General features: G+C 43.3%; 1 protein-coding gene across 1 annotated transcript; it reads right to left on the bottom strand.

Moving 5' to 3' along the window:
* Window positions 1-6127: 6127 nt before the first annotated feature.
* On the bottom strand, window positions 6128-23991 carry CA12 (carbonic anhydrase 12). The gene is made up of 10 exons (XM_075205242.1): window positions 23860-23991; window positions 23356-23376; window positions 16345-16524; window positions 16120-16262; window positions 14412-14504; window positions 13589-13652; window positions 12703-12860; window positions 11018-11144; window positions 10838-10925; window positions 6128-8455 (listed from the first exon to the last, which is right to left on the bottom strand). Exons 1-10 carry the CDS (start codon window positions 23915-23917, stop codon window positions 8386-8388), a joined length of 1002 nt encoding a protein of 333 aa, XP_075061343.1. The 5' UTR covers window positions 23918-23991; the 3' UTR covers window positions 6128-8385.
* Window positions 23992-72089: the final 48098 nt, after the last annotated feature.

Genomic DNA, 72089 nt, shown 5'->3' on the forward strand with positions numbered 1-72089 from the left:
ATAGGGAGAGGTGCCTGATCTTCCAATTAGATTAAAAGCAAAGGTCATAAGAGTTCTTGGGTGCTGCGCATGCGCACTCCCATCAAGATGGCGGACGGCCGCGGCTCAGGACAGACGCCGGCAGGAAGGCTAGAGAACCACGCACCAGCGCAGAGGCACTCACGGTCCAGTGAGTGACAACTACCCTGTTTCACATTATTCGACCAGTAAAGGGTGAAATTGTGTTTCTACAGGAAACCCACTTCTCTGGCTCACGCCACCCTGAACTTAAATCTAAATACTTCCCGTGTTCCTATCATGCTTGTGATCCAATACATAAAAAAAAGGGAGTTGCATTTCTTTTTGCAAAACAACTTCAATTTAAACCATTTAAGGAAATCAGGGACCCAGAGGGGCGCTACCAACTTCTTGTAGGGGTTACTTGATAACATTGATTATACTTTCCTTAATATCTATGCCACCAACTCAAACCAGTCCCATTTTTTTTAAAACTATAGGTGACCTCCTATCCTTGCATCGCATGGGTAGAGTGGTTGTGGCAGGAAATTTCAATGCCACACTAGATAACCATCTGAACAGATCCCAGCCTCCTCCAAGATCTACCATCCAAACTGTGACTGCCAATTCCATGACTCTTCTCTCCCAGCACCTCTTGTTTGACACATGGAGTGTTAAAGAACCTACTGCTAGAAATTATACCTTCTTTTCACCAGTTCACAGGGTATACACCTGCCTGGACATGGTCTTTCTGTGTGTTGAGCTAACTCAGCCTATTCTCAATGTTGATATATTCCCATGCACTTGGTCGGACCATGGTCCAGCTGTGGTGGACGTTGCGGGCCCTCGATCTAGGCAACGGCAATTCACCTGGCACCTAAATGACAGGACCATGCTTAATCCCCATTTAAAATCACAAATTGCCAATGAAATCCTAAATTAATAATCAACAAAAACACTGATCAAACGATTTCTCCTATGTTTCTCTGGGATGCCCATAAAGCTGTGATTCGTGGTAGCCTAATAAGAGCAGCATCCTTGGCTAAAAAATGAGAACTCATAAATTTATTGAGATCTCAGAGCGAGTTACCATCTTAGATGCTACCCACAAACCCACAGGTCAACCAGAGGACTATAATAAACTAGTGGCAGCTAGAGGTGAGCTCAATATTTTACTCGCTACCAAAACTGAAAACACATTCAAATGCTTGAATTAGACCTTTTATGAAAATGGGCAGGTTGGGGCCAAGGTGTCCCCACGTTACTTGAATTAAATCACAGTTAGGTGTCATTACCCAGGACCCTGATGAAATCACAGAGAAATTTCAGAAATTCTATAGTAAACTCTATAATATGTCACCTAAGGGTAGTTCTCCCCCAATGCCTGTGGAATCTATTCGAAACTTCTTGATGCAATATGCCTGAACTCCTACCTTGTGCACTAGAGCTGCTGGATGCAGATTTTACCTCACATGAAATTTCCAGCATCATAAAAATCCTAAAACAAAATAAAGCCCCTGGCCTGGATGGCTTTACCACCATATATTATAAAACATTTAATGCCTTGCTGGCGCCTTATCTTACCAATGTGTTCAATAGTGTGTTGAGGGGTGGATCCTTCTCCAAGCAAGCTCTTGAAGCTAGAATTATTGTTATTCCTAAAGGGGCCAAAGACTCTTCAGATGTTACCTGAACTAATCCATAAAGATCAGGTCAGTTTCATACCGGGCAGACAAGCACACGATAATACTAGGCGTACTATCGATCTTATACACTGTATTAAGACCCAGGCCATTGTACTTTCATTGATGCAGAGAAGGCCTTTCAACGTATCAGTTGGCCATTCATGCTGGAAACTCTTGAAAAGTTTGGATTTGATGGTAATTTTCTGCATGGGATCCAGGCCCTTTATTCTGGTCTCTTGGCAAGGGTCTCAGTGAATGGAATACTCTCTTCCTCGCTTCCAATCTTAAACGCCACCCTACAGGGATGTCCAATATCACTGCTGATTTTTGCTCTTGTAATATAACGAGGATACGTCTCTCCCCGGATATTAGGAAGGTTGTGGCTGGATCTGACGAGTATAAACTCAGATTTACAGATGATATTCTGTTTACACTAGAGATGGGCGGGTCCGGATCCCCGAGAACTTTGGGTATCCGAGTACCGAGCTGAGTAGCCCGCTTCGAATCCAAATCGAGGCCGAACGTCATCGTTACATCATCGGGGCTCAGTTCTCGCGATACTTCAAGGTTATAAATACCTGCCTCCACAGCAATCCATCACCATTTGACAGAGGGAGAGAGCAGGGTGTAGTCACAGGTTGATTAGAGCAGGGACAGAGAATACAATATTCTTATTCCAATTGCTGTAACAAAAATCTAGAGAAGAGGAGGATAGAGGTTTTTTTTTATTTTTTAATATTTGGCACTCCCCAGTGCTTTTGGGGTGTCCCCCATAATTGTGCATAAATATTTCTGGCTGTCAAAAGTCATATTTGTCAGCAGTATCTACCAAATAATTTTTAGCACTCCCAGTGCTTTTGGGGTGTCCCTCATAATTGTGCATAAATATTTCTGGCTGTCAAAAGTCATATTTGTCAGCAGTATCTTACCAAATAATTTTTACCACTACAAGTACTTTGCACTCAGAATGGATTCAAAGCAGTCCACATATGATCAGAATGAGCAACCAGGTTCTGTCACCAGTCCTGATGTTAGTGTTCCCAGTACGTCATCTGGGCAATGCGATGTCAAACTACACAGTGTTTCGAAATCAGTCCAAAAAACAAAAACCCCCAAAAAATTTACTGTGTTGAAGCGAAAAAGAAGTGTTACTGAGCAAAAGTTAAGTGCCGATAAAAAAAATATTGACAACATGCCATTCTACACAGTCATCACTAGATAACAATTCTTTATCCCTTTTATACTTTTTTGTTTCTTATGAATTAATTCTTTAGTGTTTCTTTCTACCTTATTTTCTATTCTTTGAATACTTTCTTTAACATCTTCTAAATCTTCAAAAGGTTGGATTAGAGATTGTAGATTCAAGATTTCTTTCTCCATATACTCTAAACTCTACTTTTCTCTCTCCTATGATCAGATTCATTAGTGCAAAAGAGCAATCCCGGAGAATAGAATTCCATCTAATTTTAAATTTCTCTGATGCAGAGTTAAAAGATGGTGTTCTGCGAATTGTTAATCCCTTTGGGATCAAATGCTCAGCCTGGTATTTTTCTAAAGTAGCCACCTCCCACCATACTCTATTTTCTTTCAACAAGATATTCTCTAATTTATTCAATATATTGTCAAGATCTTCATCACATATATCAGATTGTACAATTTCATGTTGGAATACTTCTTTGACTAAACTACTTCTCTTATTCCTATGTGAAAACATATTGCAGCAGTCCTCTACTTCTAATAGTGTGAAAAAATATAATCAGATATTAGTTCAAGAAGAGATAGATAGCGCTAATATCCCACTGCTGCTAAACACACCTAAGGGAATCACACAATCTTCCCAATATATAACACAAATAGATCAAAAAAGGAATGTTCCAGCGCTGTGGTAGTGATCACATAGGACAAAAATAACAATCCTAACTCTTAATACAACAATGCAAGTAATAATAAAATTGAAAAAAATACTTATATTTGGAGGTGTGAAGATCTTTTCATTCAGAACGTTCCTCCAGCATATGATGACGTGGCATAGAAAATACGAAGACACAACATAGTGTAATACAGTCACAAAAACTGAAGCTATATGATGAATATGTGGGAAAACTTCAATCCTTTCTTCTTATGTGAATCCACTCACCAGATAAAAGATATAAGTGCGCCTTAATTAATTAAAAGTACCGTATATATTCGTGTATAAGCCGAGTTTTTCAGCATACTTTTGTATGTTGAAAAAGGGCACTCGGCTTATACACGGGTGAACTTACCTGGTGTCCGGTCCCTCGGCTGTCAACTTCTGCATATGCGTTCCAACAACAGGAAGTTCGGCATTTGGAACGCAAACTTGCGTTCCAAATGCCGAACTTCCTGTTGTTGGAACGCATATGCGTTCCACTGCCGGGTAAGTGAGAAATCTCTCTCTCTCCTTTTTGTTTTTTTTTTTTTTTAATTTACAGTGCAATTACATAATGAACAAACAATACAGCCACCATGTTCATACATTTATATCCCTACCCCTTATATACCCCTTTATTTAGGTTAGGTTGTACCCAATGATTTTATAATCATTTATTAATGTTCCTTGTCATCTAGCTAAAAATGATTTCATAGATTGAACCTACCATTTTTATTTAGGTTTTTAAATTAGCGCTCTTTTCCACCCTAGGCTTATACTCGAGTCAATAAGTTTTCCCAGTTTTATGTAGTAAAATTAGGTGCCTCGGCTTATATTCGGGTCGACTTATACTCGAGTATATACGGTAGATATCATATGGTGTCTTCACCCAATTTCTTATGTGAGTGCACTTACAAGATGAAGAGAAATAACAGGCCTGGGTTCAAGTTTCTTTTGGGAACTCCCATATGGACAATCAGGATTCTCTCTCAGATAAACGTGTTCCGTGAGATATATAAAAAGCAAAAAGAACGGATCTAGCGTGATACCGTTTAGACTAAAGATATTTATTGCATTGGTACATAAAAAAATTAAAGACATTACATAAAAACTGGACCATAAGATCATGAGGGTCCCTACCAGATGTAGGTGGAAAAACTTGTAATCAGTGTCCCCGGGATCCACTTCACTGGTTGTTAGTTGGTAAAGATGGGGTCCTCATGTATTCCAGATCCAGTAGCCCTATTTTCAACCTCTCAAATTAGGTCTTTTTCAAGGATAGGGCTGATATCAAATGAGCTCCCTTTTATACAGGAAACTGACATGGTCTTGGTTCAAAGGTTACATATATTTTAAGCACCCATATTTTATAAAAATATCATTTTCATTTCAACAGCATCACCATAATGGAAAGATCATAACATATCTAAATCTCGCAAACATTAATACATATCATGTTCAAAAAATGGAAACGTATATAAGTGTAACAGAACTGAACACCAATATCCATTTTCATAGTAGCAAAATTCTTACTAGTGTGTCCCCTCTGTCCTCCTTTCATTAGATGTTAAAAAATCAAAAGATATCCAAATCTTTTAAAACATTGTGGGGTGGACGCCGCTTGCGTTCCAACCCTCGCTTCCGGTTTGCGTTCCATCTAGATGAAATGGAACGCATGTGAGTTCCAAAGGTATTTCCGGGGGAGAGTTCTTAGTCGCGCTAGATGTTTATCTCCGCCCGGCTCTATTATGAGGTAATACCTATACCTCCCCTCCCGTGGGTAGTGTCTAGCATGCAATAGGACATTGCAACCTTGTTATATCCATGCCAATAAGATGGAACGCTTATGATATTTTATTTCCGGGGAGAGCTAAAGTATAGCGCAAAATCATGCTCCTCATTCTTCCTTCAAATCCTTTCGTAGAGTCATATCAATACATGTCAAATAGTTTGTTTGTACACCAAAATAAAAAATAAAAATTGGGGTGGAAGAATCCCACACCCGAAAGGTCTAACCCTCAATTTAAATATGGATTGTCAAAGAAGATTTTCAAAGATTTCTTTTTTTTTTTTTTTTTTTACATCCAATACATAAATCAAAATACTTTCAATGTGTACATACAATGCGTTTTTAGATTATATCTTACTTCCATAAACATTTCTGTGCTAGCTAGTGACATACAGACGTGTATATTTTTTTTAAATAAAAGAAAACTATGCCATGTCAGTCACAACTTACACCTGCCCTATAACTGGTGCAAATGATACAGCTGAAACAAAAGCATACTGATGAGAAACCCAGGACTTGCATAAGCCGTATCTGTGTTGGCATACAATCACTGTACATTGCCTACGTTAGTCCGCCCCTTCCATCGTTTCCATTCAGACATGGAATGTGCTCATTTACGTAAACGTCCGCTTCCGAGCATATGCAGGGTTAGTCCATGTAATATACACTACGCAAATGGAAGCGTGTTCAGTATAAGACGCTTGTCAACAATTGATTCATGTTTGAACATCCCTGATTACATGAAAAATAAAATTGTCAACCCAATTTTGGTTTTACAAGAAAAATAATTTATTCTAACACTTAATTGACATTTATAAAAATCACTTAAATCTGTAAGATTATATTAAAACCACAAGGCTAGCAAACCATATTACAAATCTATAAAACAGAGGTAATGTCATGCAATACTGCTATGTATGGTAAGTGAAGGTTTCCAATTCTGAACAGGATAGGTCAGTCAAACTAGTAACAGACAACCTGGTGGCTCAATACACAATATAGGAGACTTGTGGTTCAGGAACAGAAATACTCATAAACAGTCCTTCATACAGTTCAATTTTCTAACAAGTGCTGCTTTCCACATAGGCAAAAAAGAAAAAAAAAAAGCACTGGAAAATTTCTGAAAGATGGAACATTGGTGACATGTTTAACTGTTGTTGTATGCATCTGCATCATCATCATCATCATCATCATCATCACCAGTCCATCGTTCTACTGGTATTTTTCTCTTTTCTAAATAAAGATATCTCAGCTGCTTAATGATGACATGAGGAGGACAGGGCTGACCGATTTGTTACACAGTATCTGATAGCAGTTCAGTCATTAACCAGCCCCATCATCATCTATTTATATAGCGCCACTAATTCCGCAGCGCTGTACAGAGAACGCATTCACATCAGTCCCTGCCCCATTGGAGCTTACAGTTTAAATTCCCTAATACAGGTACACAATCACACACAGACAGACAGAGAGGGAGAGACTAGGGTCAATTTTGATAGCAGCCAATTAACCCACCAGTATGTTTTTGGAGTGTGGGAGCAAACCGGAGCAAACCCATGCAAACACAGGGAGAACATACAAACTCCACACAGATAAGGTCATGGTTGGGAATCAAACTCATTACCCCAGTGCTAACCACTAGGCCACTGTGCTACCTATGCATATGCCAGAAGTGTTGTGGACCCATCAGGGATTTTTAAAGCCATATTCAGTCTCGGTAAATTAAGTTAGTCCACATTTACAAGATTATTCACTATTCTGTACTGTAAAATCCACATTTTGTTCATAAACTCTTCCAGCTTCCACATATCTTGTGCTCAATTTCTTTCAACTGGACATTTCACATAAAGATAGCATATTTCACTGGGAATAATTATTTTATACATAGGACTATAGAATGGCTGGCTTTTTTGGGGTGGGGAGGGGGGGGGGGGTGGTAAGGATTTCACAAAAAAGTTCAGAACGTTTCATATTTGCAACATGACAAGTATTCTAGAAACAGGAGAATATGTGGCTCAATTAGCAGTATTCCTGTGGGGAAATCTTGTGTGAATAAGGGAGACAGTAGAGACATTTAAAAGCTAGAGTGTCAATTTGAAATACAACATTACGAAGTGTTCTATGAAGGTTGTTTTTTTTTTCTTTCAGAACTTCAGTGCAGTCACTGGATTTTTATGTTTGGATGACGTAAATAACTCCAATAGTGTATGTTTGGATTGAATCACATCACTGGAACCAGTAGTGCCGAGTAACATTTAAGGGACCTTATTTCAGTTGGTTTACTTGGCATGAATGGGGCAGTTGTGTTCTTTTTCTAATAAAACAGGAAAATCTCTACTTCCTAACACTAATGCTGTCATTAGACATACACACTAGGACGAATTTAAAAAATAATTTCAATACAACTCTGGCTAAGCTTATAGGGAACAATAAAGACTTCAAATTATGCATTAACACATACTAAACGGGGATTATGTACAGTCAACTATAACTTATTCCCTAACCATTGGTAACTATTATTCTAAGAGAACATTGGCCATCATATTTCTAATTCTATGAAACATATTTGTTGAAGCAGGTGTACATATGTGTTAGAATGCAGTAAATTGTCTGGCAGTTACGGAGAGTTCTGATAAAAAGGAGAGGACGTTTCCTGATAAATAGCACTTCAATAACTAGTGTTTTGGCAGTTAGGTATTCCAGACATTGCTTTACCTCAATTCCCATAGTAAAAACCCCACACGCATTGGGAGCTGTAGATTTTCAGCAACCAACATGTTGAATGATGGTATCTACACCAAAGATCAATTTCACCACTTCAGAGCAGGATTCCACTGAATTTAGCAAGAACATTGGAAACATAAAATGACTACCAACATCCCATTCAAGTAAATCAGTTTTAAAAGTTGAATATGGTTCCATAAAAAAAAACAATATAGTCAGGATCCTCTTTCATTGTGCAGAGTAGAGTGTGCATCACTGAAGGCCTGCACCAATAAGATCTTGTTAGATACCAGTGAATATCATACTTTAGAAGTGTTTTCCTCCATCGGTACAGCAGCAGTGTACATGACATTCTTGGGTTTCTTGCCCCTGCAAAAGTTACAACATTAGTATTGGAAAAAAACAAAAACAAAGCAAAATTGTCAGGTAGCATTGATGAAAAGTATTTACTCTCTTCTGCATTTTTGAAATTCTTACATCTGTGCATCAAAACGGATTTGAAAATTCTTACCACTAATCAACACAAAATTCTGTGTGATGTCAACCCCTCCCCCCCACAAATAAACAGGCAAAAGATGGATGCTTAAGCTTGCATCCCCTTTGCAAAAATTCACCTCAATAAACCCTGTTGCAATTGGTCCTCAGAGGTCACACAATTGATTGGAGTCAACCTGCATACAATTAAAGTCTTCCAATGAATTGTGAAATGACAAAAAAAAACAGCCCAGCTGTGAGCAGTCTCTAGGGGGGTTTCAAAGACTTCATATCTTTGGAGCATTGGCAAATAACAATAATCAGCACTTTATGAGAGGGTGGCAAATAAAGAGAGAAATCATGATTATTTCAGATATTATATTGAGCATCAAAATTACAGAGTCTACTGCATAAAAATTGTATTCATGGAGATTAATATGTCTAATGTTAGTGACTAAGGTATGCTCCTGCATTCTTGTCATGTATTATGTAAAGTCTTGCACAGTGGTGATGCACTTTTTCATATACCTGATAAAACAGAAAAAGGGGAATTTTTTTCTACAAACCCAAGTTCAACACTTTGAAGGCTTGGATTACTTTCACTTTGGAACTACACTTTTTAATTAGGGTAGTTTTCAGGTAGGTCCTGTCATCATTACCTAGAACAGGGTTTCCCAAACCCAGTCCTCAGGATCCCTAACAGTACATGTTTTCCATATCTCTTTGCTGGAGCACAGGTGTAATCATTACTGACTGAAACATTTTGAAAGTTCCACAGGTGGTATAATTAGGTCACGTGTGATCCAGAAAACCTGCACTGTTAGGGTCCTGAGGACTGTGCTTGGGAAACACTGATCTAGAACCTGTAGACAGTTGCAACAGCAAAGCAAGCTTGTCCCGGTTGATGGGCATTCTCAAGATGCACACTAAATACCTTATATTTATTCCAGCTATTATATAACAAAATTTCAGAGTCAACCTCACAATTTTTTTTTTATTGTGATTAATATGTCTTTAGTGTCTAGAGTGGGCTTGTGCACCCTTGTCCTGGAAAAAATACACATATATTTTTTTGTACGGCAGCAGTGCTGGATTTCACCATTTGAACGTGCTCGGATTGTTTACACGGATATTATCTACATACTCTTGTTATGTTTTTCATGGTTTAACAGGTGTAGATAGTTAGCAACACAGCAACACAAAGTTAATGGTCACACAAACATCTCCTGCTGTTTTCCAAACAAAGGATATTAGCTGTTCCAATGCTTACTGAAAATCACTACAGCACTTCCTCAAATCCTACAGCAGCCACCTACTCACTTGAAAACTGTGTCAGCTGAAAAGCAGACATTTACTCCTAATTAAGGAGCCCAAGTGGCCATTCATGAGTATTTTATATGAATCTACTGCACTGGTCTATCCTGTTTTGGTATCCATGCACTCAAGGATTGGGTAAGAGTCTATCTTATGGACATGTGACAATACCGTCCAATTGCAATATTGCTCTGTGTACACAATCATACATCAAACCTGTCACCATATGGAACAATAGAAAACATTGTTTAACAATGTATTTTCTCCATTTGTGGTTGACATAGACCCCTCAGTGTTGATAAGACAGTCCACAGGGATTAATAACGCACAAATGGCCAATTTAAAACACTTGGGGTCGAAAGTTGAAAATCAGAAATAAAAATACTTGCTGTGACTCAAATTGACATCTGGAAGTGTTCTAGTGGGTGGAATCAGTTTTGTTTCAAAACACTGCAGATTTAACCATTAAAAGAAGTAGTCTAAAACTAGCACTAATTTCTGGTTTTGAAATATTCTGTTTCCTCTGCTTCTTTTAAATTAGAGTTTAGAATAATTTCATGAAATCTCTCCTTCCTACCTCCCAATCCCAATTTGTGGGGGCTGTCCCACCACCCTGATTATCAGTATTTTGTCCATATTCAGGTATAGCTGTGAGTAAAGTTTCACGGTCAGATGCTGCTTGTACCAATATGCACTGAAGTGGTGTTTTTAGGGAAGGGGCAGCCTAACACTTTGGAAGAGATAGATATGCTTGATGAAGGATCAAGGATTTCTTGGAGTGGTCAGGACTCAAAAGTTTGGGGGCCTCTGGACTCTAGACTAATTATTTGTAGATTTACCAGTCGTCATGTTTACATATTTTAGTCTTCCCATGAAGAGGGGCTACTTCTGTCACTCGTGGCCCGTTGACTACCATTTTAAATAAATATTTATACAAATGGATACAAAAACAAAAGCTCTTACCGCTTCTTATGGCGAAACAACCAACAGGTCACTGCGGTAATGACTAGAACACCAAGCAGAGAGGCCAATACAACTGTAAGAACGATGCCTACAAAACACCAGATTGTTATGGCAGCACATCAGAGAGATGCAGGTAGAGTTATCATCTATGTACAATTTGCATGGGGCAGCCCTACTTACCTTCCCGAAAAGAGACAGACACTAGCCGGTCACCTTCCTGCTGTAGTTGCCTGTAGTTATCAATCATCTCTAAGGGTGCAGAACTGTTCCATTCTGTGCAGTAGAGGGCACTCTCTAAAAAGAAGAGCTACAAGACACAGATTTTCAAACTGAGACAGTACAATAGCTACATCAAATGTACCTTTATTTCTATTCTATATTTCAAGAAATGTACAACTACATTCTAAAAATGAAAGCTGCTTCTTTATATAAAACACTTCACTAAAAGCAAAGTTTCACTTTGAAAAAATAAATAAAAAAAAATCCACTTCCGGGGCTAAGGTATGCAGACATGAAAATTGGGATCTATGGGATCATTTAATCCTAGTCTTAACTCATTGTTGACAGCTTTTTAAGTGTTTGGGAAAACACACACGTCAGACGTCCTCTGACTTGTAATAGGTTTCCTTACCTTACTAATTTACTTATTTGCAGTTACACACTGTAACATAAGTATTCTGTCTATAGGACTGGAGATAAAAAAAAAAAAAAAAAAACCCTTTACATTTTTTTTAGTTTGTTTTTAATTATACTGTACTAATTTTTAGGTTTATAGAACACCACAGTCAATCATCATCTATTTATATAGTGCCACTAATTCTGCAGCGCTGTACAGAGAACTCATTCACATCAGTCCCTGCCCCATTAGAGCTTACAATCTAAATCCCTTAACATACACGCACACAGACAGAGAGACTAAGGGCAATTTAATAGCAGCCAATTAACCTACCAGAATGTTTTTGGATTGTGGGAGGAAACCGGAGCACCTGGAGGAAACCCACGCAAACACAGGAAGAACAGACAAACTCCACACAGATAAGGCCATGGTCGGGAATCGAAACTCATGATTCCAGTGCTGTGAGGCAGAAGTGCTAACCACTAAGCCACCGTGCTGCCCAATTTAATTATGTGTATTTTTATGACTTATTGACATACATGTCAATAAAAGAACATGTTCTTTTACAGATTAAGGGATGGATGCACAAGACAGAGTGCAACTTTTTTGTAAAATACAGGGTTACCCAACTAGAAGAATTATTGTATCAACGGCCCACACAGCATATGCATCAGATGCCTTTATACAGCTGCTTGGATTTCCCATGCCGCTTAGGGACTTCAGGCTTTGATAATAAAATGGTGATTGATGCTAGTATGCAAGTTTTTTTGTTTGTTTTTTTAAAAAGAGGATTTTTAAGGTCCCCTTTACCATTTGGAGTAGGACATAAAAATAAATTAAGTTTTTTTTTTTTAATTTAATAAAGGTGATGAGTGTAATGAGTGTTTTATTGATTGAAGAAAGCAAAAAACAACAACAACCACCCTCCCAGCCTGGGGATGGTCTTCAGGCAGCTTACATGTTATAGTGGAAACCAGTCCAGCTGTGTCATGTTGATGGGGTTTTTTGTCTTTGATTTTTTTTAAAACAGCATCAGTTCTGTGAAATCAAAGGTCTGAGGGCGTCTTTTTTGCTTATGTGCAGGTTTTCTCCCATTCCAGTTAAGTTACCACAATTTGTGAAAGTAGAATTTCATTGGAATGACAGTCAATAAGATTTCTGAGGTCAACCTTAAAACATCACTTGTGTGTTATGCAACTATGATTACTCAAGAACATAAGGCTATCACTCATAGCTGGAATCACATTACCTGCTCCTCTGAAATGAACACAGGATTACGGAAAACGGACCATAAGACACTGGGGTTGCATGGCGGGGTAGTTAGTGAACCTTCATAGCGATAATACATATCCAGGCTTTCAGGGACAAGATCCTGGACATTAAACCTTGGAATCTGAGCCTTCTGTCCTGTATGAGAGTATACAAAACTATAGTCATCAAGTGGACAAGCAGTTTAACATGGTGAAGGGTACTTCAAAATCATAACTACAAGCAGGGACTGGCTGCCTAACCCCCCCATTCAAGTCCCACAGTGGGCCCCCCTTAAAATGTATCCAATAGCATGCCAAATAGAGTTCCCCCAAGCTAAAATTTGCTAGTCAGCCACTGGGTTCAAGTCACCATGTGGTTTTAGAGAAAATGAATGCAAAAAACAAAAACCAAACCAACTTTAAAACTAAATATAAGAAACATCTATACATTTGTTGGTAAAAAAAAAAAGTCTGTTTAATATAAAAGTGGCTTTGACACCACCACAGCCTTCCTGTATTACTCTGTGCTTTTGGTAGTACCTTCTCCTTCCACTATCAAACGCTCAGTATGTGACTTTCTATTTTCCTCCCTTCTCTCACTCAAATAAGGACAATGCCCGTCACCTGCAGCCCTCCCTATACACAAACAAGTGAATATATCCCTAGCTCCCACAAGATCAGAACACATCTCCTAAATACAGTATTGTGCAGCTTTGAACATTCCAATTATCTAATTTGCTACAGGTTGTTCTAACCCCACCCACTAAAATACTGGGGGTATATGACAAGCATGAGATGAAGACAATACAAAAAGGTGGTCTCACCTGACTCGGCTATTCATATTAGTGAGTAACTCTGTGCTAAGAGACATGCCCACATACTCACCTTTGTATTTGATCTTAGTCAGCTGAGCAAAGATTTTGTCATATGCAGGATTGAAGGAACCAATCTGTAGGTAAAAATACAAAAAGACTCACGCTTGTGTAGAAAGCAGGTATATTTGTGATAGACTGTCTATAAAATGATCAGAAGCCATAATAGGGCTTTGTATTATACCAAGCACACAGACAGTAAATATAACTTCACATGAAACATTTTGCTTCCTAGGAAAATATGCCATGTCTGTATATATTTAAAACTGTTAAACAAAATATGGTATCCTTTAACATGCTTATTTGTAGTAGTCCAACTTCATCACGTTATCTGTAGATTACATAAATTGATGCAATAATTATTTGATATGGACTAATAAAACGAAAACCAAACCACATACACCTTTCTTGGAGCTGTCCACATATATGGCAATTTCATCAGCCAATCTCAATTATTCAGACCAAAGTGACCCACAAATCAAGGCTTGTGACACCAAGAAGGAATTCAGTTTTCCCAAGGCAACAGATGACTTGCCAGGTGGAGAGCCATGCGAGCTTGAGCTGCTTGCATGCATGTGTCATTGGTGTACATGTCTTTTTAGGGGTGTTTGTAGGTGGTCTGCATAATGTATGGTAGCATTATTCTTTGTGTACCACGCACTACCACTTTACTATTATGTTATGCATGGGAAACAGCATTAAGGTGTTTGATATAGTCAGAAATTATTGTGCAACAAGATTTGGTCTGAATTTTTTTTATTTAAAGGAACCAGATTACCCAACAAAAAATAAATAAAACACATTTCTTCCTACAACAAGCATGTACTGTGTCTCACCTCTATGAGAATTCCCAGCACAGCCAGACCGTCTGCAGCCTCCATCGCTATGTTGGCGTCTGCATACTTAGAGTTATAATGCACAATATGCAGCTGGAAGAAAACGTCATCTGTTAGCACAAACTTGGCCTTTGAACAGGAGATGTGCTAAAGGTTTGCTTAATAGTTTTCCATAGTACAATTGTGAAAGAATTATGTTGTGATAATTTAGAAGATGTTTGAGAGAATTAATTAAGATGTCAACTATAAAAATGACCTGATCTGAACTGGGTTGTTTTTTTTTTTTTTAAATACCATAATATATATATATATATATAAAAAAAATTTTTTTAAAAAAAATACAAGTAAAAAAACCTTCAGTCAACATCAACCTCTCACCCCCTTAGAACCACTAGACATGTTCAGAAGATATACAAAAATATAGCTTATGGGAGAGGGTGCAGAAGGGACGGGAAAGAAATAGATAGGAATTAAGGGATATGGATCCATGTGCTGAGGTATAATTCATGGATTAAACCTAGCCTAGTTTTAACCACTTTGTAACTGCAGGTAAATGTGGTGTGTGCCAACTGGGATCTCAATAAAGTTGTTGTGGTAAATTGGAGCCAATACAAATTATAACAACTTTATTGACACCGAGATCCCAATCCGCACACACCACATTTACCTGCAGTTACAAAGTGGTTAAAACTAGGCTAGGTTTAATCCATGAATTATAGCTCAGCACATGGATCCATATCCCTTAATCCCTATCCATTTCTTTCCCATCCCTTCTCTGTCCACTACCATAAACTATATTTTTGTATTTTTCCTTGATGTGGGGAATTGAGACGTCCCCATAGGGTCTGAGGCAGCACTCCCAATACCCTCCCCCTTCCCTATAAGAGCCCCCATTCATTCCCACTTCCACTGGAGCCATGACTTGTCTAGCCAGCTAATCTTACACAGTAATATTTACACTGGAGTTTCTGCAGTCTGCAAGTATGGAGACTCATGGGTGGCTACCGGAGTAAGGATATCTAAAACAAGTTATGGGGCATGCATGTATTATGAAAATCAGCCACTATTATATGCTTATTTCCAAATATATTTGTTTTTTGAACAGATTGGGTTTTAATTGCATTTATGTGTGTGCTGAATGTAATTATGTCACATGTTTCTTGTAAAGCTGGGTATACTATTGAAAATTACTGCATGTGCAATTTCTGTAATGATTTTACCAACAACTGAAAGTCCCGATCAGCCTGTAGATTCATACGTACACACCTACACAATTTACCTTTAGTCTGGGATTTTCAGCTGTCATAACCATCTGCTGAAAAGATAGTGACTCTACACTAAGGAAATCTGCGTACACTGCTGGTCGCAAGTGCATTTGCCAGACATCGTTCAGTTGCTGATTGTGATTTTTAGGAAGTTTATAATAAAATGTAAAGGCAAGGCAAATTCATGTAGGGAAAATGGAATTAAACTAGACAGATGAGCAAAAGAAAGTTTGCCAACGTCGTCAGAGGTGGAAGTCTGTCAGATGAGTACAAAGGGCAAAGTGGAGAATCAATACTAGAGAAGCAAGCAGGGTCAAATAGAGGAACTGGCAGGAGTCCATAGTGTACACTTTCACAAAAAAAATTAAGCAACAAATCTACACAGTGGAATCCTAAAAACTGTGAGAGAAGCTTGAGAAGACCTAGTTTGAAGTAGTTTTTACCTCAGCTGAAAACCTCTTGCCCCCAATGCAGTGTTCTGATCCAGTAGGGCTGGCCAGGTTACCCCAGTGAAAGTGAAGTGTTGAAGCAATGTAGCGGAAAGGTGGGATTTCCATGTACATATTTGGAGGTAGACTCATAGACACTAAAATTAAAAGTGCACAGATATTAATTTATTCCAGCATTATGATCATAGAGGAGGTGGGCAGAGCACTTTATCTCTGTACCTGTATGTCCATTGTTGTATATAGTGAAGGCATCTGTGCTGGAAGCATTGTATCCATACAGACGGATGGGTTGCAGGGTGGAATCATACTGCAGTATGCTACGATGAAAATCAAGTGGAGACTGGTAGACACCACCACAGAAGCTATATTTTATTGGCCAGCTGCTCTCTCCATGGTTACCTAGGAGAGAAGATAACATTGCATTATCCACAAACTGAGCAATGTAATCTTTTAAATGCAATTGAACCTCAACCACATGTCACAATCATGATGTGTAACAGATTTTTCCACTAAACCCCTATCTATTCAGTACAGTAATACAATGCCTCCTCAAACCAACAAAAGTACTTCCTTGCGCCTACAAAATTGTATTTGCTTGCAAAAAAAATAAATAAATATCATCTTAACTGGACGCGTCTACAAATCGAACATTAAGACACTATACAGGACTGTTTCCTGGCTGGCAAGTAATAGAATCATTTGTCATGGACAGATACCAATGAAGGAATAAGTGCTTTGTATTAACAGTGACAAAGGCCCCAGTGTCTTATCTGGAAGTCACTGTCAGTAACAGCAGAGCTTACCAAGGAATTCCTCTTTGTAAGCGGAACATCAGATGTGTACTGAATGATCAGATAAAGCAGAGATAATCATATCAAACTTGGTGCCAATTAAAGATCTTGAACCATTTACAAAATTACACTTGGTATGAAATATAAAAACTTACACATTTATTGTTGGTGTACAAGTGATAAAGAGGGTGTGCTTCTAATTTAGGGAAACTAAACTAAGTAGTAACACAAATGATTATGGACAGGTCCATTTCCTGTAGGAAAGATGTCCATAGAGTGAGGGGATAAGATTCTAAAATAAATCCATAAAATTTGTGTTTTATAGAAAACATTTTATAATCTGCGGAATAATATAGTTTAACAGTTATCTTAATTCGGACCGTATAATGTTTCCAACCAACCAGGGAATGGTAAAATTAACAGTTTCACACCATACACAAGTTCATTCAGCGATTACCAACCAATTGTTGGGGCACATGTGTTTCACGATGACTAGCTTGCTGTGCATTATAGTAGAAAGGTGTTAAAATAAATTACAAATCATATCAACGAAATTTGGTTAAGACCTAAATAAATAAATAAAATAATAAAAAAAAAAAAAAAGGGGGGGGGGGGGGGGGAGTACACTAAATATTTTCTTTAATGTGTATAGGACTATCCATAGCAATGGTTTTGTTTACTACTGGTGTGAAGAAAAAGATAATAAATAAAAAAAAAAATCCCCCACACATGTGAAATGCATTAGAAGTTACACTGCAAAATTTAAAAGGTTGGAAATCAGAGTGAAAGCAATGCCTGTAGATTTAGTCTTCCAATTCTTACATTATTGCACTTAATAAGCCAGAACACCAGCACAGAGATCTAGTATTATGTGCACAAACACAAACTCCTGTAGGACTACTGTCATTTTTTGTGCTATTGTGCAAAGCAAATTTACAGCATGTGAAAGCAAATGAATAAACAGCACTCATCTGTTCTCAGTAAATTATTGAAAAGAAAATGAATATTTCTGAAACATTAATATGCTCTAGCAGAATTTGAGGCAAAGATTTATAATGACAATAAATATATCTAAAATCATTGTAACATTCTTCCTGCAATATATATTTAACCTCTTAAACCAGTTCTCCTTACACAAGTCAGTAGATACCTGTTCTCCCCTATGAAAATAGCTGTGTGTAACCAAGCAGCAGTTCTGTACATACTGCACCTACCTATTGTAGCAATACAAGAGTTTACAAAACACATTGAACATTTACAAGGAAGAAATGTCACATTTCTGTTAGACTGTAGCATATATAGAATTCAACCATTACATTGATATATGTGACACAGGTGAAGGTTACAAAGTACCATAAATAGACAACTTCTCCACTCAAGTAGCTTACTAGACATGTCCGGCTGCAGCTTACTAGACGAGTCCGGCTGCAGCAGGCTGTGTCTTTATTTCAGCCACCAACATAAAAATTGAAAGCCACATGAGGAGTCTTTGCTAAAGTGCTCTATATCACTGCTTATGGGGGCAGGATCAGGTGAGAGGATGGAAATTTTTAAAAAGATTTGCTGAAAAGAAACCCACAGGAAACAAGTACACGTTATGTTTAAGCACCTACATGCCCCTTGACTACACTATGTTTGTAATCCTTAAAATCTGGTTGTGTTCACATATTTTAATGCACTTTTCACCTGTCACCTGAGTTCTATAATTTATATATATTTCACCAATGTAACCTAAAAATTGCATGTTAGTTTTCATCTATCCTTATCAGGGGCGAATGGAGGATTGTCGGGGGGCCCCAAAAAAAACACCCCCGCGAGAGCTGCTGCGCATGCGCAGCAGATCCGTTTCTTCAGCGCTGTCCTATACAGCAGCCGCGGCGCTGTCTAAGAAGCGTCCGCGGCGGTGCTGTATACACTACAGCACCGCCGCGGATGCTTCTTTGACAGCGCCGCAGCTGCTGTATAGGAAAGTGCAGCTATAGCGGCCACTTAGTTAGCGCAGGGGGGGGGGGGTTTCTGGAGACTCAGAAACCCCCCCTGCGTGCGCCACTGTCCTTATTACCAGCATCCAACCTCTAGGAAGGTGATAGGTTGGCAACTGGACAATTCCTTATGGTGCTGGTTTGACTCATTGGGGATTAGTTTGCAGACTTCCACCAATGTTACAGCTGGGTAAATGTGGGTTTTAGTGCAGTGTATTAGTTTGCACTTTTCTTTGGAAAATGTAGTCACTGACGTTGGTAACTTGTATTAAGGACGTTATTAAAACCTTTAAGCACAAATTCAGAATCAGGCAGAGGAATTTTAAGTCTAAACTAATCCAAAAATAAAATTTCTTCCTAGATTAACAACAGCTGTTACAAATACTAGTGCAACACTAGTAACAGTGATCGTAGGTATGGAGACAATGGTAACACGAAGAACTCCAGCCGCGTGAGGGCTCACAGACTGAAATTACAGTTCTCACTTATGGACATATGGATCAAACAGATTTTATTCTCAATCCTAACTATATATATTTTACTGAAGAGAAAAAGAAAAAAAAAAAAAAAAAAAAAAAAGACGGAGAGAAAAAACAAACAAAACAAAAACAAACCCACCAACACATTCCACAAATTCTGTGAACAGTACAAATAATGTGGCAAGATGTATAAATTTACATTTCATCTGTGTCTGGATGTTAGAAGGATTACAGCAATAAAAAAAAAAAACCTTCTCAAAACATGTGATTTTATGAATCAGAACTGATCAAAAGCTGTGCATGGATTATACCCCAACCATGTGAACCGGTTTACTTGTGGTTCTTTACAAGGTCAGCCCTAGTTTTTAACAGCAATTCCCCCCCATCAAACTTATGGTTTATATGAATTGCTACAGACTAATATAATGAGAAAGTACAGACATTTCAAGGTTCATTATGTATATGGATAACACATAAAAAGCTTATTTTTGCTTGCAGAGGCATTTAATACATAACATGTTAATGAATTTTATGACTGCTGTCAAGTACCGTATAGGTGGGAGGGTCAGTTTATTACATGGAAACTGTTCTCACCAAAGATTATTATTTTTTATTACCAAAGAAAAACAAACACAGTATAGAATATATTCTGAGAGCAACAGTTTTGCCACGAACAATTTACAAAATATACACATTTGTAGCAATATATATATATATATATATATATATATATATATATATATACACATATACACATACAGATTTCCTGTATGCCCTTACATGGACTATTAAATGCACATTATTTAGGTTTTAAAAACCCCGATTAGTTTTGTAAACAATTGTAAAGGAATGATAGTGTGACTGGATCACGTATAAATATCTTATGGTATAAATTTATTTAAAGGAAATAGCGGAGGACACTTATTTATATAATTGCACATGCACTTATTTTTGATATTGTGTATATTTTGGTAAGGAAAATCTTTACTTTCTGAGACCAGGGGAAGAAATTTTGTTTGTTTAGCCCTGCTAGAGGAGATGTATTATTTCTTAAGGTATATATCTGATACAATAAGTCTTTGTGGATGGAAGCCTTTTGTGTATTGTGATGTGGGTAAATGGCTTGTTTAAGATTGTCATGTTTTGTATGAATGTGTATTCTGAACTGTCTGAAGAAAGACCCATATGTTAAATCAGGCCTTTTGATGTGTGAGGCTTTTTAAAGACAGTAGGGGTTAATTAAGACCTGCTACTAGATTTCATATGTCTAAAAACAAGATGCAGGACATCACTGAATTTGCAAGATATCACAGATAAGTAAATATTGTTAACTTTGCAATGCATGTAAATCTATGTTTTGGTAAACAAGTTACATCACGATTCTAGAAATAGTCTGTGTCCAAATCTGTATAAAAAGCACTGACCTGTACACTGAAATGTATCATTCTGATGTTCCATCTGACCTGGCCACCAATAACTGTAATCAGTGGAACTGTCCTTGTCAGGGCACCTGAGCGAAATAAAATATCACTCTTTGCTTCAAGAACCTGCTTGACAACTTCTTCAATATTGCTGTAATCCTGTGACCTACAGATTAGACCCCAAATCTAATCCGTTCACCGGCTGTTTCTGAGGTTGGACCCAGCTCTCCAGCACCACCGCCCTGCCGCTACCCTGCAGCTCTGGTCAGTGTCATAGGCCAGGGGGGATCCATCCACAGCAGCCCTGATCCATAGTAAGAGGTCCGGAGTTACTAGCACAGGAGTACACTAGCAGTGACAGTTACCCAGAAGAAACGTGGTTCTGAGCGCCATAAAGGAGCTCAGTAATGGCAGCATTGTAAGCCCTTCCTACTGCGGCAAGAGGGCACATTTGGGATAATGTATGGGAATGGTGGCAAAGTAAGCCCAGCTGGTTCCCAGCAGCAACAGACAGGGTGGCATAGGCGGTCCATCCAGTCACAGATAGTCATATCTCTTTTCTTTCAAATTCAGAAAAATCTCCCAAGTGACACAATGATAGTAATTTTTTAATTATATTGCTCATAACTGTAAACGTATCAGTATTCACATGGCAAACTGGTCATCAAAAGCAGCTTTATGACACGTTGACAGATTTAGGATACAGATATGTAGGGTTTTTGTTTTAGGGTTCTGTGGTGGTTCAGTTGTGTGTTTATACCTATGACTTTCAAGGTCCTGTAAGGAAATATGCTGTGTAACTGCAATGCTGAAGAGTTTTGTAAATGGCTAAAAATTCTATAACCGATGCTATATAAAAGGGACTGTGTCTAACTGGTTTCAGAAGGACAGGTAAATGAAAAGTCAGGAAAAGAAGAAGCAAAATAGCAAACACTTGTACCGCCCAACGCCTCCCCCACCAGACTATGTAAACTGTTGCTCCCTGCTGACACCTTCATAATGACTATAAATCTATGTGCCGTTTTTCTTTCCATCACTCACAAACCATAAATTTGCAGCACAAATGCTATTTATGTAACTTACCTTTCATGTGTACAAGCCTTATTAATATTGTAGGGTATGATTTAACAAAACACACATATTGTCATTATATATTATATGGCTTCTACTTATTACACATTTATCTGCAGTCCATCACCCAAAACAAAATAAACAAAAACACTTTATTTAAGTATTCGTCTCCCTTGATCATTAATTAAACCACTTTGGATATCCAAAATGACCAATGGTTGAAATGGTAAATATTACCTGCGAGACTGGGATGGTGCAATAATTGCCAATTTCTCCTTGCAAAATTGTTCTATTGGGGAGTGTTGATGCACGGCAGCTTTGAAGTCTTATCACAGACTTGAGAGGACCGAGTTGGTCAAGAACACATATAGGGCTATATTTACTAAGATGCGGGTTTGAAAAAGTGGGGATGTTGCCAATAGCAACCAATCAGATTCTAGCTTTCATTTATTTAGTACTTTTTACAAAATGACAGCTCAAATCTGATTGGTTGCTATAGGCAACATCCCCACTTTTTCAAACCCGCAGCTTAGTAAATCTAGCCCATAGTCTTCAATCTAAGGCACTTCAGTGTTGCTCTTGCAGTATAATTTGGCTCACTGTCTTTTTGAATTGCAAATTTCTCCTGTGTGAGCGTTGTGGCAGAAGCTGTAAGTTTTTGTTCAGGATTTGTTTGTAATGTACAGTACATCTGGCTGGTTTCCAGCATTTGATTTGACCCATACATACTGCTTAGCATTCATGCCAAAAGATCCACGTTGGTCTTGTCAGGCCACAAGACTTTTTGCTAGATCTCTGCAATATTTTTAGAATAGGGTTTTGCAAATGGTTTGTGGGCAAAAATATGGATCTATTTTTATTCTACTCTAGGTCACAGTTGTCCTCTTGGTAGCTTATCGGTTAAAGGACCTTCTTATCATTAAACCAAGTTTAGGGGGAAACTTTATCAAGGCAGTGTGGCTGTATTTTCATACTGCCTCCACTTCAGTACAATATACTGTATTGAGCTATGATGTAGATTCAATGCCATTGCAATGGCTTTGGACCAGCCACAAGATTTGTGCCTCGAATCATAGTTCTTACTTGTTTGCATTGTGTTGAATACTGAAGCATTTGCATTTTTCATTTGTTATTTAAATTTACAAAGTAACTGGTACTCCATAATTTAATACATGGGTGAAGTGAATGAATAAATAGTGTGACAATTGAGGTAACTGTACAGTTGAACTTGCAATTATTGTTTAAGAAACAATGCACTTAATGCAATTATTACCCAAAGTAAAGTTTTCCTGCATTATGGATTTTCTTTAAAAAGTAGTTATGTAGCCTAAATTGAACACTGTGTTTTGAAAGAAAAAATAAACAAACACTGTATATATATATATATATATATATATATATATATATATATATATATATATACATACATACATACATACCCACACTTTTTACTATATGTATTTTTCCTCATTGTGTTAGCACTTACCAGAATATGCCCAGCTCTTTCCTGCAAAAAATAAATGAAAAATTAAAATAAAATTAAGTTTTCAAATCATCCCATGAATTGCCAGACTGACACATAATGTGATCCTTCCTGCAAGCTCAGAAACCAGAGGCACTATCTTTACATTTACCATGTAAAATAGAGAAGTAACAAATTACCAATGCTATACTAGAAAACAAACAATATATGCAAATAAATTAGTCTACAGAATATGCATTGCGTTAATAAGTGGGGAAAAATAAGCACAAAAACCATATACAAAATAGGGAATCAGAAGAATATCAGATTCATTTTGGGTCATATACTTAATAAACTTTTTTTTTTTTTCCCACATACACAGTGTCTTTCACGTGTTTGGAAATGATGATTGGCAGAAATCCAGGCAGAAGAATAAAAAACATGAACAGCCTACTTATGTAGTTATATAGTCATTAAGCAAAACTTAACAAAATAAGCTTACTAATAATAAATTAAGTAATGACTTACCATTAGAGTCTGCCTGTATAGCAGGCAAGGTCAGTAAGAAGAGGAGCTGTCGATACATCTGTGAGTTTCAGGTCGAAGAATAGCACCACTGATTCCCTCTCCTCCTATCCCTGCACAATAACCTCTCAGTTACATACAACTGACTGCTCTGCCAGACTCAGCCCAAACTCTTCCGTCACCAATAACACAGCTCTACCTGTTACCTGGCCCAGCCCTGACCCCTCCCACCTTCCTACCTGCTCTCCATCTCTGAATAATGATCACACCTGAGATAGGAGCTGCTGAATTCTGCAGGTCAATAAAGAGGCTGAGACAGGTTTCTGTTTGAAATTTCTAACTTAGCAGTTAGCGCTAGTGGACTGTCACAAAGAAAAAATACTATTTCTCAGGTATAGGGACATATAAAACTATTTTTTTAAAGAATATTTTTGATCTTTTTCTGTATGTTTTCAAAAGTTAGGACATTTACTGTTATAAATATCCTTTAAAATAGTAATAAGGGAGAATGCTGTCATTCTGCTTTCCTTCCTCCAATTCTGGTTAGTCTGTTATTAAGTAGTTTTTCATAGGATGCTGACATATTTCTCTTACTGCTAGCAGCAATGTATGATTTTCCTTTACCCTTTTTATTTGATTATGTATCTCATGCTAATGGAAAATGCAATAGACAGTGTTTCAGTTAGCATTAAGTATTACATGATCTCATTACTGATCTTATCTACCTATCTATCTTATATATATATATATACTTATCACAAGACAGGGAAGCTGTAACACAGAAAGAAGCCACCAAGGAGCTAGTGACTTCAATATTGAAGCTTTAGCATATAGCACACACTGATATATTATGCTCTCTCCTCAGCAGAGGAAGCATAGAGGGACTTCAGTTTTTTTAACATGTACACATTGCATTAGGCACCATGTAAAATATAAATTTTCCCAAAACTTAAATTACTTCTTTAAAAATGAAAAGTAAAGCCTTAAATTATACCTTTGATTCATGGATTTATAATAGTCACAAACACAGTTACATGACATGGATGTTTATTGTAGGGGGTTACAGAGGATTTCAGTACTCAATCTAACATTTACTTTTCATTTCTTAGGGGAATATTCAATTAGCTTTCCGGTTCGCGGTAACGCGCATTACCGCGGAACCTGCGCAGTATTGCCGGTAATACGGTACTGTAATAACCCAAATTTTCGTTCACTCACAACCGTATGGGGTGCGAACGAAAATTCACGTTATTGCGGTACCGTGGATTGACTTCGCGGCCCGTTCCGGCACGATCGCGCGGACCGGAAAGCTAATTAAATATGTCCCTTAGAGTTAAAAGTAATTAACCCCTGCACTTAAGAACTGGTAGTGTCCCTTGCTAGGAATACAACAGTTTTACAAGGACAAGCTCAGAGCATATTATTTTTTTTAATTAAGACATACGTGCAAAACAGTTTTCTCCTCAACGTCTTCCTTTTCTATCTTTCTCATTTGGCAAATGGACTGAGGAGATGATAGCTGCTTATAAGAAAGTAGATACAGACACTTTGATTATGAGCAGAGAGGTCTCGATGAGACGAATAAAACTAAAGAGGTGCTGATCCATATATTCGTAGAATATGTAAAGCGACAACGTGGCATAGTACCAGAGCAGGGAATCAGGACAGGACATGAAAAGCACAAAGTGGATGTTGTTTAAGAACTGTCTGAACCAGAGTATGCCAGCAGTCGCACGTCTCAGGACGGTAAAGATTTCTCTTTCCCAATTATTCTTCAGTAGATGGGTACGTGTGATCCTAATATGCCTATACAGCTTATTTACAAGACCACCAGATGAAGAACATCACGCACAGGTAGTGCAAGAGTCTGCAGAATGCAAGGCACGTTAGGAGAGAGAGTCTGCAGATTTCCAGGCACAGACGGAGAGAAAATTTCAACTCCATTTGGCACGACTCCAAAGGATCCACCTCAGCACATCGAGTACAAGGAGGTGATGTCTTGTGAACCCCCTCTGGAGCATTTTCTTGTTATGGAAAACGACAGGGACTTGGACATTTTCTTAAGTGGATTAGAAAACATTTTTAGACAATATTAGCTGTCCAGGTATGAATAGGCAAAGTATTTAATATCAGGTGTTTGCAGTCTGCCCCAGGACCTGGATTGGGAGAATGATGCTATAATACTGTCATTATTCAGGAAATATAACCTCACCCCAGACGTGTATCGTAAAGAAAAGTCCAGAATTTAGCAACATGGACCTACTGATGGCTACTCTGATGTGGTAGATAATCTGAAGATCATCTTCCAACAATGGATCTGTGGACTGCCTGGGCCTGATTCATCAAGCACGCATACCGATCACAACGTGTGTTTGTTTTAAGATGCACGTAAATCGTCTCTGAGTACTCTGGAATTCAACAAGATCTGAAGATACGTACACTGATAAATGCAGGTGTAGGTCTGCTTTGCTCTAGTACACAAGACACTGCAGAATACATCCAATGTCTATGAGGAATATACATGCACGAAAGAACACCCAGAAAAAAAAACTTTAATAAAAAATGTTTTCTTTTAAAAAAAATTTTCTTCTTGAAATACATTTATTAGGATGATTTTAATGTCTACTCAACATAAAATATATTTTTACAGTTACTACTGATTGCAATCACGTTACAACATGCATATGAGACTGTCATCACTAGTAATCAGGACTAAAATCAAGACTAGCCCTGTAGCTGGAGCAAAAGATATGGCAGAAAAATAAGTAAATTTTATTTTCAATGGTGCGCTCCATGGCTGTCTGTATCATCAGGGCTGCCCCTTATCTAAAGGGGGCAGCCCTGACTCTCACTATACAGACAGGTAGCCTGACAGCAAATCTGATGCTGTTGGCTTCCTTTCACTGCAGCCAATGAGACTTGACTTAGCATTCTCTGCCCCCAGACTGACAGGCAAGTGGATTTCCTGCAGGCTGCCCAGATGAAGATTGCTGTGATGAGGTAGGTAAGTGAGTGGGTGGGGTGGGGGTGTATGGCTCCCGGGGGGAGAAGGTGTGAAAAATAACTGCAGGGAGAGTGAGGAAAATTGCTGCAAGGGGAATGGCTACAGTGTGGGAGGTAATGAAAATGGCTGCAGGGTGCAGGAGGGCAATGGCTGTTGGAGGGGGTAACGAAAATGGCTGCAGGGGGAGAATGTCTGCAGTGTGTGAGGTAATGAAAATGGGCGCAGGGGGGTTGAGGTGAAGAATATGGCTGCAGGGTGGGTTGTGGTAAAGAAAACGGCCGGATTGTCACAGGGATTGGAGGAGTCAGCCTGGTTATTCTAATTATGCCAGTGTTTTGAATTAGGCAGCAGGGTGGGGGAAAAAGGAAGTGGGAGTGTTTAATAATATTCCCACAAATGTATTATTGTGTACAGATCTGGGATGGTTACTACCGCAGTATGTTCCTGCCAATACTAATCCGGATACCAAAAATCTCTGCTGAACCATGTGACAATGTTGAATCCTGCAATACTGTAGAAATGTGTGGTGGTAACTCTAAAGTAATCTGTAATAATTTCTAACCTCATAATTCTAGGGAAATGTGTAATGCTGTTAAAGACAATTTAGTACTATGTAAGAATCAAGGGTTTGAATGTAGGGACAGAGAACCATGGTCCCACAAATCTTGTGGTTGATACTGATGCAGATAGGATGCTTGCAGTGGGGGAGGCACACACATGACCCACAGGAAATGGCAGGTGGAAATAGTACCTATACTACCGCCGTGACCAGTAGTCAGAATGTTCAATACCCTGGTTATGAGTTCTGAAGATTCCTCTGAATTTTCTGTATAGAAAGGGCGGTACTCTGCTAGCCCAAGCTCCATTAGACAGCCGTCTGACGGCACAGAAGAAGTAGATTAGGGGCCAAAAAACAGTGTTACTCTGCATCTCCTTTGTGTTTTGTGTTATGAGGACATTTACTTAGCATACTTATCCTCCAACACAGTCAGATGATTTCATATTCTCCCTGGGCCTGTTCCTGTCTGCCAGCACCTGGAGCCCATATTCCACTCCTGGGCCTCCCCTAGGGCTGTACAGGAGGCCTTCCTACATGCTCCATGCTTGTGCCATCACTAGCTTGTGACAAACTGCCTGAGCCTCTCCTCACTGGATGCACTGTTTACCAACTCTTTTCTGCAATCAACCTTGCAACCTGCCATCCTTTCTGCCAAGCTTTTCTGCCATGAACTGGGCAGCTCGGTGGCTCAGTGGTTAGTACTTCTGCCTCACAGCACTGGGGTCATGACTTTGATTCCCAAGCAGGCCTTATCTGCATGGAGTTTGTATGTGCCTGGGTGCATGTGTGCCTGGGATTCCATGGTGATGATGGTGATCTGCACATAGCTGAGATCAAAGGGAAGGAGAGTGTTCTTAGGTAGCTCCCACAAGGATACTCAGGAAGCGACAAGGTTGCCAGGAAGGAATTACAGGTAATAACATGCCACACTACAACCCACTACACCTGTAGTGCATGGGGTGGGTAATGTTTATTTCCCCTTGGATATTGTGAAGAAGGACCCCAGAAAGGGTCAGCTGCCTCAGCAATACTGGCCAGCAGCGGTAAAAGATTTGTCTTACATGGTACAAGAGTGAGAGTAAAGACCTGAACTGCAATACTCTGAATCTTATATCACTTTACCTTCTTCTTTTTTATTTTATTTTTATTTAAATGGTTCAAAAACAATTATATAGAGGTGCAAATAGCAATATACAAAGATAAATATAACAATTATAAGCAAGTGTATTTATTACTATCAACAGTATGTTAAAAGCACTTTAGTTTGAACCTAATTTCCAATTATGGGAGAAAGAAGGTGTCGAAGTCAAATAATTGGATGAAGTAAACCAAATTGATTAATATTGTTTTACGGTGAGATTGCGATTATTACGCCATGTGTTATGATGCAATCGCACGGTTTCATTACACACATTTACATTCGCACTTACACTTGTAAATAATACACATTTATTAAGGTTTCAATCCACATTTATTTATTAGTAAAATGTATTAGAGGAACAGAGGAGCAGTGGAGGAGGAGGGGAGAATGTGAGAAACAGGAGGGGAGGATCAGAAGGGAAGGTGATGATCGGAAAAGTGGTGAGCCAGCTGGACCATCAGGGAGGAGGAGCATATCAGCACCCTGCCCTGACCAGGTCCCTGTATCCCCCTGATACCGTGACAACTCAGACCGCCGCATCCAGAATGTTGTGCCCCAGGCAGCCATCTGATCAGACCATGCCTTGACCTGGCTCTGTCACCTTTAAACAGGTCAGAGCCGTAGTTAAAATACTTGACTAATTCCAAGAGTGTGTGGGAATTGGTACCTTCTGAAACTTGAACAGGTGCTATTGGAGCTACAATACAAAAACTGTTGGAGAGTATTTATTTCCCCTTTCAGAACTAGACTATTTGTTCTTTTCCAATCCCCACTAAACATACACATGCTTGGACTAGTTCTTCATGAGACACCACCAATTAAAATGGATGTAATCAATTAGAATAGGCAAAACGTATTCTCAGACCATGCCCTGGTATATTTAGATGTATGAGCCACTCATTTTATTTAAACAGAATGGTTGTGGCAATTAAATGGCACCATAATAGGTCTGAGACCTCAATAGTTAATTACCAGAGATTACAACAGGATTATCAAACCCTCCTTCTGCCATGTGGCAATAGAGATTTTTTTGCATAGAGTTTTTTTTTTTTTTTTTTTTACAAAAGAGTCACTTTTTAAAAAACGAAAGAACACAGGTTCAGCTTTGCAAACGGATTGCAATCCCATCTCAGACCAGTACACATCTTACAATCATCTTTTTTATCTCTTTATTTATCGTCTTCTATTAGCTGGTGATTTATCACCAAATCCCGCTTGTTGTAGCGTGCTAGTTCAGATAACTGTGCACGCATCACAGGACTGCATCGCCAAGTTTAGGCTGCAGTATTTACACTTGTACAAATTCTCAAACAATTCCCACACAGAGTATTGTGTCACACTGACAGCAGAGTCAGCACTGACTCAGTATGGCTGGGGCTTATGTGTTCTAAGCAGGCGTCCAGATGAAAGTGCAGGGTCCAGGCAGGGACAGTAATAGTCTTTCACTGTACTGAATTAAATATTAATAATTAATATACAACTCCAGAATATATACCAGTACCTTCTCAGTTGTATGGGGTCTATCTACTATTCTGTAGTGGTCACCATCATTATTATCGCTGGAAATTGCAGCCATACAAAATGCAATCCAACTGTTATTTTCTATGCTGAGGCTGCTGTTCGAGCCCCTGAAAAGACACCCCCTATTCAACAAAGTAATTTTACTCTTCACCTGCAGCCTAAAGCGATGTCCGCACATGCTCCTAGTGATCTGACCAAGCAGGGACCAAAAAAAGCCTTTCCGACTTCACTGGACCCCATAGGAACAGGTAAGGTAATGCCATCTTGAGATGGCATTAGTTTGCAGCTTGATAAATAACTAACATCGCAGTCCAAATAGAGGTCTATGGGGAACTGCTGTAACAATCAAAAAGTGGGTTAATGCAGGAGAAATCTAAGATTTCTTCTGTTTTAACCTCTTCATAAATTGTGAAGTCCTGCGATAGCCATTCTTCAGAGAAAATATTTGTTTTCTCCATATTTTTGGGCTAGAGCAGTTTGATAAACAGACCCCCAAATCTGAATTATATGAGAATTTGTACAAGTGTAAATACTACAGCCTAAACTGTAAAATATATCATACTTGCCCACTCCTGGAATGTCCGTAAGAACTCCGTAGGGCTCCCGGGAGAGCAGGTCATTCTCCTGCAAGTGGGCAGGAATGGAGCCTTCATGACGCAATTTGCACTGAATTTGATAATTTTGGTCCAACCCAATGAGGAAATATGTCGCTTCTGCATCATTGTGGCAGGGGGTAAGTATTAAATATATGTCAGTACCTCATCATCAGCAGTATATCTGAATTATTTGAGAATTTGTATACATTTAAGTGGGATCTTACTGCCACATATATTATGCTCCATGTTCTGACACCCCAAACAGCCAAACCTAAAATTAGGAGAAATTACCCAGCCAATGTCAAGTGCAAATACTGCAGGCTAAAATGCAGCTATATAGTGCTCACTTCAAGCAAAAATGATACCTGTACAGCAGTACAAATTATAACAGAATTGATATACATGTAAGTGGGACCTTGCTGCCACAAGTATTGTGCACTGTGTTCTCGCACACCAATACTGCCAAGCATAGTGTCATTCTGTATATCACAGAATAATACACTGTCTCCATGCTAGACTTTTGAGCCCTGTCTGGTCACTATCTGAAAGTGAATCATATAACAGTCACAGTGAGTAAAGAAATCTGGTCAAATTTGTAATAAATATCACATGCAAACAGAGCAAGAAACTTTCAGCACGAGTGGCAAGACAAATATGGTTTGGTGCTAAAAAGTAAGAATATCATGTTGTACCTTATGTAAAACAAACCAGTAATGTACTTAAATTTATAAAAGATCATGAAAATCTTACTAAAGTAAGTTATACAGCAGCTATATGTATTGCACAAAAAGAAAAACCTATTACTGATGGCGAGTTTTTTAAAGAAAGCTTTTTACAATTTTCTGAAGATCTTTAGATAAATTCTCCAAACCTAAAAGATATTATTGCTTAAATTTTAGATATACTGCTCTGCTCGTAGTGATCAATGTCGTATAAGGACCATGACTGAAGATAGAAAATTGTGAAATCTTTAGACTCAATTTGGACAACAGCACAGACATAAATTAAGTAGCAAGTTTAACAGTAGTTGTATGATTTTAGTCACAGAAACACAAATCTGTTGTAGAAGAAGTATGTACAGTCTATTCAATGAATTGAACCATAAATGGGGTAGATATTCTCAAGCTCGTCTTTGAAATTACTGAAAAACAAATTGTTTTCTGTATGTACTAAAGAGGCAATGACAATGGCAATATTGGCTTTGTTGAACTTGTTAAACATAAGTTAGAATTCACTGTGTTATCCGTCAAGAAAATTTGTTCACTAAAAATTCTTCAAATATTTTAAATGACGTAATGGTTCTTGTAATCAAAATTGTTAATAGAATTGTTGCAGAATCATCAGTTACTCACAGGCAATTTAGAGCCTTCTTAGAAGAATTGGAATCTGAATATGGCAATCTCCTATTGCACTGCCGTGTACATTGGTTGAGTTGAGGGAAAGTACTCTCTCTATGTGTCAATTGTTTGGATGAAATTTAAATGGTTCTTCAAGAAATTAGTGCATCTAATATAAAATTGGAAAGCAACGAATGGGTTTGGAAACCTAATGTTTCTGACAGATATCACCATACATTTAAATGCCCTGAGGGCCTGATTCATTAAGTAAAGTAAGACAAAACAAATGAGTAACTTTGTACCTTGGCAAAACCATATTGCATTGGAGGGTGGAGCTAAATTTAAGATGTGGGTCAGATTTATATTTGGGGTAGGGCATGTCCTAGATCAACATTACATTTCAGTGTAAATATAACGCTATAAAGTATTTGTGTGCTGCATGAAAAAACATCCAGTATTTAACCTATGTGCAAAATAACAAACTAATATGCACCCCTTGCATTGTAACGGTGTTACTCATTTTTTTGTCTTACTTTCCTTAATGAATCAGGCCCTGAATGTACAACTTCAAAGTAAAAGGCAAACTGCTAATTTGTTTAAAAGTTGAGATTCATTTACAAAGAAACTTCACATTTTTGCAGATGATATTCAGAAAAGTACTCTGAGACACTTTCCAACAGTTTAAATATTTATGGACCTCTAGGATGCTATATGACAAACAAAGCTATATTTTGCCATTATACAAAGTTTCTAACAACTGTTTGATACAAATTAAGCAATTTCAGTTTATTTGATATGAGACATGTTGTAAAGCTCAGTATTTAGTACTGCTCCTGTACTGTATCTGGAGAGAATAATTAGATGATCTGTAATGTATCCCAATTATATTTCATTGGTATTTGTCATATATGTCTTTTATGAGTTTGTTTTATCTAGAATAAAATGTTTTCTATTTAAATTGCAGGTTTTTATCAATATATGTTTTTATTAATACATAATACTGGGGAATATATATCCCTTACGATTTGAGACCAATTCAGTATTTTTGATTATTTAATATTGCAGTCCTGATTTGTTTTAAATAAGTTATTATTGAGAGCAAGTTTTTTCAAGACCAAAAAAACACCACAGTTAGTGCTGCTTGCAATACATTAACACTACAAAAATCTGAAACATGTCTTGGTCTTTAGACTACAAATGATCAATCTAACCTAGCTTCAAATAAGAAAGGACATGGAAGCCACTAATATTTTAGTATCCATCTATTACTTTTGTATAAGTTTGTATATGTTGTAGAATTTTTTTTACCATGTAATGTTCAATATCTGGCACCCGAAGACAAAAACCGTGCCTATCCTTGCTCTAGACTATGCTGTTTCTGATTTTCTTAACACTCCTTTCTACGTCTCAGATCATCACCTTAACAGCTACAAGCTATCTGCCATTACTTTAACCTCAATGCTGTGAAGCTCTACCAAGTTTCTTCATACCCACAGAAATCTTAATTCTATAAATTTTTAACAAATTTCTATCTCTCTGCAAAAAACCTTCTGTCCCCAATTTCTTCATTCTCCTCTCCTGTTATGGCAGTACCATATTTTTACCAAACTCTTTTCAACAGCCCTTGATCAAATGGTTGCAGCTACTCTTCACACTCTATGTCAACTTTGATGTCAGCTGTAGCACACTAAAGTAATACCAACAAAAACTTTCTCTCCAACCAGAATGTCATCTGTGCTTCTACTGATTTCCTCACATTAATTATCTACCACTCCTATCAAAATGCTCTGGACACTGCTACACAAACTTATTTCTAATTCTAATTCTCTGCTCAGGCTCCTAACGCTAAATGCCTTTTTAATAAAAAAAAAAAAAAATTTAAAAAAACTTTTCTTATTTTGAGGTAAGGAATACAATACAAGTATAGATGCTTGTAAAAGATTAATAACAATGCAATTGTATGCAGTCATTCAATGGCAGATTAAAGGCCGTATAGTCAAGTGAAACAAAAGAAAACAAGGCCAAGTGAAACAACATTTTAATCTCTTCTCAAACCTTGTCACGGACTTACCTGTCATCGCCACTCTGCCCGGAAGCCGCACTTCCGGTTTTTGGCGGTCACATGACCGCAACCTGGAGGCAGGGAATTTGAATCCCTGTCAGTATTAGACATCCACTCTGACACTGAGTGTCAGAGCAACATCTCTTGTTCCTGGCTTTTGTTCCCTGTGGATCCCTGCTTCCTAGAACCCTGCTGTTTCCTGTGTATTGACCTCTGCCTGTCTGACCATTCTTCATCTCCAGTCCCAGTATACCGACCCGGCTTGCTGACTACTTTTCTGTTCTGGTAACCCGTGTACCGACCCGGCCTGATTAACCCCTTGCCTTCTGATTCTGCCTCCATTGTCTTCCTGTGTACCTACCCGGCCCGTCCGACTACGGAACTCCTGCTCCTACTTCACTGCACTACATCTAAGGGCGAGCCTGAGGACCGCGACCTGCGACTCCTGGCAGCAAAGCCCATCCCGCCTTGCGGCGGTTCTTGGTGAACTCCGGGGAGATCGTTAGACTCTGCACCTCAGGTAAGCCAGCACTATTTAGACTGTAGTAATATCCAGTAAATCCGTTACAATACCTATATCCTACAATCAGTTAGGTTAACTGAATATCTCGCGGGAGAACCCGCAGTGACAGTTGATATATCTGGCATAAAACAAACATTTCTTGTAGATACAGGGGCGGCCAAGTCAGCATTAAATTCTCCTTTGAGTTTACAGGTTACCAACAAAACTGTTCCAGCTATGGATGTAACGGGAAGAGTGCAACATTATCCTTTGACTAAACCTGCAGAGGATACTATTGGGCCCCTGCAAACCAAGCATTCATTTCTCTTGGCTGCAGCGGCCCTTACTAACTTACTGGGCAGAGATATATTAAGCAAAATGGGATGTGTTATTTACTGCACCCTTGATGGTGTATTTCTGGATATTCCAGGAAAGTCTACACGGGAGTGCAAGCTATAGTAGATACCCCACAAAGGCTAATGATGCACTCTACCCTTCTAGGTCAATGTCCATCTCAGGTAGAGGAAATATTTTCACAAATACCGGGTTCCTTATGGACCAAGGATGGACAATACACTGGATTGATGGCAAATATAGCCCCCGTTATGGTTCATCTAAAAAGTGGCAGGTAAACTCAATAAATACCACAGTACCCATTAAAACCGGAGGTGGAATCAGGGGTTTGTCCTGTAATTGAAAGGCTGCTGCAACAAGAAAATTTAATTCATACATCCAGTACAGCTAACAGTCCAATTTTCCCAGTGAAGAATAATGGGGGGAGGGGCTACAGATTAGTCCAAGATTTAAGGGGAATTAATAAAGTAGTTGACCGCCAATTCCCCGAATTGTTTAATACAGCTGTCATACTTATGCAGATTCTTCTATCTGCCAGTCATTTCACGGTAATTGATCTCTGTTCTGCTCTTTTCTCTGTTCCTCTTCATCCTGACTGTCAGTACCTCTTTGCTTTCTCCTATAAAAGGGTACAATACACATGGACAATATTTTCCCCAGGGGTTCATTGAAAGTCCCAGTATTTTCTCTCAGGCCTTGCATGACTGTTTGCAATCCTTCCAACCAAGCAATGGGTCTGTTATAATTCAATATGTTAACGATTTATTGATGTATTCTGATTCGTTTATATCATCCGTGTCTGATACTAAACTGTTGTTACTCCCTCACAGACTGTTACGATTTTGATGCCTTAGTCAGTATTAGCACAGGCTTACCTAGGGCGCGGAGTCTAACGGCCTTCCGGTCTTCACCAAGAACCACCGCAAGGTAGTGTGGGCTTAGCTGCCGAAGAACCGGAGGTCGCGGCCCCCAGATTAGCCTACTGACGTAAGGGAGAAAGTTCTAAGTGATGGCAGGCAGACAAGAAAATAGACAATGCGGTGCAAGTACAGGCACTAACCGTTAATTCCAGGTGTTGTAGGTCTGGAACAGTAACCGGTAGATGCACGGAGGCAATGGGTGCGTGGCAGGATCCAGAGAATAGTTGGTAACACAGCCGGGTCGGTACACAGAAGGTATCAGGTATACGGTGCCAGAGGGAGATCCAGAGAATAGTTGGTAACACAGCCGAGTCGGTACACAGAAGGTATCAGGTATGCGGTGCCAGAGGAAGATCCAGAGAATTGTTGGTAACACAGCCGAGTCGGTACACAGAAGGTATCAGGTATGCGGTGCCAGAGGGAGATCCAGAGAATTGTTGGTAACACAGCCGATGTCACGGTTCTCAAACAGAAGTACAGCTAGGAGTCATGAATTCGGTGAAAAACACTGTGTTTATTTGCAGAGAGGTGATAACAGGTAATAAGGAGCAGTGATAAATACCAGGTTCCAGCTGATGCAGCAAGTAGCATGAAATGTCCAGAAACAATCAGGTAAGGACAACAGGAAATGACATCAGGATTAGGACAACAATAACCAGCAATGACTGCTGGGAGGATCAGGTATATATAAGGGGAATGAGACACACCCAGGTGCATGAGATAATTAGTGAACATACAGGTTAACTCCTTAAGCACAAGAATAATGCACGATAGCAGCACCTCTGGTGAAAAGAGGTACTGCAGGAACACAAAATAGAAATACAAATAATAGAATGACAAAAAGGCAGGAGCTGCCATGCAAGGCAGCATGTAATGCATACGCTGTAGGCAGATCATGACAGTACCCCCTCCCTTAAGGGCGGATTCCAGACGCCCAATTACCAAAAATGTCTGAAATCATCGGAATCATAGTCCAGAATTGGGGGGCCAGCAGAAAAGTCCTCGTCCATGGGTGGATGAGCAAAGGAGACTATGCCAGCTGCCAGTTCAAGCTCTGTAGACCTTGCTCTCTTCTTTCGCTTTTTCTTTTTGCGAGAATTCCCTGGAACAGCAATTTGAACCAATTGGGTGGAGCACAAAGAAATCTCTAGGCCAGGTGAGATGGGTGGACCTGCTGACAATACAGAGGCCCCGTAACAAGGCATAGCGGGAGGTGTTGGTGAAAACTTGTTGATCACTGCCTCGACAAATAGTTGTAAGTCAGAAAGAATGGGGTGATCAGACTCAACAAAAGGGTTTGCCCATTCCATAGCCTCTCCTCTAAAATGTGTTAACAAAAACAAAACTTGCCTCTTTGGGTCACTGGCAAGGCTAGGTACTGAGGGGAAATAAGAAGCACAAAACCTCAGTAGAGCACTAAATTGAGAAAGGTGCCCCTCAAAGGTAGATGACAGCTCACACTTGGCACCCTTGGCAACGGATGGTTCGGACTTGGCAGCAGGCTTGACAGGAGACCCGGACTGGGCGGCAGGCTTGACAACAGGCCCGGACTGGGCGGCAGACTTGGGAGCAGGCCCGGACTGGGCGGCAGACTTGGGAGCAGGCCCGGACTGGGCGGCAGACTTGGGAGCAGGCCCGGACTGGGCGGCAGACTTGGGAGCAGGCCCGGACTGGGCGGCAGACTTGGGAGCAGGCCCGGACTGGGCGGCAGACTTGGGAGCTGGCCCGGACTGGGCGGCAGACTTGGGAGCTGGCCCGGACTGGGCGGCAGGCTTGGGAGCTGGCCCGGACTGGGCGGCAGGCTTGGGAGCTGGCCCGGACTGGGCGGCAGGCTTGGGAGCTGGCCCGGACTGGGCGGCAGGCTTGCCAGCACTTTGAGAAGCCTGAGGGCAGACAGCACTTTGAGAAGCCTGAGGGCAGACAGCACTTTGAGAAGCCTGAGGGCAGACAGCACTTTGAGAAGCCTGAGGGCAGACAGCACTTTGAGAAGCCTGAGGGCAGACAGCACTTTGAGAAGCCTGAGGGCAGACAGCACTTTGAGAAGCCTGAGGGCAGACAGCACTTTGAGAAGCCTGAGGGCAGACAGCACTTTGAGAAGCCTGAGGGCAGACAGCACTTTGAGAAGCCTGAGGGCAGACAGCACTTTGAGAAGCCTGAGGGCAGACAGCACCAAGTGGTAACTCGGGCTGGACCGCATGGACTGGCAACTCGGGCTGGACCGCATGGACTGGCAACTCGGGCTGGACCGCATGGACTGGCAACTCGGGCTGGACCGCATGGACTGGCAACTCGGGCTGGACCGCATGGACTGGCAACTCGGGCTGGACCGCATGGACTGGCAACTCGGGCTGGACCGCATGGACTGGCAACTCGGGCTGGACCACATGGACTGGCAACTCGGGCTGGACCGCATGGACTGGCAACTCGGGCTGGACCGCATGGACTGGCAACTCGGGCTGGACCGCATGGACTGGCAACTCGGGCTGGAGGGACAGAACCCCCTCTGGAGCAGACTGTAAGAGCAGCGCCCCCTCTGGAACAGTCGGTAAGGGCAGCGCCCCCTCTGGAGCAGACTGGAAGGGCAGCGCCCCCTCTGGAGCAGACTGGAAGGGCAGCGCCCCCTCTGGAGCAGACTGGAAGGGCAGCGCCCCCTCTGGAGCAGACTGGAAGGGCAGCGCCCCCTCTGGAGCAGACTGGAAGGGCAGCGCCCCCTCTGGAGCAGACTGGAAGGGCAGCGCCCCCTCTGGAGCAGACTGGAAGGGCAGCGCCCCCTCTGGAGCATACTGGAAGGGCAGCGCCCCCTCTGGAGCAGACTGGAAGGGCAGCGCCCCCTCTGGAGCAGACGGTAAGGGCAGCGCCCCCTCTGGAGCAGACGGTAAGGGCAGCGCCCCCTCTGGAGCAGACTGGAGCTCAGGAACAGACAGCGGCTGAAGACTCAAAACTGGACACAGTGGCAGGAGACTCGGAACCGGACACAGTGGCAGGAGACTCGGAACCGGACACAGTGGCAGGAGACTCGGAACCGGACACAGTGGCAGGAGACTCGGAACCGGACACAGTGGCAGCAGGCTCCAAGCTGGAGGCAGATGATGTGACCTCAGAGCTGGAGGCAGATGATGTGACCTCGGCACAGGAGACAGAGGCTGGCACCTCGGCACAGGAGACAGAGGCTGGCACCTCGGCACAGGAGACAGAGGCTGGCACCTCGGCACAGGAGACAGAGGCTGGCACCTCGGCACAGGAGACAGAGGCTGGCACCTCGGCACAGGAGACAGAGGCTGGCACCTCGGCACAGGAGACAGAGGCTGGCACCTCGGCACAGGAGACAGAGGGAATGGGTGCCTCAGGACAGGCGGCTGGAGCTGGCAGATTGGGTCTCTTCGCAGAGAACAGGAATGCTGGAGCATAAACAGATTTGGAGTGCCGAGAGGAAACAACAGGAGATGGTTCAGTAAGCTGACGTGGTCTACGGACAGGACAGTCCTGCAAGAAATGTGCATTGCTGGCACAGTAGAGACACAGTTTGTTGGTTACTCTGCGCTGTCGCTCCACTTCGGTCAGATGGGGGCGTGGCCCACTTGTGAACCGGGCATTAGTTAAACTGCAGTTGTTAGTTAAATGCAAATTTGACATGGTATTATTGCAAGGTGTTGGCGGCACGGATTCAGCAGCAGACAGAGTTGGCTGGGTCAAATCAACAGCATTAGATTTCAGTGAAACCGTCTCTGATAGTCTCCTGAGTGGGTCCAAAAGCAAAGCGGAAAATCCGGCCAGCTGGGAGCGCAACAATATAATGTCCATTTGTAAGGTTTGTAGCAGGGGTGATTCCATGATAGGTAAAACAGACATGTTGCAAAAGACAAATGAAAACTTGATTGCAGCAAAAAGGTCCCAGAATAAAACAAAACTTTCACCTGACTCCAAAGCTGTTTTTTAGGCTGGTTATACTGTCACGGTTCTCAAACAGAAGTACAGCTAGGAGTCATGAATTCGGTGAAAAACACTGTGTTTATTTGCAGAGAGGTGATAACAGGTAATAAGGAGCAGTGATAAATACCAGGTTCCAGCTGATGCAGCAAGTAGCATGAAATGTCCAGAAACAATCAGGTAAGGACAACAGGAAATGACATCAGGATTAGGACAACAATAACCAGCAATGACTGCTGGGAGGATCAGGTATATATAAGGGGAATGAGACACACCCAGGTGCATGAGATAATTAGTGAACATACAGGTTAACTCCTTAAGCACAAGAATAATGCACGATAGCAGCACCTCTGGTGAAAAGAGGTACTGCAGGAACACAAAATAGAAATACAAATAATAGAATGACAAAAAGGCAGGAGCTGCCATGCAAGGCAGCATGTAATGCATACGCTGTAAGCAGATCATGACAGGCGAGTCGGTACACAGATGATAGTCCAGTTGCGTAGTGCCAGGGATAAGCCAAAGAATAGTCAGGTCTCAGCCAGGTAGGTACACAGGAGTAGGAGGAATAGAGGGGTTAACAGGGAGCAGGTTCACAGGAGTCAGGACACAGGAACTGTAGCCAGGAACAGGAAACACATTGCTCTGACACAGGCAGCGTGTCAGAGCAGGGGAGATATAGGAGTTTGAATTCCCCGCCCAGGAGTCACATGATCAGCAGCAGAGAGAACCCGGAAGTGCGGCAGCGCTAACAGAAGAAGCGCTGAAGAGATGGACAGCGCAGCGGAACGGGAACAAGGTAAGTTCCTAACAGTACCCCCCCCCCCCCTTCAGGGGTGGCCTCCGGACAACCTATAAGGCTTTAGAGGGAACTTGGTATGGAATTTCTTCAACAAACTCGGAGCATGAAGGTCTCGTGCAGGAATCCAAGAACGCTCTTCAGGACCGTAACCTTTCCAGTCAACCAGGAACTGCAAGGAGCCTCTGGAAATCCGAGAATCTAGAATCTCCTTCACCTCAAATTCCTGATCTGGTGCAGAAATAGCAGCAGGAGGTCTTCTTGAAGAGAAGAATTTGTTAACAACAAGTGGTTTGAGAAGGGAAATGTGGAAGACATTGGGAATCCTCAAGGTAGGGGGTAATTTTAATCTAAAGGCCACCGGATTAATGACCTCAATGATCTTGAAGGGACCAATAAATCGGGGAGCGAATTTCCTAGAAGGAACCAACAAGCGAAGATTCTTTGTAGACAACCACACTTTGTCACCAGGAGTAAGTAGTGGAGACGGTCTTCTTCTTTTGTCAAATGCTTTTTTACTGATGGCAGAGGTGTGAAGTAATTTGCGTTTGATAAGATCCCACCTAGACGAGAAGTCCGATAGAAGGGAATCCACTGCAGGAACCCCAGAAGCGGTTAACTCTTTGAAGGGTGGAACTTTAGGATGAAATCCCTGAAGAGCAAAAAAGGGAGAAGTGGAGGTAGAGTCGTGTGAATTATTATTGTGGGCGAATTCTGCCCAAGGTAATAAATCAACCCAATCATCATGTTTAGCTGAAATGAAACATCTGAGGAATTTCTCCAATTCTTGATTCGTCCTTTCCGTGAGACCATTACTTTGCGGATGATATGCAGAAGAGAAATTTAACTTAATTCCACAAAGACGAGAAAAGGCCCTCCAAAATCTTGCCACGAACTGAGTTCCTCGATCAGAAACGATAATATCTGGACAGCCATGTAGGCGGAAAATTTCTTTAATGAAGAGTTGAGCCAGAATAGGAGCAGAAGGGAGACCTTTTAATGCCACAAAATGAGCGGCTCGGGAAAGGCGATCAGTGACCACCCACACTACTGAGAACCCTCTGGAGGAGGGTAAATCTGTGATAAAATCCATGGAGAGATGACTCCAAGGTCGATCCGGAATTGGCAGAGGCTGCAGCAGACCGTATGGAGCTTGACGAGGAACTTTATTTTGAGCACAAGTGGAACACGCCGTCACAAACTGTCGAACGTCCGAATGGATAGCCGGCCACCAATAACTACGGGAGATAAATTCCAAGGTCTTCTTTATACCGGCATGACCAGAAAAACGGGAGGCATGAGCCCATTTAAGGAGTTTAGTTTGGAGATGTGGAGGAACCAAAGTCTTCCCGTGAGGAATGATCAACCGAGTAGGAGTAGTAGCCAAAATACATTCTGGATCTAGAATAGACCTAACACTCTCTTGTTCGGTATCCATAGAATCAAAGGAACGAGAGAGAGCATCAGCCTTCTTGTTCTTGGACCCTGGTCTGAAGGTAATGATTATATTGAATCGTGAAAAAAATAAAGACCATCTGGCCTGACGGGGATTGAGGCAGGATGCAGTTTGTAGATAAAGCAGGTTCTTGTGATCCGTAAAAATAGTAACAGGAAATCTGGCTCCCTCCAAATGATGTCTCCAGGCCTCAAAGGCCAATTTGATAGCAAGTAGTTCTCGGTCTCCAATGCCATAGTTTTTTTCGGTGGATGAGAATTTACGAGAAAAGAAGCCACAGGGAGAAAACTTTCCAGTAGAATTCTTCTGAGACAAAATAGCTCCTACTCCAGTGGAGGATGCGTCAACTTCGAGAAAAAAGGGGAAGGAAGAATCTGGCTGTTGAAAAATAGGTGCCGATATGAAGGCTTCTTTAAGATACTTGAAGGCCTCTACCGCCTCTGGTGGCCAGGTCTTAGCGTTGGCAGATTTCTTGGTCAGGGAATTGATGGGTGCAATAACAGACGAAAACCCTTTGATAAAGTGGCGGTAATAATTAGAGAACCCAATAAAACGCTGGATGGCCTTAAGTCCAACCGGTTGGGGCCAATCAGAAATCGCCTTTAATTTCTCAGGGTCCATACGTAATCCGGAGCCAGAAACCACGTGACCAAGAAAAGGAAGATGCGTTTTTTCAAAGACACACTTGTCCACATTACAGTACAGATGATGCGACCGAAGGCGTTGAAGAATCAAGGAGACATGATGGCGATGAGTAATAATATCAGGTGAAAAAATAAGAATATCGTCTAGGTAGATGACAACAAATTGATACAGGAAATCCTGAAAAACTTCGTTAATGAAATTTTGAAAAACCGCAGGAGCGTTACAAAGTCCAAATGGCATGACAAGATACTCAAAATGCCCATCGTGCGTATTGAACGCCGTCTTCCATTCATCCCCTTGTTTAATACGGATAAGGTTGTAGGCCCCTTTCAAATCCAGTTTAGAAAAAATTGAAGCTCCCTTGATCCTATCAAAGAGTTCAGAGATTAATGGTAAGGGGTACCTATTCTTTTTCGTTATGGCGTTGAGGCCACGGTAGTCTATGCAAGGACGCAATCCGCCGTCCTTCTTTTTTACGAAAAAGAAACCTGCTCCTGCTGGTGACGAGGATTTCCGGATAAAACCCCTGTTTAAATTCTCCTTAATATATAGGGACATGGCCTCTGATTCGTGTCGAGATAATGGAAATACCCGTCCTCTAGGTGGTATCTTATCCGGCAACAATTCAATGGAGCAATCCCAAGGTCTATGAGGGGGTAACTTGGAAGCCTCCTTTTCACAAAAGACATCAGAAAACGAATGATATTGAGGAGGAATACCGGAGGGTGTTGGAAGACAGCCCATAGCGGGTCTATGAATCCTGGGAAGACATCGGGAATGACACTCTGAACCCCATGCAAGAACTTCCGGTTTCTGCCAATCTAAAGTGGGGGAGTGAAGTCTGAGCCAAGGTAGGCCTAAGATCAACGGGTTGATAGCCTTTGGAATGACTAAGAAGGAGATTTCCTCAGTGTGTAAGGCTCCAATGCGTAGAGACATGTTGACAGTTCTGTTCTTAATGGATCCTCCAATGATACGACTGCCATCTATAGCTGTAATGGCAATAGGTGGATCTAAGGGTTGCCTAGGCAATGATAACCGCTCTACAATGTCAGCTCGTAAAAAGTTCCCCGCTGCACCGGAGTCAATAAGCGCTGGAAGAGACAATTGTTTATCAGTATATTGCAGAAGAACTTGGATAGAAAAACTAGAATCCATAGGAGAGAGAATGTTCATACCTAACTTAGTCTCTCCGTCATCAGTTAGGTCCGATCGTTTCCCGGGCGCTTCCATCATTGACTCAGGACATGACCGGGAATTCCCCGCAATAAAGGCATAAACGATTCTTGAACCGCCTCTCTCTTTCCTCCTGGGATAAACGTGCTCTTCCCAACTGCATAGGCTCTTCCTCCGGTGTAATAGGACTTTGGAAGCGAGGAGCCAAACGGAAAGTAGATCGACGGGAACTCTCTCTCTCCTGAGTGCGTTCACGGAAACGTATATCAATCTGGTTACAGAGAGAGATCAAAGCATCCAGGGTAGTGGGTAACTCTCGGGCTGCTAGCTCGTCCTTAATACGATCGGACAAGCCTTGCCAAAATGTGGCCACTAAAGCTTCATTGTTCCAACGAAGTTCGGCCGCCATAGTGCGAAATTGAAGGGCATACTGGCCCAGAGTAAGGGTACCCTGGTGCAGACGGAGGAGTCCAGAAGCTGCACTGGAGACTCGTCCGGGTTCATCAAAGATGCGTCTGAAGGTTTCCAAGAAAGTGGCACAATTATGGAGAATGGGGTCATCATGTTCCCAGAGAGGAGAAGCCCAGGCAAGCGCTTGACCAGACAATAAGGAAATAATATAAGCGACTTTAGTTTTCTGTGTAGGAAAGTTTCTGGGCAAAAGTTCGAATTGAATAGCACACTGGTTCAAGAAGCCTCGGCATTCCTTAGGATCCCCATTGAACTTGGGTGGGTTAGGTATGCGGAGTTGAGAGGTGGTGGGAGCAGATACAGCTGAACCGCTTGGAGCGGGGGCAGGCTGTGGGGCCGGAGCAGGTGGAGGATTAGGAGCTGCCACCTGAGCTGCTTGGAGCGTATCCAACCTGTTAGACAGAGTCTGCAGAATCTGTAATAACTGTTCTTGATTTTTCCCCTGTTCCTCAACCTGAGCCGCTAAGTTATCCAGTAGTACTCTCGCAGTGGGATTCCCTGTCGCTTCCATCAGTTAGATAAGGGTCAGAGCAAACTGTTACGATTTTGATGCCTTAGTCAGTATTAGCACAGGCTTACCTAGGGCGCGGAGTCTAACGGCCTTCCGGTCTTCACCAAGAACCACCGCAAGGTAGTGTGGGCTTAGCTGCCGAAGAACCGCAGGTCGCGGCCCCCAGATTAGCCTACTGACGTAAGGGAGAAAGTTCTAAGTGATGGCAGGCAGACAAGAAAATAGACAATGCGGTGCAAGTACAGGCACTAACCGTTAATTCCAGGCGTTGTAGGTCTGGAACAGTAACCGGTAGATGCACGGAGGCAATGGGTGCGTGGCAGGATCCAGAGAATAGTTGGTAACACAGCCGGGTCGGTACACAGAAGGTATCAGGTATACGGTGCCAGAGGGAGATCCAGAGAATAGTTGGTAACACAGCCGAGTCGGTACACAGAAGGTATCAGGTATGCGGTGCCAGAGGAAGATCCAGAGAATTGTTGGTAACACAGCCGAGTCGGTACACAGAAGGTATCAGGTATGCGGTGCCAGAGGGAGATCCAGAGAATTGTTGGTAACACAGCCGAGTCGGTACACAGAAGATAGTCCAGTTGCGTAGTGCCAGGGATAAGCCAAAGAATAGTCAGGTCACAGCCAGGTAGGTACACAGGAGTAGGAGGAATAGAGGGGTTAACAGGGAGCAGGTTCACAGGAGTCAGGACACAGGAACTGTAGCCAGGAACAGGAAACACATTGCTCTGACACAGGCAGCGTGTCAGAGCAGGGGAGATATAGGAGTTTGAATTCCCCGCCCAGGAGTCACATGATCAGCAGCAGAGAGAACCCGGAAGTGCGGCAGCGCTAACAGAAGAAGCGCTGAAGAGATGGACACCGCTGTCAGCTCCCGCTGACAGCGCAGCGGAACGGGAACAAGGTAAGTTCCTAACACAGACATGGCACAAGGTCGCAAAGAATAAATTACAGTCATGATTGAACCAAAGTCAAATACTTGGGGCACTGTCCCACCCAGGGGCTAAGACACCTGATAACGGATAGGATTCAGGCCATAAAAGACATGACACTGCCGCAGAACCAGCTACAAAACCATACCATTTTAGGGATGTGTGGGTACTCTAGATCCTGGATCCCAGGTTTTCCTATCCTGGCCTTTCCATTGCAGGAGTTAGTCTCATCCTCAAAGCCTGAGCTTGTTACACATACTAAAGAGTCAGAGCAAGCATTTTTTAACCTTAAAGAGAGTCTGACTAAAGCACCTGCTCTGGGAATACCTGATTAGGAAAAACATTTTGAGTTATACTGTACGGAAGTTGATGGTTGTGCAGCAGGTGTCTTGACACAGAAACATGGTGGGTGACGCTAGCAGACTGGAAGCATACTGCAGTGCACAATTGGACATTGTGGCAAGAACTCTCCCTATGTGTTTAAGAAGTGTAGCAGTGACTGCTCTTTTGGTAAGTAAGAGTTAGGATGTAGTACTAGGACATGATTCAACTATCTATACACCACATGCAGTATATGTCCTGCAAAATTCTGCTCAAACTAGGCATGTCTCAGCAAGATTCACAAAATGGGAATAAGCACTAATGGCACGTGCAAGTATCACAATTTAGAAATGTAATACTTTAAAGCCAGCTACATACCTACTATAAGTTCCTCGAGATGCACAAAGGGTGGAAGGATAGGAGACTCTACCTGAGGGTGAATTTGGCAGGTACGCATGGTTGTATGGAATATTTGAATCAGACTTTTACTGCAGGACCTGACATACTTGACATCACCTTAGAAAATGTAGGTTTTACGTTTTACACAGATGGGAGCTGTCATAGGCAGAAAGACACAGGAGAACTATGTACTGGTTATGCTGTTGTAGAAGTCGAGGGTGATATAGAAGCTGAACCCCTTGGTCCATCTCACTCAGCTCAATGGAATTTTATGACAGCGGCAGGCACACCAGTAGCACACTCACAGCACATTAAAAGACTTTTGATAGCAATACATTTACCAAAGGCAGTAGTCGACATGAAGTCCACACATATGAAAAGGACCTGGAAACATTGTGTAATAGCAGGGCTTTGGTCAAGAGTCCTCTAGACTCTGGAGAGATGGACAAAGTAGGCACGTGGCTCCCACAGCTTATTTCCCAAGTCTAGCTGAGGCAGAACATGGTCTGACTCATCTGGGTAAAGAAGTTATGTGTAAGCTGGTAAGAGTAAACTAGTGTACACAAGGCTTTTCTTCTCAAGTTAGTAAGAAGGCAAAGTTTTGTCTTATTTGTTGGAGGAAAAATATTGGAAAGACAATAACAACAAAGCCATTCCGTATCCCTCCTACAGATAGACCTTTCCAGGTAATACAAATTTACTTCATCCAATTACCACCTTGCAGGAATCTCAAGTATGTATTAGTGTGTAGTGATGTACAGTCATGGCCAAAAGTTTTCAGAATGACACAAATATTATTTTTCACAAAGTCTGCTGCCTCAGTTTTCATGATGCCAATTTGCATATACTCCAGAATGTCATGAAGAGTGATCAGTTGAATTGCAATTAATTTCAAATACCCTCTTTGCCATGACAATTAACTTTATTTAAAACAACATTTCCACTGCATTGTAGCCCTGCCACAAAAGGACCAGCTGACATCAGGTCATTGATTCTCTCGTTAATATAGTGAGAGTGTTGACGAGGACAAGGCTTGAGATCACTCTGTCATGTTGATTGAATTAGAATAACAGAATGGAAGCTTTAAAAGGAGGTTGGTGCTTGAAATCATTGTTCTTTCTCTGTTAACCATGATTACCTGCAAGGAAACATGTGCAGTCATCATTGCTTTGCACAAAAAGGGCTTCACAGGGTAGGATATTGCTGCTAGTTAGATTGCACCTAAATCAACTATTTATCGAGTCATCAAGAACTTCAAGGAGAGAGGTTCAATAGTTGAGAAGAAGGCTTCAGGGTGCCCAAAAACGTCCAGCAAGCGCCAGGACCGTCTTCTAAAGTTGATTCAGCTGGGAGATCAGGGCCCCACCAGTACAGAGCTTGCTGAGGAATGGCAGCAGGCAGGTGTGAGTGCATCTGCAGGCACAGTGAGGCGAAAACTTTTGGAGAATGGCCTGACATCAAGAAGGCCAGCAAAGAAGCCACGTCTCGCCAGAGAAAACATTAGGGACAGACTGATATTCTGCAAAAGGTACAGGGATTGGACTGCTGAGGACCGGGGTAAAGTAATTTTCTCTGATGAATCCCCTTTCAGATTGATTGAGGCATCTGGAAAAACTCTTGTCCGGAGAAGGAAAGGTGAGTGCCACCATCAGTCCTGTGTCATGCCAACAGTACAGCATCCTGAGACCATTCATGTATGGGGTTGCTTCTCAGCCAAGGGAGTGGGCTCACTCACAATTTTGCCTAAGTGCACTGCCATGAATAAAGAATGGTAGCAAAACATCCTCCAAAAGCAACTTCTCCCACCCATCCAAGAACAGTTTGGTGACCAACAATGCCTTTTCCAGCATGTTGGAGCACCTTGCCATAAGGCAAAATTGATAACTAAGTGGTTCAGGGATCAAAACATCAAAATTTTGGGTCCATTGGCAGGAAACTCCCCAGACCTTAATCCCATTGAGAACTTGTGGTCAATCCTCAAGAGGCGGGTGGACAAACAAAAACCCACAAATTCTGACAAACTCCAAGCACTGATTAGGCAAGAATGTTCGGCCATCAGTCAGCATGTGGCCCAAAGGTTGATTGACAGAGTGCCAGGCCAAATTGCAGAGGTCTTCAAAAAGAAGGGTCAACACTGCAGATATTGACTTCTTTTGCATAAACTAAATGTAATTGTCAATAAAAGTCGGTCAGCTGTATTCTGATCACCTAATCACCTTCCTCTCCTCCATATAAAAGGAACACTCCGGCATCATTAGGGTGCCAGAGTATTGGTTCACACCAACTCCCCCACTTCCTGTTTTGTCCTTCCACTTGTGCATACTGACTTCTGGCTTGTTCCTTGGCTCATTCTCCTGGATTCCAATTTGGTACTGCACAGCCCATTGGGTATCGACCTTCTGCTTGTTTCTGACACCCCTTCTGATTATCCCTGTGTACTGCGCTACTGTTTGGCTTGACCTTGGTCGTTTGACCATTCCTGTCTACACTCCACTGCGCTGGTGACTGACTTGGAGAGCTGCGACCTGCTCATCCCACGCAGCAAAGACCATACCTCCTTATGGGGGTCCCTGGTGAAGCCCGGGGGTGCGTTAGACTCCACGCCTCCCTTTTCAGTTGCGTAAATACCAGCCAGTGGCTCCTATGATATTATTAACCATGACAGTATGAACACCGTCGTAAAAGAAATATGATTCCACGTGAAAAACATGAGGCTACAAAGTTAATTACTGAAACCACAGGATTCCAGATCATGGTCGCATTAGACCACACCGAGACCACTCAGGGAACTCTAAATTTTAAATGCATACAAGACCTGGCAAAATTAATTGACAATATCACCGAGACGTATGATGACACATTCAGGTATATGAATAAGAATCTACAAGCTTATAAGAAGGAGTTAGTTCATCATAGGTTGGTATTAAATTACGTTACATCTATTACTGGTGAATACTGTGTCACACAGTATTCACCAGTAATAGATGTAACGTAATTTAATACCAATTTAATTTAATACCAATTTGGCGTTTAGTGTTGCACTTACATACCTATAATATAGATGACCCTAAAGAAATAATTGACCAAAAAATGCATGAGATCCAACAGTTAAAATGGGAATTCCGGCAGGTCCATAATTCCTCACTATATGAAATAGGAGAAAAAGTAGTAGGACGGTTTTCGTGTTTGAACCCAATAAATTGTTCTCAGGTCTAGGGGAATGGGTACAAGAATTGATTGCTAGTATAGGTAAGCTTCATATCTTATAGTTGGTGTCTTTATAGTTATTGGCTTATGTATCAGTTGTGTTCCTACTGTGTTGAAGTGTGGAAAACATTCAACTGAGGTGAGCACAGAAAATTATAACGTGATTAGTGTGTGGTAGTTGAAAGCACCACAGTAAGTGAAGAATTGCATTGTATCGGACAATCTTTATTGGTGACGATTGATACGGAAATACCAACTCCAGCGCTGGAGTTCTTCCCAGGAAGCAAGTCACAAGATACAACCCATTTTAGCCATGCAAAAATTCCACAGTCCACAGAGTCTTTTTTTAGCAAGGGGGTCCAGGGAGCCATTCTATTTTGCTGTTCCCGACTGCAGTGCCAACTCTCCACTATCACCTATCTCCTGATGGAGTGAGGTGATGCAAGTCCCAAGATGTAGTAGCAGCCTGCTTTCCAGGACACAGGGTAGCAATGATCACCAGGTCTACTGGTGGAGAACAGAAACTCAACACCAGTCAGTCTCACACCTTCCAGGAGTCAATCCTAAGTCAAAACACTCTACTCCCCGGAGTGGCTCCTTTGATCCAGGGTCAAATGTACACAGCGTTTTCCCCTCCCCAGGCAAACCCCTGGGTCTTTCCTTCTTAAAATTGGTGGGTGCTGGACCAGGGGGTTGGAGTAGGAGAGGAGCTGATCTGGCCTTACAAGATGGCTCCCCTGCTGTGTCCCTGCCACAATGTCTGGACCAGTCCTGTGGAATACAATGGATAATAATTGGCCTTCCACCTATAGATCTAGGATTGGACTTAGTCCCTCCTTAAATTAACCCATTACCAGATTTTTCAGCCATACCATGCTTCAAGCTGTTCAGGACTTCCTGTAGAGAAAGAGCCGGAGAATGAATGCAGCTACAGATTACTCTCATGTATCCTGGACCCCGCCTGATCCTTACCCATAACACAATAACAATGTATAACAGTGTCACTGCAAACTCAACAATATAAAATAAACAATATACATTTTTACATTGAGCAACATATAGTGAAAAAGTCTTCAATATATTCATGGATACAATGTCCCCTTATCCACATGTAATTAGACACTGTAATTTAGACTGTAAGCTCCAATAGGGAAAGGACTGATATAACAAACATTCTCTGTACAGCACTGCAGAATTGGTGGCCCTATATAATTAAATGGTGATGATAAAAGGATGATGAATGGCTGCTACTATTTACCGGTTGATCTCTAAATGGTATCTGGTTCCAATAGTAATTAACCATCCAAGAAAGTTCAACACATGAGGTTAAGTCTACTGCATTATTCAATAGCATAAAATGCACATTTATTGGGTCATACATTAAAGACACCAATTGAAACCAGTTGAAAATTGTGGTATAACAGCTAACAGGTTTCATTGTGCAAGCTCCCCAGCGCTGAACAGTCTAGGGTTGGTTAGTCATTATGGCAGGGGGACCCCTGCCGCGCGTCCCCCTGCTATAGTGCCGCCAACCCTGGCTGGTTTGCCTAGTGCTGGTAAAGTGAAAATCGGGGGAACCCCACGCAAAATTTTTCCCCGATTTTCACAGGACCAGCACTAGTCAGGCAGCACTAGGGTTAAGCATAAATAGCGGGGGACCCCACGCTTTTTTTTTTTTTAACTTTCATCTGTTCTTTACAGTTTTAACACTGCCAGGGCAGTGTAACAGTGATGTGTTTGTACAACACGCTGCTATCAAGCAGTGTGTTGTACTGGCGTGTTTTGAAGCAAACTCTCCTGAGTTTACTAACTCGCAGCTTCATACATTTGAGAGCTGTATAGCTGCAGTGGCAAACAGTGGTGAGTTTGATCTCTGGTGATTTTGCAAGTAGCGATTTTGACAGAAGCAGAACTCTGGCGATTTTGCATTAAATCTCAGCTTCATACATCGGCTAGTTTCAACTCTCCTGAGAAAATCGCTGGAGTTGCAAACTCGCAGCTTGATACATTTACCCCCTGATGTCCTTAACAAATCTTATTTCTAAATGGATTTAATGGATAGATATAAGTATGAGAGAGGCCATTAAGCCGAGGGAGTTTAAAAGCATGTGTTGTGAAGCTGGCAATGTTACTTACCACTGGGAGTTAAGTCTGTGATGGAATCAGCCAATTGGGAGGAGGTGGGAGTGTCGTGGAAAGAATATATCAAGCAGTTGGAGAAGGAGAGAGCTTCCTGTTTCCTGGATCCCGATACCTGGCAGCATCAGGCTTAGTATCTCTGCGCCTGTATTGCTTTTACCTTGTTGTCTGATTCTTTATTTCTCTCTTTTCTTTGTGTCTCCTGTCCTGTTTTTAGCCCTTCTTCTTCCTGTCTCTATACTTCTCTGCTACATGTCTTTATCTCGCTCCAGACGCGCCAGGTCCACCCCCGCCAGACTGGCTTCTTCTCCCCCTCCTCCCGCGGTGGTGTCCGCTCCTGTCTCACCCTCCCCCCCCTGTTTTACTTCATTCACCTCCCCGGGTCCAGGGAGCTATGCCGGGTCCGCCCGGCGGTGATAGTCGGAGGGCGGGGCGAACAGGCAGTGTGAGATCCCACGACTCGGGCGCCGCGAGAGGTTCTCGTGTGGCAGGCCCAAGTCGTGTGAGGAGGTCCAGGACTCCGGAGTCGTGCAGCGCATGAGGGAGGCAGCCAGGGCAGGGGATCTCCTTCCCCTTCTCCCACGGCTGTTTGTGGCGCCCAGCGGCCATCTTTGACCCCCCCTATCGCTGTGGCTCCCGGTGGTGCCACCCAGCAGACGCTTGTCAGCCTTGAAATAGCACAAGGGGATGGCTCTCAGTTGTCCAGGGCTCAGGGTCAGGGGTCCCCATACAGAGGTCTCGGCCCAGTCATTTTAGACCCTCTTTTTCCTCCGGGGCAGCATTTTCACGGGGGGGAAGCATAAAGCAGTGGCACCCCTCTCCCCTCCAGTCAGCAAGTTTTTGAACAGCAAAATCACCAGTTGCAAGATGTTATTCGGCAGTCTTCCCCCACCCTTTTGCCCCCTTTACGCGGGGTTATGGTTCCTAATTCTCTCCCCTCCCTTCTGTCACGACTAAGAATAGCGTACCTGCTATCGTTGGCACTACTCGGAGGAAGGTGCGGAGTCTAACGTGCCCCTGGTATTCACCAGGTACCCCCGCAAGGAGGTATGGACTCAGCTGCAGGGAACACGCATGTCGCGGTCCTTCCACGAGTCAGATAGCGAAGCACGAGAGGAATGTCAGCCAGACCGGTTCGGCAATGGTGCGGGTAATGCAGGTACACGAGGAGAGTCCGAAGGGGTGATGAGTCTAGCCGGGTCGGTAACATTCAGACAGCGAGGTACAAAAGAGAGATCCAAAGAGTAGTCAAGGCAATCCGGGTCACAAGGGTCACAGGCACACAGCAAATAATCAGGAGACAGGCAAAGGTCAGGAAATGGGCAATCACAGGAAGACACTAGAAACGCTGGAGGACAGGAGGACCTGAAACTCTGGCACTGGAGGTGGGACCATGCGAGACTTAAATACATTTGATGCCCAATCAGCTTCAGCGCTGCAGCGCTGTCATCATCTTAGCGCCGTAGCGCTTCCTGAAGGCAGCGTCCCGTTGCCTAGCAACGGGAACGCTTACAGTGTAGTAGCAGGGTGGCCTAGCGGGGCGGAAGTGACGCGTCTGGTTGCTAGCAGCACAGCGGGACCTCCGTCCCGATCTACAGGCGGCGCCTGACAGTATGCCCTCCTCCTCCTCCCCTTGATTGGAGAAATCTTTTGAGTAGCAGAGGAGCATGAAGGTCTGGTTTGTCCACCCAAGATCTCTCTTCGGGACCAAATCCCTTCCCGTGAACAAGGAACTGTTGACGACCATAGCGGATACGAACATCCAGGATTCAACTGATCTCAAACTCTGTTCCAGAGGAGGTTTGAACTGAAGGAGGTCGAGATGGAAGTACAAAAAACCTGTTAAGCACCAATGGCTGAAGTAGGGACACATGAAAGGTATTATGACATCGTAAGGAAGCAGGTAGCTTTAGCTTGACACACACAGGATTAATAACTTGAGATATGGTGTAGGGACCAATAAAACGTGGAGCCATTTTCATAGATGGTACTTTGAGTTTTAAATCTTTAGTGGAGAGCCATACTTGATCCCCTACCTTCAATAGAGGAGTATCTCTTCGGTGGCGGTCTGCAAAGGTTTTGTGGTGCTGTGTTGCTTTTTGCAGAGCTGCTTTGGTTCTGGCCCAAATGAGAGAGAATTCTCGATAGAGTGAGTCCACAGTCGGAACTGAGGAGGAAGAATTTGGAAACGGGTCTGGGATAACAGGATGAATCCTGGTCACAATAAAGAATGGAGAAAACCCGGTAGATTCATGGACATGGTGATTGTGTGAGAACTCTGCCCAGGGAAGGAATTGTGACCATCTTCTTTGATTATCAGCGGTAAAGCAATGAAGAAAAGTCTCTAAATCCTGGTTGATCCGCTCGGTCTGACCATTGGTCTGGGGGTGATACCCCGATGAGAATTTTAACTCCGTACCCAGCTTTTTACAGAAGGCCCTCCAGAACCGGGAGATGAATTGAACTCCTCTGTCAGAGATGATTTCTTTTGGGCAACCATGAAGTCTGAAGATCTCTTTGATAAACGCGTCGGTAAGTGACTGGCCGAAGGTAGGCCTGAAAGAGGAATGAAGTGCACCATTTTAGAAAATCGATCAATGACGACCCAGATGGTATTGAATCCTGAACTGCAGGGAAGGTCAGTAATAAAATCCATGGCTATACTCTCCCAGGGAGCATCAGGCGTAGGCAGGGGTTGCTTTTTGCAGAGCTGCTTTGGTTCTGGCCCAAATGAGAGAGAATTCTTGATAGAGTGAGTCCACAGTCGGAACTGAGGAGGAAGAATTTGGAAACGGGTCTTGGATAACAGGATGCATCCCGGTCACAATAAAGAATGGAGAAAACCCGGTAGATTCATGGACATGGTGATTGTGTGAGAACTCTGCCCAGGGAAGGAATTGTGACCATCTTCTTTGATTATCAGCGGTAAAGCAATGAAGAAAAGTCTCTAAATCCTGGTTGATCCGCTCGGTCTGACCATTGGTCTGGGGGTGATACCCCGATGAGAATTTTAACTCCGTACCCAGCTTTTTACAGAAGGCCCTCCAGAACCGGGAGATGAATTGAACTCCTCTGTCAGAGATGATTTCTTTTGGGCAACCATGAAGTCTGAAGATCTCTTTGATAAACGTGTCGGCTAAGTGACTGGCCGAAAGTAGGCCTGAAAGAGGAATGAAGTGCACCATTTTAGAAAATCGATCAATGACTACCCAGATGGTATTGAATCCTGAACTGCAGGGAAGGTCAGTAATAAAATCCATGGCTATACTCTCCCAGGGAGCATCAGGCGTAGGTAGGGGTTGGAGCAATCCAGCAGGGACCTTCCTGGAAGTTTTGTGTTGGGCACAAATGGTACATGCTGCAATAAAGTCCCGTATATATGCACGTATAGTAGGCCACCAGAAACGACGACAGAGAAGGAATGTGGTCTTCTTTATGCCAGCGTGACCCGCGATACAGGACGAATGGGCCCATCGCAATACCTTGAGTCATAATTGTGGTTCCACAAATGATCGTCCTGTGGGAGGAGCATCCTTAACAGTATTGGTAATTGCAACGATGTTAGAAGGGTCGATAATGCATTGAGGAATCGATGGATTCAGGCGATCAGTATCATCAAAAGAACAGGATAGAGCATCTGCCCGCCCATTTTTAGCATCTGGACAGAAGGTAAGAACCATATTGAAGCGAGCAAAGAATGATGCCCAGCAGGCCTGCCGAGGATTCAAACAGCGAGCTTCACGAGTGAATGTCAAATTTCGGTGATCTGTGAATACGGTAACAGGAAATAAAGCGCCCTCTAGTAAGTGTCGCCATTCCTCCAAAGCTGCTTTGATAGCGAGAAGCTCTTTGTCTCCGATTCCATAATTAATCTCGTTAGGAAGAAATCGTCTGGAGAAGAACACGCATGGAGAATGGGTACCAGAGGGTGTCTTTTGGAATAACACAGCTCCAATGCCTATTGAAGAGGCGTCTACTTCCACAAAGAAAGGTCGCTGTTGATCCGGCTGGGAGAGAACAGAGGCCGAGGAAAAGGCTTTTTTTTAGAGTAGTAAAGGCAGAAACAGCCTCTGGAGACCATATCTTCAGGTTGGCAGATCTTCTAGTTAACGCTGTGATTGGAGCAATAATGGAAGAGAATTCTTGGATGAACTGCCGATAATAATTGGCGAATCCGATGAACCTTTGGATACCTTTAAGGCCCTGCGGTTGAGGCCAATTCAAGATGGACGACACCTTGGTGGGATCCATCTGTAAACCAGAGCCGGACACGATAAACCCAAGGAAGGACACTTGGAGAGCTTCAAAGACACATTTTTCCAAAGACACATCTTCCAAATAGAGATGGTATTTGCACAGTCTTCGTAAGACCTCCCTTACTTGTTCTTGATGAGAACTCATGTCTTTTAAAAACACTAGAATGTCGTCTAAATAAACAACTACGGAGGTGTACAACAGATCTTGAAAGATGTCATTAACGAAAGTCTGGAAGATGGCAGGGGCATTGCAAAGGCCGAAAGGCATTACCAGATATTCAAAATGACCATCCCTCGTATTGAAGGCGGTCTTCCACTCGTCACCCTTCTTTATACGAATGAGGTTGTAGGCCCCTCGTAGGTATAATTTAGTAAATATTTGAGCCCCGCTGATCCTGTCAAATAGATCAGAGATAAGAGGTAACGGGTACCGATTCTTGATGGTAATACGATTCAGGGGTCTATAGTCAATGCACGGGCGCAGGTACCCATCTTTTTTCTTGACAAAGAAGAATCCAGCCCCAGCAGGAGAGACTTGCGAATAAACCCACGTTCCAGATTCTCCGTGATATATTGAGACATTGCCAAGGTCTCTGGGCGAGAAAGAGGATAAGTTCGCCCCTTGGGTATAGGATTATTGGGAAGTAAGGTAATAGAGCAGTCCCAGGGCCAATGGGGAGGTAACGACTCAGCTTCGGTCTTACTGAATACATCTTGAAACTCGGCGTATGCTGCTGGAAGGCCTGACTCTGTAACAGTGGACTGAGCAATAACTTGGGAACCCGGAGGCAGAACACTAGATAGACATCTATGATGACATCCTGTACCCCAACAGGTAACCTGAGCCCGATCCCAATCCATCTGCGGAGAGTGTCTTCGTAGCCATGGAAGCCCCAAGATAAGGAGAATCATCTCGCTATGGAGGGCTCCTACCATTAACCAAATGGGTGAGGTGATGGAGGAGATGGAGCCACTGCTGACACGGTTCCCATCCACTGCCGTTAACGATAATGATTGAGGCAAGGTGAGTGTTGGAATTTGAAGCCCAGCAATGAGAGTGGCAGAAATGAAGTTCCCGGAGGAGCCGGAATCCACAAAGGCTGTGGTGGCGAAGGGACCTCTAGGGGTGCTTAGGGTGACTGCCATAAGAAACTCAGGGGTGTGTTTAGAGTAGGGAGCAACTGTGGATACTCCTAAACCGGCCTCCCTGCTACCATTTAGGAAGACGGGTTTACCGGTCTCTTAGGACAGACCTTGAGAACATGTCCGGAATCACCACAGTAAAGGCCTGAAGCGCCTCTCTTTCTTCTGGGGATAAGCGAGAACGTCCTACTTGCATGGGTTCATCCATAGGCAAAACCGGGTTTTGAAATTGTGGAGCCAGACGAGGAACAACTCGCTTAGAGACAGGACGTTCTTGGGTGCATTCTTGATAACGTAGGTCTACTTTGATACATAGCGCAATTAGGGTATCAAGGTTAGAGGGAAGATCCCGAGAAACTAGTTCGTCTTTAATACGGTCGATTAGACCTTGCCAGAAAGTTGCGACCAGCGCCTCGTTGTTCCATTTCAGCTCTGACGCTAAGGTTGCCTTGACGCAGGTTCAGCCAGCTGGTGGCAGCAGAGGCTACTCTCCCAGGGTCATCGAAGACTCTCCTGAAAGCTTCAATAAAGGAGGCGGTGTTATTACAAAGAGGGTCTCCATTCTCCCACAAAGGCGAAGCCCAGGCTAGTGCTTGACCACTCAGGAGGGAGATAATGAATGCCACCTTCATACGTTCTGAAGGAAATGCCCCTGCATTACACTCGAACTGGATGGAGCACTGGTTCAAGAAACCCCTGCATTTTTTGGGATCTCTGTCGTATTTTTCAGGCGTGGGGATACGCATGTCTGAGGTTGCTGTAGATACGGTAACCACACTAGAGGACGCCACTGAGGAGGAGGTAATGGCTGGAGTAGCAGGCAGAGAGTCCTGTAAAGCATCGAAGCGTGTAGCGATACCTTGAACACATTGTAGGAGATGTGCTTGGGCCCCTTCTTGCTGTTCTACACGCTGAGCCAAATGAATGAGAAGGTCCCGGGCTGAGGGTTCACCAGTTCCTTCGGTAGACATTGCCAGAGTTTACTGTCACGACTGAGAATAGCGTACCTGCTATCGTTGGCACTACTCGGAGGAAGGTGCAGAGTCTAACGTGCCCCTGGTATTCACCAGGGACCCCCGCAAGGAGGTATGGACTCAGCTGCAGTGAACACGCAGGTCGCGGTCCTTCCACGAGTCAGATAGCGAAGCACGAGAGGAATGTCAGCCAGACCGGTTCGGCAATGGTGCGGGTAATGCAGGTACACGAGGATAGTCTGAAGGGGTGATGAGTCTAGCCGGGTCGGTAACGCTCAGACAGCGAGGTACAAAAGGGAGATCCAAAGAGTAGTCAAGGCAATCCGGGTCACAAGGGTCACAGGCACACGGCAAATAATCAGGAGACAGGCAAAGGTCAGGGAATGGGCAATCACAGGAATACACTAGAAACGCTGGAGGACAGGAGGACCTGAAACTCTGGTACTGGAGGTGGGACCATGGGAGACTTAAATACATCTGATGCCCAATCAGCTTCAGCGCTGCAGCGCTGTCATCATCTTAGCGCCGTAGTGCTTCCTGAAGGCAGCGTCCCGTTGCTTAGCAACGGGAACGCTTACAGTGTAGTAGCCGGGCGGCCGAGCGGGGCGGAAGTGACCCGTCTGGTTGCTAGGCAACCAGACGCGCCGAGCAGCACAGCGAGACCTCCGTCCCGATCTACAGGCGGCGCCTGACACCTTCCTTTACCTCAGGTCAGGGATACCCCACCTCCCAGGTCCTCCCCTCTACTGTTCTCGTTGGAGTCTGCTATCCATGCAGGGGTGGGTATCTCATCTAATAAGTCCCCCGGGTTGTTGGGGCCGGCCCCGGTTATGTTTCCTCCCGGGAGCATGGGAACAGCTCACCAGCATTCCTCAGCAGCATATCCATATACTAACCGTGCTCAGGGCGCTCCTGACCCGGCTGAGAACTGGCCTTCCCAACCAAGGCTCCTCAATCAACACATGGAGGATAGCGCTTCCCTCTCTTGGACGTTGCCATACCCCCCTAAGGGTTATAGACCTGTAGTAGAAGTAGGGAATATGTGGGTGGCCCCTTACCCTTCTTTGTCTGGTCAGTACCTTTATTCTTACCCTAAACCTCCTTTGTTAATACGGCTGTTGTTTCTGGCATGGATCCACAGCCCCCCGTGGTTGAACAGCAGGGTGATAGGAGTCAGGGGGTCCCTCCTCAATCGGGTTTTCTGGGTCACTTCCTGGGAGCACCCCCCTTGCTTACCCCGGTCCCGCCTCGGGCTTTGCACAATCTGTCTTCCCCGCGTGTTAACGTGTCTTCTCATTCAGTTTCACAGTCGCAGCAGTCTTCAGCAGCAGGGCGGATGGGCATGGACGGGACAGCGTCTCGGCTGCAACAGGGGAAGGAGGTGGAGTGGACGCAGTACAACAAGTGTCGCAGCAGGGCGGTTCGGACGATGAGTGCGGAGCTGGAGCAGTTCTACAGGAGGCACAGGGAGCAGCCGGTGAGTATGAGGGTTCTACTGTCTGCAATACATACATGTCTAGTTCGAGCATTTCAACTACCAGTGATGAGTCATCTTCATCTTCCCCTAGGCCGGGTCAGCGCAAGCTAATTAAAATACTAAACACTCATTTTGGGGGAACCAAGAGGAAGAGCAGGGATCGGTTGGAAACCACTTCTCCCGCACCGTCAGGAGGCCCGCTAGTGAAATGTGAGAACACTGTGTTGTTGATAGGAATTAGGCACAGCGTGAGGCATAAGATAAGGCGGGGTTACTATGTGGATATCTTTGAGCTGACAGCAGACACGCAAAAAGAGTTGGCGGCTGCGTGCGCAAGAGGGGGAGTCGGTGAGGATACGTACAGAAATTTTTCAAACTGGTTAACGGGGTATTGCGTCTTTTCAGCTTGTTACTTGGAAACGAGACCAGACACAATTATAGATGTCTGGAAATATCTCCATTTAATAAACGAAATGCATAGTTGTGAACGTCCAGGGACCTGGAGGTTATATGATAAGCTTTTCGTGAGAAGGTGCACGGCCAACGTTATAGGCCCCTGGCCTATAAGGATGTTGAAATATGGATGAGGTTGAATAGAGCTCAAATGGGGGGGGGGGTGCATATGGGGTACGGTCCTCCGCAGTTAACTAGGTTTCAGTACGGGGGGAGACGAGGTGCTCCCCAGTCTTCAAAGAACCGGTGCTTTGTCTTTAACAATTCCTCATGCAGGAGGGGGGAGGCATGCCGATACAGACACGCTTGCTCCAATTGTAGAGGAAGTCATCCCCTCAAAGATTGCCCTAGGGGCGCCGTTGGCATCGGTACGGGAAAGGGAAGGGCCGGGGGGGGGTGCTGTCTAAAGCTCCCATTATATTCCCAATCCTCTGTAGATGGCTGGCACTTTACCCGGATGCGGCGCATGCCTCTTTTCTTAGGGAGGGTTTTGGCCTCGGTTTTCGCCTCCCCATTGACAGTGGGGTGGTGGGTACCGCCGCCAAAAACCTTCGTTCAGCATATGTACACCCTGACATTTTGGCGGAGAAAGTTGGTAAGGGTCGCATGGTGGGCCCTTTTTCATCCCCTCCCATTCAAGATTTAGTCATTTCTCCAGTCGGAATAGTACCTAAAAAGACCCCGGGTAAATTTAGGTTAATTCAACATTTATCTCACCCAGCGGGCAAGTCAGTTAATGATGCGATCGACCCTAAAATCAGCTCAGTGGTGTGTCAGTCCTTTGATTAAGCGTTAACCATAGTGAGAGAGTATGGCAAGGGAGTGCTGATGGCTAAATTAGACATCTGCATTTCGTCTCCTCCCGTTGCATCCCGAGTCCTTTAAATTTATGGGGTTTAAAATTCGGAACGAGTACTATGTGGATCGATGCCTGCCAATGGGTTGTTCAGTTTCATGCGCATATTTTGAGGCTTTCAGTTCTTTCCTTCACTGGTGTGAAGGGGCAAGGACGGGACACCGCGGCATAGCGCATTATTTGGATGACTTCCTGTTTATAGGTCCAGCCAATTCCCCTTGTTGTAAGGACACATTGTATGCAGCGCAAGCGCTATTTCGGGTGATGGGTGTACCAGTAGCTGCAGATAAAACCGAGGGCCCGGCCACATGCTTGGCTTTTTTAGGCATAGAAATTGACACAATAGAAGGTTGTTGTCGTTTACCCTCTGATAAAATTGTTAAGTTACAGTCCCTGATTGAAAGAGTTATGGCGGCACCGTCCTGCTCCTTGCGGAAAGTTCAATCTCTGTTAGGCTCGTTCAATTTTGCTTGCCGAGTGATACCTATGGGTCGGGTATTTTGTAGAAAATTACAATTAGCGACGTCAGGTTTTTGTAGTCCCCATTCCCAGGGACGGCTGACAGAAGAAATTAGGGAGGATTTGTTTATATGGAGACGGTTTCTAACGGTTTTCAACGGTATACGAGTATGGCCAGCACCCTCAGTATCTAGTACATCTTTGGACTTGCATACAGACGCATCAGGCTCGAAAGATTTAGGTGCGTTTTTTCAAGGAGAGTGGTGCGCCTCGCCTTGGCCGCAGTCATGGAAGGCTGAGGGTTTGGTTCGGAACTTGTTAACGTTAGAGTTTTTCCCCATGGTCGTGGCTTTGGAGTTGTGGCTGGACGGTTGTGAGGTAGGAGCGTGGTGTTTTGGTGTGACAACCTAGGTGTGGTCCAGGCTATCAACAAGCAGAGCACCTCATCACGCACAGCAATCAACTTGTTGCGAGTCTTGGTGTTGAGATGTCTAGAGTTTGATATTAGTTTTCGCGCACGCCACGTTCCTGGCGTGGATAATCAGATGGCGGACGCTCTTTCTCATTTTGACTGGCAACGTTTTAGATCTCTGGCCCCGCATGCTCGTTTAACCAGCTTACAGTGTCCCCCTTGTGTTTGGCAGATGATCCAATAGGGATAAGGTGGCTAGCGGAGGCGTCCTTGGCTCCTGCAACTAGAAAGTGTTATCAAGGGGCATGGGAACATTGGTTGTGTTACCAGGCGGCTTGCAACAGCAGCACTTCAGGTCAGATTCCCTCTATTACGGACTTTATGTGGAATAGTTATAACAAAAAGGTTTCTAAAGCTAGGATGGGGTCCCTGTTAGCCGGTATTTCATTCATGGCTAGACTAAATGGTATGCAGGATCCCACAAAGTCATTTATCATAGCTAAGGTGTCAGGCGCCGTCCGCACGGTCGCCTGACTGCCTGACCGCGCGTCTGGTTGCTATGCAACCAGACGCATCACTTCCGGATCCCCCCTGCCATCCATCTCTTAGCAGTATGACGCGCCCCGTTGCTAGGCAACGGGACGCTATGTGATTCCCGGCGGCAGGCATGACAGCGCTGCAGCGCTGATGCTGATTGGATCCCCACACTATTTAAACCTCTTCCTGTCCTCTAATCAGTGCCAGAGTATCAGGTCTTCCTGTCTCCAGCGTTTGTGTGTACCAGTTGCTGTATTGTTCCTGACATTCATCGTGCTGCTTGTGACCCTTTTGACCCGGACCGTTTGACCACCCCTATCTGGATTCTGCCTTTGTACTGCGCTCCCTGAAAGTTACCGACTCGGCTTGCCTCACCATTCTTCTGGATTTCCCTTTGTACCTCCTCTACCTGAACGTTGCTGAACCGGCCTGTCTGACACCCCCTTGTATCTCGCTGTGGACTCTAGGAAGGACCGCGACCTGCGTGTCCCTGCAGCGGAGTCCATACTTCCTTGCGGGGGTTCCTGGTGAATACCAGGGGCACGTTAGACTCCGCGCCTTCCTCTGAGTTGCGCCAACAACAGCAGGTACCCACTATCAGTCATACACCCACTATCAGTCGTGACAGTATACTCTGGCCATGACAACGGAGGGGTCTGGTGAACCGTCTGCTCGTGACCTACTCCTGCATTTGGCTCAACGAGTGGAGCAACAAGAAGCAGCCCAAGCGCATCTTCTACAATGTGTCCAAGGGATTGCTACCCGCTTCGATACATTTCAGAATGCTGCACCCGCTACACCAGCCATAACCTCTGCGGCATCCACAGCATCCAGTGTGGTTACGGTCTCTACAGCGGCCTCCGGTGTACGCATCCCGACACCCGAAAAGTTTGACGGTGATCCCAAGAAGTGCAGGGGCTTTCTGAACCAATGTGCCATCCAATTTGAGTGCAACCCAGGGGCCTTTTCTTCAGAACGCACCAAAGTAGCTTTTCTCATCTCCCTCCTCAGTGGTCAAGCCCTTGCCTGGGCCTCACCTTTATGGGAACAAGGGGGTCCACTTCTTAATAACTCCAACTCTTTCATTGAAGCTTTCAGGAAAGTCTTCGATGATCCCGGAAGAGTTGCTTCTGCAGCTACCAGCTTGTTAAACCTCCGCCAAGGTGACCTGTCCGTGGGGCAATACGCAGTTCAATTTCGAACCCTGGCTTCCGAGTTAAAATGGAATAACGAAGCACTGGTGGCAACCTTTTGGCAAGGTCTGGTGGACCGGATTAAGGATGAGTTAATTTCCAGAGAACTCCCGGCTGAGTTAGATTCTCTCATCTCCATGTGCATCAAGGTGGATTTGCGCTACCAAGAGCGCACGCAGGAACGCTCTCCTGGCAAACGGTTCATACCACGGCTAGCACCCCAGTTCCAAAATCCCATCCTGCCAGTGGACGAACCAATGCAAGTAGGACGCTCTAAATTATCCCTTGAAGAGAGGGAGAGACGCTTCAAACAACGCCTGTGTCTGTATTGTGGAGATCCGGGACACCTGCTAAGAGTTTGTCCCAAGAAACCGGGAAACTCTTCCTCCTAAACGGTGGCGGGGAGGCCGTTTTAGGAGAATCCACAGTTGCTCCCTATTCTAAAGAAAATTCCCCAGAATTTCAGATGGCTGTCATCCTGAGCACCCCCAAGGGTACCTTTTCCACCACGGCCTTTGTGGACTCCGGCTCCTCCGGGAACTTCATTTCGGCGGATCTAGCTTCGCAGCTCCAAATACCTCTAAACCCATTGCCCCAACCGTTATCTCTGACGGCAGTCGACGGAAGTCGTGTCACTCACGGCTCCATCTCCTCCGTGACTTCTCCTGTTCGGTTGAGGGTAGGAGTACTTCATAGCGAAATGATCCAACTTTTGGTGTTGCCGAGGTCCATTAATCCCCTCATCTTGGGGCTACCGTGGCTGAGAAAACATTCTCCTCAGATGGATTGGGACCACGCTCAAGTTATGTCGTGGGGTTTAGGATGTCGCTTTGAATGTCTGTCTAGAGTCTTGCCTCCAAAATGTCAAGTAATGGCTCATTCCGAGCTAACCCACCTTCCTGAGGCCTATATGGAATTCCAAGATGTATTCAGTAAAGTGGAAGCGGAGATCTTGCCTCCTCATCGTCCCTGGGATTGCGCTATTTTATCTCCTGACCAACCCATCCCCAAAGGGAGGACCTACCCTTTATCTCGTCCAGAGACGTCAGCCATGTCTCAATATATTTCAGAAAACCTGAAACGGGGATTTATCCGCAAATCTACTTCCCCAGCGGGTGCAGGGGTTTTTTTTGTTAAGAAGAAGGATGGGTCTCTTCGGCCTTGTATTGATTATCGTCCTCTCAACCACATCACTGTCAAAAATCGATATCCACTACCTCTCATCTCCGACCTCTATGACAAACTCAGTGGATCTCAAATCTTTTCCAAACTAGATCTCCGTGGGGCCTATAATTTGATTCGCATCAAAGAAGGAGACGAATGGAAAACGGCCTTTAACACCAGAGATGGACATTTCGAGTACCTGGTGATGCCCTTCGGCCTCTGCAACGCCCCAGCCATCTTCCAAACCTTTGTTAACGATATCTTTCATGACCTGTTATACACTTCTGTGGTAGTGTATTTAGACGATATATTAATATTTTCTAAAGATCTGAAGACTCATCGGGAACAAGTAAAAGAGGTCTTACGTAGACTCCGGAAACATCACCTCTACTGCAAGCTGGAAAAATGTGTGTTTGAGATTAGCCAGGTACCTTTTCTTGGTTTCATCGTGTCGGGTCAAGGTCTTTGTATGGATCCCACCAAGGTGTCAGCTATTCTGGACTGGCCTCAGCCACAAGGCCTTAAAGCTATTCAAAGGTTCATCGGCTTTGCAAACTATTATCGCCAATTTATTCAGGGATTCTCCACCATTATAGCCCCCATTACAGCTTTAACCAGGAAGACTGCCAACCCCAGGGTTTGGTCCTCGGAGGCCATGTCTGCCTTCATAACATTAAAGAAAGCATTTTCTTCAGCCCCAGTTCTGTCCCAGCCAGATCAAGAACGACCTTTCTTCTTAGAGGTAGATGCATCCTCGGTAGGCATTGGGGCGGTGCTTTTTCAAGAGTCTCCGGCTGGCTCACACAACCCGTGTGGGTTTTTCTCCAGACGATTTCTTCCAAGTGAATGTAATTATGGAATAGTAGACAAGGAGTTACTGGCCATCAAGGCGGCTCTGGAGGAGTGGCGACATCTGTTGGAGGGGGCTATATTTCCTGTTACTGTGTTTACCGACCATCGGAACCTAGTGTTCATTCAAGAGGCTCGTTGCCTTAATCCTCGGCAAGCCCGCTGGGCATCCTTCTTTGCTCGATTTAACATGAAGCTCACATTCTGCCCGGGAGCCAAGAATGGACGTGCCGATGCATTATCTCGCTCATTTGACGATTCCGATCGTTTAAGACCGTTGGTTCCTCAGCATATTATTGATCCTTCTAATATCGTAGCCCTTACTAGGACCAAAACGTCCTCTCCTCCTCCAGGCCGGTCATTCGTGGAACCCCATCTCCGGTTCAAGACCCTGCAGTGGGCTCATTCATCCCGCATTGCCGGCCATGCTGGAATAAAGAAGACAACATCGCTGCTTTGCCGACGCTTCTGGTGGCCTAATGTACGTGCCGATGTTGAGAGATTTATTGCTTCCTGCACTACTTGTGCTCAACACAAAACTTGTAGAAGAGTTCCGGCAGGCCTTCTTCGTCCACTCCCTATCCCCGATGCTCCTTGGGAAAGTGTGGCCATGGATTTTATCACAGACCTACCCCTCAGTGCAGGGTTTACCACTATCTGGGTGGTTATTGATCGATTTTCGAAGATGGCACATTTTATTCCTCTAACTGGACTGCCCACGGCCAGTCGTCTGGCAGATATCTTTATCAAGGAGATATTCAGACTACATGGTTGCCCGAAGGAGATCATTTCGGACCGCGGAGTCCAATTCACATCCCAGTTTTGGAGAACCTTTTGTAAGAGATTGAACATAGAATTGAAATTCTCTTCAGGATACCATCCGCAAACCAACGGACAGACGGAGCGAATCAATCAGGATCTCGAGACATTCCTCCGCTGTTTTACCTCCGACAACCAGAATAAATGGTCTCAATTCCTTCCTTGGGCGGAGTTCTCCCATAATCAACACATTCATGAGTCTACCGGATTCTCCCCTTTCTTTATTGTATACGGAAGTCATCCTGTGTTTCCGGATCCTTTTCCAGTGTCCTCTTCTCCGGTTCCAGCCGTAGATACTCTTTATCGGGAGTTTTCTCTCATTTGGGCTAAGACTAAGACGGCTTTACTCAAGGCTACTCAGCATCACAAAATCTTTGCAGATCGTCATCGGAGGGCCACTCCTCTCTTAAAGGTGGGAGACCAAGTATGGCTATCCACCCGGGACCTAAGACTAAAGGTTCCTTCTATGAAGATGGCTCCTCGATTTATTGGCCCGTACACCATCATGCAAGTCATTAATCCTGTATGCTTTAAATTGAAACTTCCTCCTTCTCTGAGATGTCATAATACTTTTCATGTCTCATTACTACGACCAGTGGTACTCAATAAATTCTATCGACCTCCCGGTCGTCCCCCACCAATACAAACCTCTTCTGGAACTGAATTCGAAGTCAGTCGGATCTTGGCCTCTCGCATTCTTCGTGGCAAACAGCAATTTCTTGTCCATTGGAAAGGATTTGGCCCAGAGGAGAGATCATGGGTGGACAAGCAGGACCTTCACGCTCCTAGAATTCTCAAAAAGTTCCTTCAAACAGGAGGAAGAAGAGGAGGGTATACTGTCAGGCGCCGTCCGCACGGTCGCCTGACTGCCTGACCGCGCGTCTGGTTGCTATGCAACCAGACGCATCACTTCCGGATCCCCCCTGCCATCCATCTCTTAGCAGTATGACGCGCCCCGTTGCTAGGCAACGGGACGCTATGTGATTCCCGGCGGCAGGCATGACAGCGCTGCAGCGCTGATGCTGATTGGATCCCCACACTATTTAAACCTCTTCCTGTCCTCTAATCAGTGCCAGAGTATCAGGTCTTCCTGTCTCCAGCGTTTGTGTGTACCAGTTGCTGTATTGTTCCTGACATTCCTCGTGCTGCTTGTGACCCTTTTGACCCGGACCGTTTGACCACCCCTATCTGGATTCTGCCTTTGTACTGCGCTCCCTGAAAGTTACCGACTCGGCTTGCCTCACCATTCTTCTGGATTTCCCTTTGTACCTCCTCTACCTGAACGTTGCTGAACCGGCCTGTCTGACACCCCCTTGTATCTCGCTGTGGACTCTAGGAAGGACCGCGACCTGCGTGTCCCTGCAGCGGAGTCCATACTTCCTTGCGGGGGTTCCTGGTGAATACCAGGGGCACGTTAGACTCCGCGCCTTCCTCTGAGTTGCGCCAACAACAGCAGGTACCCACTATCAGTCATACACCCACTATCAGTCGTGACATAAGGCTTTGAAGGGTTGGTCCAGAATTCAGCCAGTAAGGAATGACACTCCCCGGCCTATTGACGGGCAAATTTTAGTCAGGTTGATTAAAGTCTTGCATAACTTAGCTATAGATGCTTACGAGGCTTTGCTTTTTGGTTTGGCTTTCTCAGTAGCGTATCACGGTGCTTTTAGGGTTAGCGAGCTTGTGGCCAGATCTAAGAATGACATAGGTGGAGCTTTGCTGTTTAGAAATATAATTTTACAACCTAATGTGATATGCTGTAAGATAGTTAGGTCAAAAACAGATCAGTTAGGCAGAGGCCATTGGTTAGCAATTACGGAGCAGCAAGGAACATCTATATGCTGGCCAAAAAATTTGCTAGTGTCCGGTTCCCAGGGGAGGGTTTGTGGTTAAGTCATATGGATAGTACCCCATTAACTAAATTTCAGTTTAACGCCTTGTTAAAATGTGCCCTAGGGGAAATAGGACTGAACCCAGGGGACTATGGTACACATTCTTTCAGGATAGGGGCTGCCACTGCAGTTAGGGGTGCATCTATCACTGAGATTCAAGCGCTAGGGAGATGGAAGTCGCAGACCTATAAGAAATACATCCGGCCGGACAAATGAGCCTTTAGAGGCTCTCTTATACACAGTCTTGCATCTCCTCACGTTTTTTCACTACTCTCTATCGCTTTCATCTTATCTTTTCTCCTCTATCACTTGGTGACCCAAGGCTATGCTGCTCGCTGTGTTGAACGGGAGCGTGAAGGGATTTTCCCCCTCTTTATTCCTTGGCAAGGCCTGATTAGTGTGTGTGCCTCCTAGGGTTCTAAGGGTTTTTTTTACCTTCATTTGAGTTACCAATTTTCCTTTTTCCAGGTTTTAAGAATTAATTTGAAAAATAAAATAAAAAGTAAAGTAAAATAAAATAGTTTTAAAGATCGAAGCTAATGAAGGAAAGTGTTTTCCGTTGCGTGGTACTCCGCTTAAACTGGGGTGACTCCCTCTGGTATGGAGGGGCTATTTTAAGAGGTTGGTAACAGCTTAGAATACGGTTTGTTTTGTGGTAGTACTTACTGTCATTAAACATGGGTATAATTTGATGAGGCTATGTATTTCGTTCTAGGTTTTGCGGTGAAGAGGACGCGAATATGGGTCGTGGGTCATTCGTTTATCTTTTGGGCAGCGAATAGGTGGTCCGGTTTCACGCAACCAGTTGATATTAGGTGGTTGGGTCAAAGGGGCATGGTATGGGTGGCGCTGATTCCCACGTTAGGTAAGGAAAAAGAAGATCTCGGTACCCCCAATATAGTGGTGATTCATTTGGGGGGTAATGACGTGGGTAGAGGTAAATCCCTGGATCTAATTATTAGAATTAGAGAGGATCTTGCGCAAATACATTCCCGATGGCCTTCAATTAAGGTTTGTTGACATAATACCTTGGTTGTCCTGGAGATCAGCTATTCCCCCAGCCACATTGATAAGGGTGGTTAAAAAGATAAATGGATACGCGAGACAGAACGTTAAAAGCATGCAGGGGGTAGTTATAAGTCATCCCGGGTTAACGGTAGACAAGAGACATCTTTTCAGAGCGGATGGGGTCCATTTGTGGGCAGAAGGAACGGTTTTGTTTATAGAGAGGATTTTTTCGGAGCTGAAGGGGTTAGTTTTTTCTTTAGGTGGCGGGCCGCGCGGTCCATAGAACACACGGCTGCGGTGGGAGAGCATGGCAGTCAGATGGTTGTTAAACATACGGTACTTAAGTGTTGACGATGTAGCCTTGGTTCCCTCTACGTTATCAGACTCGTTGATGCTCTAGTAAGGAGTATCAGGTTTTGCCTAGAAAGGGCTTAACCAGTTTGGGTCCAGAGGGTATTGAGTTAATTTATAGTTTATATTACCGGCCAATAGATAAGGTTTTAACCTGGGTTGGTGGAAAGGAGACGATCTTCCACCTTATTGGTTTATGTTGGTTTTAGCTGGTTGCCCTGCTGTTCGCCACCTATATAAAGAAAAAGGTCCAAATTGTTGATCGAAACCTTTGATAGTTATTGATAGAAATAAAACAAAATAAAAAATTAAAAATAAATAAAATAATTAAAAAATAATAATAATAATAATAAAAATAAAAGGACCTTTTTTATTACAAACTTAAGTCGGTGTCCGTGTCTTTATTTATGGTTTGTAAATGTTGGGCAAGGTTAACCAGAAAAGGGGAGTTGCATAAGAAGGGGAATCAACACTATGCATTTTAGTATGAGAGAGGCCATTAAGCCGAGGGAGTTTAAAAGCATGTGTTGTGAAGCTGGCAATGTTACTTACCACTGGGAGTTAAGTCTGTGATGGAATTAGCCAATTGGGAGGAGGTGGGAGTGTCGTGGAAAGAATATATCAAGCAGTTGGAGAAGGAGAGAGCTTCCTGTTTCCTGGATCCCGATACCCACCCAACCGCCCTGTTTTAAAGTTATATTTAGTTGCAATATTTCCTCGTCACAGGGAGCGAGGTATTTAACGGTGGGAGAGCATGGCAGTCAGATGGTTGTTAAACATACGGTACTTAAGTGTTGGCAATGTAGCCTTGGTTCCCTCGACTTTATTAGACTCGTTGATGCTCTAGTAAGGAGTATCAGGTTTTGCCTAGAAAGGGCTTAACCAGTTTAAGTCCAGAGGGTATTGAGTTAATTAATAGTTTATAGTACCGGCCAATAGATAAGGTTTTAACCTGGGTTGGTGGAAAGGAGACGATCTTCCACCTTATTGGTTTATGTTGGTTTTAGCTGGCTGCCCTGCTGTTCGCCACCTATATAAAGAAAAAGGTCCAAATTGTTGATAGAAACCTTTGATAGTTTTTGATAGAAATAAAATAAAATAAAATAAAAAATAAATAAAATAATTTAAAAATAATAATAATAATAAAAATAAAAGGACCTTTTTTATTCCAAACTTAAGTCGGTGTCCGTGTCTTTATTTATGGTTTGTAAATGTTGGGCAAGATTAACCAGAAAAGGGGAGTTGCATAAGAAGGGGAATCAACACTATGCATTTTAACAGATGACTCCAATAAAGAAAACTATTCTTCAAATAGATGTCGCCACATATTGACAATAATACAGTTATAAACATTATACATCTGAATGGCCGTAATGAAAGACAGATCTCAACCCAGATGTTTGGAGTTAGGCTGGGTACACACTACAGTGTTTTTAGCCGATTATTGGGCCAATCCCACAATAAACAACCGTTTGGCCCAATATTGCATTAGTGTGTACGCTGCTACGTTGAACAATTATTGTTCAAAGCACATTGTTTTTTAAACTGGACTAAAAATCTAGTTCAATGATGGAACAATGTCGTTCCAATCCTCTGGTGTTAATGCACTCATTAACACCAGAGGATTGGAACAGTGTCCATAGTTCTCTATGAAGTGTGCAGAGTCACGATCTTTTCAACCGATAGCTATGGTAGAGGAAGAGCACAGATCTGAAGGTAAATCTTGTAAAATGTGTTTAGTGTGTACGCAGAAATCAGCAAGCTGATTGGGACATTTTTTTTTTAATTCGTTGGTAAAATTGTTAATGATATCACATAGGAAGAAGTCTTCTGTAGTATGTACCCAGCCTTATGGATTGAAGCATCAAAAAAGATTATCAGTGCCTAGATTGCAGAGTGTTCATATATACATGGGTAGAATGGAAACCCCAAAAATAAAAAAATAAAAAAAAATCAGGAAAACAAACTACTAAACTGTCCTGATCAGTCTCCAATATCAAAATCATACCAGCATATGGTTTAAGGCGGCGGTTCCCAAAGTGTGTGCCGCGGCTCCCAGGGGTGCCGCGGCGCTGTCAAAGGGGTGCCGCGAGCTGGAAGAGAAAGGAAAAAAAAAAATTACCAATCCGGCGATGCCCAAGACCCAGCATCCTCTTCTCTCCGACACCCAACATTCAGTGACAAGCGGCAGGAGAGAGGAGGATGCTGGGTCCCGAGGAGGATGCTGGGTCCTGGGCGCCGCCGGATTGGTAAGTTGTTTTTTTGGGTTTTTTTTCCTCTCTCTGGTCCCGGGATGCAGAGGGGGGAGGGAGTGTGTGTGTGGAGCTGAAGAGGGGGCACAGAGTGTGTGTCTGGAGCTGCAAAGGGGGCACAGAGTGTGTGTGGTGGAGCTGCAGAGGGGG

This window comes from Mixophyes fleayi, chromosome 4 (assembly GCF_038048845.1).
Source record: "Mixophyes fleayi isolate aMixFle1 chromosome 4, aMixFle1.hap1, whole genome shotgun sequence".
NCBI lineage: Eukaryota > Metazoa > Chordata > Amphibia > Anura > Limnodynastidae > Mixophyes > Mixophyes fleayi.

Bases quoted from the DNA above. Each gene is read 5' to 3' on its own strand.
- CA12 (XM_075205242.1), bottom strand. From the start codon at position 23,917: ATGTATCGACAGCTCCTCTTCTTACTGACCTTGCCTGCTATACAGGCA. The intron at 10,926-11,017 runs GTAAGTAGGGCT...GGTGTTTTGTAG, and splicing joins GTCTGTCTCTTTTCGGGAAG to GCATCGTTCTTACAGTTGTA. The intron at 8,456-10,837 runs GTAAGAGCTTTT...TAACTTTTGCAG, and splicing joins TTGTTTCGCCATAAGAAGCG to GGGCAAGAAACCCAAGAATG.